Source organism: Ailuropoda melanoleuca, chromosome 10 (genome assembly GCF_002007445.2).
Source record: "Ailuropoda melanoleuca isolate Jingjing chromosome 10, ASM200744v2, whole genome shotgun sequence".
NCBI lineage: Eukaryota > Metazoa > Chordata > Mammalia > Carnivora > Ursidae > Ailuropoda > Ailuropoda melanoleuca.
This window is the reverse complement of record NC_048227.1, coordinates 81729707-81801795: the sequence shown is the minus strand read 5'-3', so window position 1 is coordinate 81801795 and position 72089 is coordinate 81729707. Positions and strand designations below refer to the sequence as shown.

The following is a 72089-nucleotide window of genomic DNA, read 5'->3' as shown; positions in this document are numbered from 1 at the left end:
CAAAATCCTACAAGAGAAAGCAGGCAGCAATCTCCTTGATCTTGGCTGCAGCAACTTCTCACTAGACACATCTCTGGAGGCAAGGGAAACAAAAGCAAAAGTGAACTATTGGGACCTCATTAAGATAAAAATCTTCTGCACAACAAAGGAAACAATCAACAAAACTAAACGTCATCTGATAGAATGGGAGAAGATATTTGCAAATGACATATCAGATAAATGGTTAGTATCCAAAATCTATAAAGAACTTATCAAACTCAACACCCAAAAAACAAATAATCCAGTTAAGAAATGGGAAGAAGACATGAATGGATACTTTTCCAAGAAGACATTCAGATGGCTAACAGACACATGAAAAGATGGTCAACATAACTCATCATCAGGGAAATACAAATCAAAAGTACAATGAGACACCACTCCACGCCTGTCAGAATGGTTAAAATTAACAACTCAGGAAACAACAGATGTTGGCGAGGATGCAAAGAAAGGGGAAACCTTTTGCACTGCTGGTGGAAATGCAAATTGGTGCAACCACTCTGAAAAACAGTACAGAGTTCAGAAAGTTAAAAATAGAACTACCTTACCACCCAGCAATTGCACTCCTGGGTATTTATCAAAAGGATACAAAAATGCTGATTTGAAGGGGCACATGCATCCCAGTGTTTATTGTAGCACTATGAACAACAGCCAAACTCTGGAAAAAGCCTAAATGTCCATCAACTGATGAATGGATAAAGATGATGTGGTATAAATATATAATGGAATATTACTCGGCAATCAAAAAGAATGAAATCTTGACATTTGCAACAATGTGGATGGAGCTAGAATGTATTGTACTAAGTGAAATAAGTCAGTAAGAGAAAGACAAATATCATATGACTTCACTCATATGTGGAATATAAAAAACAAAACAGATGAACATGGGGAAGGGAAGGAAAAATAAAATAAGATAGAAAAAGAAAGGGAGTCTCTTATGACTCTTAAATATAGAGAACAAACTGCAGGTTGCTAGAGGGGAGTTGGGTGGGGGATGGGTTAAATGGGTGATGGGCTCTAAGGAGGGCACTTACTGGGATGAGCACTGGGTATTACATATAAGTGATGAATCAATAAATTCAACTCCTGAAACCAATACTACACTGTGTATTAACTAACTTGAATTTAAATTAAAAAAAAAGATACATGAACAGCTAAAAAGCAAATGAAATATGTTCAATATCATTAGTCATTAGGGAAATGTAAATTAAAATTACAATGATACATCACTACATGTACTCAATGGAATGACTAAAATTAAAAAGACAGACAATACCTAGTGTTGATGAGGCTGTAGAACAACTGGAACTCTCATATATTTTGGTTGAGGGAGCAAATGGTGCTATCACTTTAGATATCAATTTGGCAGTTTCTTGGAGTAATCTCAGAAATTCATAAACAATCTATGGAATCCCTTTCCCAAATTTCTCCCACTATGTTACCCCCATGTCCAGCCTCAACACCAGCCCCACTTTCTGGTTCCCTAAAGCTCTCTCTCCAGTCCTCCAGCTAAAAATCTGGCATCTGTTTACCCTGCTCTGCCACTCACTCCCTGTGACTGCATCCACATCTGGACCAAGTAGGAAGAGGATGGAAAGAGAAAAATAGCAGTAAGAGTTTGTCCTACTTTCTTGGGACCATACATCCTCCAATCAAAGAAAGAAGTTCCCTTCCCTCAGAGTTTGAGGCATCTGTGAACCTTCACTGCCACCCCTTAACACTTGCAGAAGACCACTTTCTTTCACCTGGAGTCTATCTAAACTAGGAAAATCCTGGAGCTCTAGCCGCCACTCCTTACAAATTTCAGCTGCCTTGAATCTAAGCCAGAGAATTCAAGAAAGAAAATGGTGAACTTACCACCAATTTAGTGGTACTTCAGATTCTCATCTTCTTCCCCACCACATTTGCTACTATTTATTTTCTAGAGTCCTAAAATATCTGCTCTATGCATTCTGTCCAGGATTTATATGAACAATCAGTGGGAGATACAGAGTGTAATGTACTCTAAATGACTCTATATTTACCCTCATTGCTGCACTTAAAAAATATGGCAACAAAGAGCTGTGCTTCTACTAAGTATTTTAACACTGCTAAATGATGCTAAATTTTCATCTTAGGGGATAGAAACAATCTGAATATTCACCAAGTACCACCATGTACAACAGCAATTAAACTGTCCCCAAACAAAACTCTCTAGCCAATAAATATTTAATAAAAAATTACAAGTAGACTATTGTGGGGGGAGGAGTTCATTAGGAGTTCACATATTTTTTTTAACTGTCAAAATTTGGTTTAATGGTTAAAATACAGTAAGTCACTTTGTTATTTAATCAGTAACAATTATTTTCACAGTGAGATTGATTCATGCGGTAAACTCAAACTGGTGGCACTGGTATATAAAATATGTAGTGTTTAATGTCACTACTTCATCAATAAATGCCTCAAGATGCCTTCTTCTCACATCACAAGTAAACGTTATTTTGAATTCTAGAGCAAGTTTCTGAGAAAGAGGGGGAACAAATTTGAGAAGGAACCTTCCCAAATACATCTTACAAATTAGGTGCCAGGCAAGACTAAACTATTTCTAATGGAGAGTCATTTTGTTTAACTTACATCTCACTTCTTGGTTGCTAACCCAAAATCCATGGAGCCAAGGTGCTGAACACCCAGTAGTTCACCTCCCAGACCCCCATTTTGGGAGGAGGAGTTCATCCCATCCAGCTGCTGAACACATCCACGGGCTTGCCCAAGGTTCAACCCATGTGGGGCAGCCCACCTTGGTTTAAGGACCAATGGTCAATGGATGGGGGGCAGAGGCAGGAAGTGAGACCCACCTCAAGAAAATTCTGTAGTGCCACCTGAGCTTATGTGCTGTCCTTGGGACGGCTAAAGACTGTTAGTGCATCGCAGTTCCTCTCTTTCTGCTCAAACTTGCTTCTGGTATTGCTGCTGAGAGCATTCCCCACTAACCCTCCTGCAAATAAACCTGCCTACATAATCTGTTTCATGGAATTGGCCTAAGAGAATTGAGCAAGCAAGAGGGAAGGGAAAACTCATATAAGCTAACAATATCCTTTGTAAATTAGTTTTTCACATCACTTTGTGGCTTTACAGAAGGAAATTAGGGCAACCCAAAGTACTAAGTCACTATGAGGAGGCAGAGTGTAGGCAGAAATGCAAATCTTTGACTCAGTAATTTAACTCCAGATGATGTATCTAAAACAGTTACCAGAAAACCACATGAACATTTATTTTCAAGGATGTTTGTTGCATCATTGTGAAAGACATGAAAACAATCTAAATGTCCAAAAATGGGGCATTTATTAAATAAATTATGGAAACCTCATATGATGGCTTTTCCATTAAAGATCACATTATATACAGTTACGAAAAAAGTTAATTAACATATAAGTTCTCAATTACATTAAAAGTGCTTATTTATAGATATGCATTTTAAGATAATGGTGATTTCCTGACTGGTGAGAATATGGATGATTTTTATCTTCTTTGTATTTTTCTGATTTTAGGAATTTTTAAAAAGATTGAATTTATTTATTTGAGGGAGAGAGAGAGCACAAGCGGAGAGGAGAAGGAGAAGCAGGCTCCTTGCTCAGCAGGGAGCCCCATGAGGGGCTCAATCCCAGTACCCTGAGATCATGACCTGAGCCGAAGGCAGCCGCTTAACCAACTCAGCTACCCAGGAGCCCCTGCTTTAATGAATTTTTACAATGAAACTGAATTACATTATAATCAGAAAAAGCATTTTATTAAAAAATTGTCTCAACAGATATATACCTACACAGGATTTCTTAATAACAATTACTAAAATGAAAGGTAAAAAATATGCTTTCTAAAGGTTCATTATGCTCTTTTAATGAACTTATAGAACATTTCAATTATAGGAATTCATATTGACACAAATTAAGAGAAGATTCCTTGGTTTATGGGGTTCGGTTGGAAACTAGCTCTATTTTGAAACTGAATCCTCAAAAAATGTGTTCTTTGTATTTTTGAGTTCACAAGAATTTCTTTGGTGGCTAGAGCAATCTGACAACCATGATTTTAAAATATAGAAGATCAAATATGCCAAATAATCCATGACAAAAATATATTAGGAATATACAAAGATGGTCGCCAGGGACTAATTCCCTATGAGATTATCTTTTATACGATTGAATGAGAATGTATAAATAAATAAATATACAAATATAAATAAATATACATTTAAAAGTTATACACAGTTGTGCAAATAAAGTATCAATAAATAAGAAAGGTGCAGAAATGGACATGTGTTCTTTGAACTAGGGGCGCAGTACCAATAACAAAATATATATGAATAATGAAAAGCAAATATTATATGAGGTTTATGATGACCATTATTTAACAGATTTGAAATTACAAGGCTTATATATATATGTGTGTGTGTGTGTGTGTGTGCGTGTATATATGTGTGTATCTGCATATATATATATATATATATATATATGTATGTGTATATATAATTTGCAGGTAATTCTTTGGCGCAACGAAAGTCAGTTTTGCTTGAAGTTTAGTAAAATGTTGAAAGACCAACAAAAGCAACAATGGATTTTTTTTTAACCAAATAATATCACGTATCTTCATGTACAACTGTTTTTCCTTGTTTTTCCTAAAGATATGAATTGCCACACCAAAATGGAAAAAAAAAATAGCAGTGAAGATGTGAGTGGCAACATACAGCCAAATTCAGGAAGGTAGAGGACACAGTCATTGAGAGAAAGGATTGGTCCTAATTTCACTGAAACCCACAGAAGATGTAAAGCAGTTAATTTGCAACATCACTACTTCTATTAACACTGACTTAACTGATGTGAAATCTCAAGATCATTCTCTTTAATAGAAGAAGCAGGATAAGATTCTCAGGGAAGTAGCTGTGAGTCATACAGAGGAGTGATTCAGTGATTCAGAAAAACTGATGCTGGTTCGGCTGTGACCAAAGAGACAGTGAGACAATAACAGAATATGTGATTTTGCTGTATCTTAGGCAGTGGCAATGGATTTGTATTATTTTTTAATTTACTTAGCTAGAAAAATTGGCTCATAGCTGAAAAGTAGTATTTAAGTTAAGAAAAGGATTGTCTTATCCTGTTTTATATACAAACAATTTTGTAGAGTACCATACAGCATCAGCAGATTGGAGCCACTTTTACATCAATGATCATTTTAAGAAGTTAGTAAATCCAAGTTAATGATAAAAATTGCTTCTCATCACTAAAAGTGTGCTAACAAGTGTGTAGCTATTTCTAGGTTGCTGGTGACTTCCAATCTATCAGGTCTCTTGATTTATCTTCTTTAAGGTGTTGTTCCTTTTTTTCTCTAATGGTTACAAAGGTATATATATTCAGGAATACTGCCACACCAAGAAAGAAAAAAATAACCATGAACAGAAAATGTCAGTGAGATTGACTTTTAGACTGGGTGACAGGAAGGTTTACCTACATATACCTAAGCCTCACCACCAGAATTTGCTCTAGAACCCTAGAATGCAGTAAAACTAAGGTTCTATTGAATAGAGCCTTTATGAGAGACCCATCATAGTGAAGACCGCATAAAAAGCTACTTTGTTTATTTTCAGTATGTTTTGTGTCACATTTTCTACTCATTAAAAATTAGCAAAAGATGAAATAGTTCAAAAATAGTTTCTCAGGGCACCTGCGTGGCTTAGTTGGTGGAACATCCAACTCTCGATCTCAGCTCAGGTCATGATCTCGTGGTTGTGAGTTCGAGCCCCACGTTGGCCTCCGTGCTGGCCATGGCACCTACTTTGAAAAAAAAAATAGTTTCTCAGTGAGTCTGAAGTCATGGAAATGCTAAGAGCTGAGAATATATTCTGGCCTGTGAATGATGTGATCTATTAGTTAGAAAGTAATCAACCAGAAAATGGCTGGTATTCCTCTGCATGGTAATTTCCATTTACAGTGAAGTGAAACATGGTCAAAGGGATGATTTAAGGATCAGAGGTTCACCAAGCCCTTCTTTACATGGAAGTATAATCAACTTTTCTATGACATAACACTAGGTCTTTAAAAAGTATACACTGCTTGGTGACCTTAAAACAGCAACCTAAAGCAGCTGACCAGATTAATTCACTGGTAACCAGTCTGAAAGCTGCCTGGAGTTCTGTATTTACAAGGTGAGTATAAACATGAAAATGTTTGTGAAACTATTTCAGCCTAGAGAGCATTTTAAGGGAATTTTTCAAAAAAATATTTTTGAAGTTCTGGGAGAGAATAGAGTGAAGAGCTTAAGTAAAATTTAGTTGAAACTTTTAGTCCATTAGTAAAAATTAAAAGTGATTTTTTTCTAGCTTTATTGAGGTAAGGTTGACAAATAAGAATTGTACATACTTAAGTTGTACAATGTGATTTTTTAAAATTGTACAACATGATGATTTAATATACAATGTGAAATGATTACCATAATCAAGCTAATTAACATATACATTATTAACTCATATAGTTACCTTTTGTGTGTGATTGTGGTAAGAACACTAAAGATCTACTCTCTTAGCAGATTTCAAATATACAATACAGAATTATTAACTATAATCATCAAATTGTACATTAGATCCCAAGCACTTATTCATCTTATACCTGAAAATTTATACTCTAACATTCTCCCCCATTTCCTCTATCCCACCCCCAATCCCTAACAACCAACCACCAGTCTACTCTCTGGTTCTATAACTTAGACTTTTTCAGATTCCACATAGAAATGAGATCACACAATATTTGACTTTCTGTGTCTGGATTAGCATACTGTCTTCTGGGTTCATCCATGTTTTTGCAATGGCAAAATTCCCTTCTCTATTATGGCTAAATAATATTCCATTGTGTATAGGTCGTACACTTTCTTTATCCATTCATTTATCAACTGACACTTAAGTTGTTTCCATGCTGTGGCTATTATGAATAATGCTGCAATGAATATGGGAATGCAGAGAGCTCTTTGAGGTACTGATTTCATTTCCTCTGGATACATACATTCAGAAATCAGATTGCTGGATCATATGGTAGTTCTATTTTTCTGTAGCTCCATTTTTAATTTTTTGAGGCAACTGCATTGTGTTTTCCATAGTGGTGGGACCAATTTACATTCCCACCAACATTCCACAAGTTTTCCCTTTTCTCCTCATCCTCGTTATCCCGTCTTTATGGCAAATCTCTAGTAGTGAGGTGCTATCTCATTGTGGTTTTGATTTGCATTTCCCTGATAATTAGTGATGTTTCATATGCCTGCTGGCTATTTGTATGTCTTCTTTGAAAAAATATCTATACAGTTCTTTGCCCATTTTTTAATCAAGTTACTTGTGGGGATTTTTTTTTTACTGTTAAGTTGGATAAGTTCCTTACATATTTTTGATATTAATCTCTTTTCAGATATATGGTTTGCAAATATTTTCTCCCATTCTGTAGGCTGCCTTTTCATTTTCTTGATTATTTCCTTTTCCGTACAGAAGATTTTTAGTCGGATATAGTCCCACTTGTTTATTCTTGCTTTTGTTGCCTGTGCTTTTGGTGAAATAGTGAAAAAAATCATTGCCAAGACTGATATCAAGAAGACTACTTGCTATGTTTTCTTCTAGTTTTATGGTCTCAGGTCTTAAGTCTTTAACAAATTTTGCGTTAATTTTTGTATATGGTATGAGTCCAAATTCATTCTTTTTCACGTGAATATCAAGTTTTCCCAACATTTTCCTTTCCCATTGTATATTCTTGGAACCCTTATGAAGGATTAGTTTACCGTATATGTGTGAATTTATTTCCAGGTTCTCAATTCTGTTCAGTTGGTCTGTGTGCCTGTTTTTATGCTGATACCATACGATTTTGATTACTATAGCTTTGGAATAGAGTTTGAAATCAGCACGAGTAATGCCTCCAGCTTTTGTATTTCTTTGTCCTCCCTTTGTCCTTCTTTCGCTATTTTGGGTCTTTTGTGGCTTTCCATTTTCTTTCACTGATGTCTTAGAATGGTTTTTTAAAATTATTTCACTCTATCATTATCAGCAAGGTCATTGGAAGTGGATTTCTACTTACAATAAACATATTCAATCTTTGCCTAATTATTCATCAAGGTATTATATTTGTAACAGTTCCATTAATACTTAATGCTTTTAAGAAAGCAATTCTAAATTCCTTATAATGCAAGAGACTCTAAGATGTCATGGTAGTTAGATCCTTGACACTTCTATCTACAGGGCATAAGTACTAAGCCAGCATATAAACTTCTTGCAATTCAGGGTCACCACTTGCTTCTCTAGTAGGAGAATTATTCTAGACATTGCCTTAGTCCCACTGCCTATCCTCCAGGTAAAAAAAAATATCTGAAACTTTGCTACCTAGTGGTGGATTAAAATGAATACATGAAACACATTGCCATGGTAGATAGCTATTTATTTTGTAAGTATTGTATGATATTATGTAACTATTATATAAAAGATTAAGTCAAGTCCTCCAATATATTTCATCTTTATGATAAGGCAAAATATAAGCAATCATTTAGTTCATTAATATTAATTAATAATTAATAGCATATTAGAATAATGTTATGCTATGGATTACCTAGATTTTTTACTATTCCATGAACATAATTTTTGCTTTTCCATGGCTCTGCTTTTGTTCATGTCATTCCAAAGCCTTGATGTCAAAGATTTTCGCAAAAGGCAAATGAAATTATAATTACAACAACACTCATCCCCATTTAACTATGTGGTAACTATGTTCTTCTGCAGTAAACTGAAATTTGGTAAACATATATAATAAGGTTGTGGTTATAGTAATGATTATTATTTTTTAAAGAACTTAGCAAGTGCCAGCATTTCTAGGTCCTTTCTGTATAGTTTCTCATTTCATCTTTATAATACCCTTAAATGTAGGTTCTGTTTATATCTCATTTCATAGATGAGGAAACTGAGGCACACAAATAAATTTATCTTGCTCAAGGTCATATAAGAAGTAAGTGTAACATTTGAAATAATATTCAAGTAATTTGGTTCTGGGGCCTGTGTCCTTAACTACTTCACTGTATTGCCTCTTCCATATGTTAGGCTATCTAGCATCTCACAAATGCTCAACATATCTTCAAGACAGGTTTTGCTCTCTCCTCAGTGAATATTTTTCATAGTCCTATCCCATTCACACTGCTATAGAGATGAAAAACAGCTCCTTTGAGGCAAATGGGACTGTTTCTATGGACTGAAATCCTTCGTATGTTGAATAAATCTTGTAAAAACACTGAATAAAATTTCATACATGTTAGATAATACATATATATCTTGTTTTATTTTATGTATCTTGCTTGCAGAGAAGAAGACATTACTCTTTTTTTTTTTTTTAAAGATTTTATTTATTTATTCGGCAGAGATAGAGACAGCCAGCGAGAGAGGGAACACAAGCAGGGGGAGTGGGAGAGGAAGAAGCAGGCTCATAGCAGAGGAGCCTGATGTGGGGCTCGATCCTATAAGGCCAGGATCACGCCCTGAGCCAAAGGCAGACGCTTAACCGCTGTGCCACCCAGGCGCCCCAGACATTAATCTTTTGTATTGCTTTTTTATATATATAAAGTATTATGTGGTCAGAAGCTTAAGAAAAGTTTAAGGAAAAAAATACCACCATCATCCAACCCAGAGATAACCCCAGACAGATCACAGATTCTCTGATTCCATTTATTGTTTTACATAAATCAGAGATGTAGAAAGCTACATGTCACTTACAGATGACAAAAACGTACTGGTAAGTATATTTTTAAAAGTTCACCCTGATATAAAATCAAAATACACTAATATACTGAGAAAACATTTTTCATCATAAATGTTAGTAAAATGACGTATAGTTCAAGATTAGTGAGATTTTGCAGTAGAAGGATTATTTTAAATTGGTGAAAGTGTAAATTATTACAATAATGTCATTTATAGGAGTTCCTCCTATAAAAATTACTAGAGGGACGCTTAGGTGGAAACCTGCATCAGGCTCCACATTGAGTGCAGAGTCTACTTGATTTTTTCTCTCTCTGCCCCTCCCACTCCTGCTGTCTCTCTCTCTCTCTCTGAAATAAATAAATCTTTAAAAATAAATAAATAAAAATTACTAGAGATGCATGCAACAATACATGCACTAAGATTGCTCATTTCAGTATTATTTTAAACAATAGCAAACATTCAGAAACATCTTAAGTATCTTAAATGTCTAACAAGAGGAATTGTTAAATAAAATCTAGCAGGTATATATAGTGAAATATAATGTGGCCATTATCATTTATTTTATTTTTTATGTCTGAGGACATGATAAGATCTTCACAAAACAAATTCTGAACCAAGATTCTTAAAATGTGTGCTTTTCCATAGACTCCCTCATACTTCAGCACATAGATCCTTGAGGGTCCAGTGCAGATTTTGAGGCATGTCTCAATTTACAGGGAGGACACACACTATAGGGAAGCCTCAGATACACATTTCTCCACCCACCATTCCCACTCCTAAGAGTTGTAATTGAATTAAGCAAACGTTTTTAATGAACATATAGAACCCACAGAAATTTAGTTCACTTGAAAGGAATACAATGCACTACATAAAAACCAATTCAAAATCAATTATATCACTAAGATTTGTTGTGAAAATAAAGATTTTTATGCCTACTTTATTACAGTGTTCAAATTATAGGTCTTTAATACAACTTTTAAAGTTACAAATACACCATTTATTAAAATCTGCTATAGAAGAAAAACACATAAAACAATTTGCACACAAACACCCCCCAAGCCAATCTTGTAAAATTACTAAGTAAAACTTTCATACTGTTCTGAGTACTTACTAGTTAGTGTTTGTCATTATTGGACATATTTATACACAAGACTGTTTGTGATGACCAAACGTGACAATGGTGTGAAAGCATTTTGTTCAGCTACACCTATCAGGGGTTATTATTCACTGAGCTAGAGCAGAAGCCTACTCTGAATCTGTGTCTTCGCTGATATACTGTGGAGATGGAAAAAATTTCAAAAATTATTTTTGCAATACAACTCATTTTTTGAGTCAAATCTCATATAAAACTTTGAAATATAGAACCCATAGAACCTGTGGAACAGTGGTCTCAAATTTGCAAAATCTGTCATTTAAATTTGGATTTTTTTATAAAAATCAAAGAATTCTATATTACCTGCATGCCTGTCCCCACCCCCCATGGTCTCTCATTGCTTCAAATAATAAAATAAAATTACCTGCTGCTCTTTTTCTTTCAAAAAGATATTATGGCTAGTTAAGCTTTAAATTAATTTTCTTACTTTACACTCAAAAGCAGAAAATATTTAGTGGATCCTCCAAGTGGATAATAAACAAAATGATTCTTAGAGAGTTTTATTTTTAACTATTATTCATAAGTTTATTAAATATCTGCATTAAAATAACAAACGTTCTACATACCTTTGGCTGATTAATGACTCTCATGCTAAGAGGAGGGCCCTTCATCAAAGTCATGTGACAAATGAAAAGTATAATGAGAAACAGAAATATTTTCTGACTTCTAACAATGTTCCATTCATCAAATCAGACTCACTTCTTTTATTAAGCATGAAAAAAAGCATGACAAATGTGGAATCCTTTCCAAACCAGGTTTCTCTACCTCCAAAATGACTTTACCATAAACCCTGAAATATTTCCTCCTTTTACAAAACCAAGCAAGCGCATTTTTTATAGAAACCATGCTGGGTATGTATGTGTATAAAACAGTGTAAAAGTATCCATACCTGCCTCACTAATCCTCACCTTCTATACAATTGAATTTCCCTTACTAACTTTATTAAGAGTCATGTCCCTTTGCTCAAAAGGGAACAGACTGTCTTTTGTGATATGACTGGACAAACCTTTCCTTTAAGAACTGTAGCAATCTGCCATGGAATGTTTAGACTTCACAACATATATTATCATTATCCATATATTTTCCCCAAGCTAATTATAATGAAATCCTCAATAAAACTTGTGAAAAACAGAAATAGATTATCAGTCTTTTTATGTTTATAAATAATGTCTGTTAAATGTGTAAAACTACAAATTAAATATATTAAAAAACAGTGAGAAAAGAAAATCACCTATAGTCCTTTACTTAGAAATACCTTGATAAATATCTTTTCATACATTTAATGCCCATATAACCAAATGTTATTAAAACAGGCCCCTACTTTTCATTTACTCGATATAGCATAGATTTCTTTCATGATTTCATGATTTCAATACATGATTTCATCATGGATTTCGATAAATATAAGTATCATTATCTTAATGCTTCTCTAATAACCCATTGTGTGGACATACCAACATATATTTTTTTACCAATTTTATATTTATGTAACATAGAACATTTTGAAGTACTTACTGTTATAAACAATTTAGTAATTAATATCCCTGTACTCAGAGATGATATTCAAAATATATAATGGGCCCAAGCATCAATCAATCAAAAATTATGCCAACTACAAAATACACACGCACCCGTGCACACACACACATACACAGATAAGATAGCCTTACATGTGCAACTTGGTCTACATTAGCCTGTATTAAACTTGTACAATATTCCATGTTTCACTTTTTATTTTCTTGCAATAAATTCTTAAAAATGGAACTGTTGGGTCAAAAATACACACCTTTTTAAAAAGGATTTTGAAGCGTACTCTTAAAATGTCTTTACACTTCCACCAGCAATAGGAAATAGGAGTACCAATTTTCTAACACTCTTGACAACACTGAATATTATTTCAAGCTCTGTAAAGAATCTCTGCTAACCAATGTGTAAAGATGGTATCTAATAGATTATATCAATGACCTCAAATTTTTGCTGATGCCTAGTAATCCATGTCCTTTACCATGTGACTTTGCAATCCCTCCTACTAAAAAATATATTTCTTGCCTTTTGATTCTGAGTTTGGTCATGCTCAATGATATGTTGGCAGATATGACACATGCGGAGGCTTGATACACAAACACTGACCAATTGGACTTGCACTCTTAATACTTTTTACCATTGCCACTAGAAAGGCATGCTGAGCTAGCCCACTGATCCCAAAAAAGAGGATGAGAAATACATGGAACTCTAATGGAGTATGAAAGACATATGGAGCAGAACTGCCCTAGCTAAACAATCCCAGGCAAGCCTCAGCTAGATACAGGCACCAGCTACATAGAGAAACAAAAGCAAGCCTAGCAAAGATCATCCCAAAGCAGGCAACCCCCAGTCAACCAAAGGTGTGCAAGTTTTGATAACAACCAGTGATTTTTTTAACCATTGGGTCTGGGAATGTTTGTTACACAAAAATGGGCTAAATGATACAACAGCTCCTTTAATTTCCACTCATTTGGTTAATTCTTTTTGTTTGTTGTTCCTTTATATTTCTTCCTTTATGGTTTCTTTGCTCATGGCAGCCATCTTTTAGGTGTAGGGTAGTTACTTTTTATTATTGATTTGTAATAGCTCCTTATGTATTAATAGTATATCTCATCTATTATATATGCTGTACTATTTTCTTAACTTACTATTTATGTGCTGATTGTAGCATACAAAGTTTTAAAATGCATGTACTTAAATCTATCTATATTTTCCTTTATTTATTTACCTTTGGTGACCTACTTGGAGAGATCTTCCTCCTACACCAAGATTTAAAAAATATTTACCTACATTCTCTTTTAATACTTATATTGCTTCTGTTTTTACAGTTAAATATTTATTATAGCTGGAATATATTGTGGTAAAAAGTTACGAGATAGGGAATCTAACATTAATTTTTTTTAATACAGTTGTTTCAATACCATTTATTGAATAATTTATCTTTATTCCATCAATTTGAAATAACGTATGCATCATGTACTAAATTTTCCCAATGCTTGGGTTTGTTCCTAGTCGTTCCATTTATTCGATTTATTAGTACATTTCTATTCAAGTGCCCAGTGATTTATTTTTTATCAGCGTTATACAATTTTAAATCTTGGTGAGGAAGTACACGTCTATTACTCCTTTTACCACACACAAAAATAATTGCGTAGACCATTCTAGAAGTGTATTCTTCCCTGTTAATTTTAGAAGTATTTGCTGGAGTTTTCAAAAAAGTTTAATTTAGATCTAATTAATTAATCTAATTAAAGGGTCTAAATGGATCTAATTAATTTATAGAAAATGGCTATTTAAAAAAAGAAAATGGCTATTTTAGTCTTCTCATTTAGAAATACGGCATGTATTTTAAATTATTTAAGTATTATTAAATCTGTATCAACGTTTTGGAGTTTTTCATCATATGGATCCTTTGTATCTCTACTTAAATTTTTTCTTAGGTGTTTTATCATTTTTGTTGTTATTACAGGATTCTTTTTCATTAGACTATGAATGGCCATTCCTTGTATAAAAAAGATACTGATCCATAGCCAGCCACTTTATTAAACTTTCATTCAGTAATTTTCAATTGATTCTCCTGAGGAGACGACTATATAATCTTGAGGTACTCCTCTAAAATAAATAACATTCTATATAGAAAGAATGCATTTTTGTTTTAAAATATAAAATGCTTTATTTTACACTCTATATATTCCACAAAACTATTTATGGAAATCAAAAGCAGAGATTAAATCAAGGATTTTCAGCATCTTCCTAGTTACAAATTTTCAAGATATTCTTCATGATTTTTTATTCAACTGACATGATTTTCTACTTACAAAATAGTTGAAGCTTCTGGTGAAAAATTTTGCAAATCATTATAATTCTATTTTAGATAATAAAACCTGCTGGAGAATACTGAAAAGCTCTTAATCTTAGAGTAAAGCCTTAGTAAAGCCTTACTAATTTTGCCCTCTCAGTCAAGAGCTTCTCATCTATATTCCAGTTAGATCTCCCTTTTAGGTGTCAGTGGGCAGCTGTAAAAATTCAGATCCACTCAACTGTCATCCCTAATATAAAAAAGAGGCCAGGGTCCAGATTGCAGGAAGAATGTAAGTAAATGTGTAAAATATCTTCTAAGTAGTGTTTTTTATTTTGTTCTAGTTGTTACTATAGTTTTTAAATTAAGAAATACAATTGTGTGTGTATATAAATACATATATACTACAAATGTTATTATTCAATAAAATGCTAAGAATTTCTGTCTGTAAAAATTAAACTTTAAACCTTTATTAAACTAAATTTAAATTATGAACTAGAACAGAATGCAGAAGGCTGATTTCTACCATTTTTTGTAATGTACAGAATTAAACTGTGTTTTCACCTTAACTATATATTGTCCATAGTAGTAACATTAAAATGAAAAATGAGTGAGATATATAAAAATCTGAACTCCCTTTAGATAATTTCTGTGTTCCTGAAAAGTTCCATGGACAAAGAATTTCTAAAATTGAATATATCTCATTGATTCTAAAGCATACTTTAAAATTTTTAAACATATTTGAAATTAGAATGCATCTTAAAATGTTACATCGTTGTTTAATTGGCAGTATTCCTTATTTCTTAGTGATACATTAAATAATGGCATATCTTACAATCAATGGTATTTAAGATTAGATGTACTATTACATTTAAACATAATACAGGAACTCAGGAATTTATGTTATTATGTGACATTTCATAAAGGATCCTTTTTCATAAAAAATAATCTCTTTCTAATTTAGACTTTTTTAAGGCAGTGGATTATAATGCTTTCAGGGTTATCACCTCTTTAAAAAATTGATAATTATGAAAGATTGTCCCTAGCATTGTGCACACACCCAAAATCTCACAAAATTTCATTAATTTAATACAATGACAGAAAGAGCTCCTTTCTGAACCCCTAGAGTAGTGTTTCTTTCCATCACCATTGGCTATAAGCATTTTAAGACTATTGAGATGCAGAAATTGCATCATTAATGATTTGCAGGGGATTCTAACACACTATCAGAACTGACATTGCCTTCTAGCTAGACCAAACTGTAGTCTGTAGATTATCTGCATTAAAATCACATTGTTTCTGTAACATGCACAATGAATCTGAATCTGTTCTGGGCATGGCCTGTGTATAGTAATTTTTAAAAGTTCTCCCTCCTCTTTTCAAATTGTCCTTCACAGACTAGTAGTATCAACATCACCTGGGAGCTTGTTATCAATGCAGAATCTCAGGCCTCATCCCAGAACTTCTGAATCAAAATCTGTATTTTAATAAGATCCCCAGTTAATTCACATGCACATAAGGTTGGAGAATCAGGGGCTATGAGATTCCAATGTGCAGCCAGGGTTAAGGATGACTGCAGTTAAGCAACACATCTTCCCATTCTGCAATTTAGTAACAGAACTTGGTTCTTAATAAAGATTCACTTTGCTCCCTAAGAGAGAATTTACCATAAAGAGACAAAGTAGGAAGAGGAGGACCCAAAAAGGAGAACATCTCTCACTAAAATTTTAAATAAATATTAAAATATTAAAAGGAGATTTTGAGGTTGGAAACAACTTACTACATCCACTAGGATACTCCCTTAATTAACTTTATCAGAAATTTCTAAATATCCTTGAATTACCAATATATTTATCACCTGGATCACTTATCCTTGCTTAGATATAATGATTCAATTATCTTTCCCTTTTTCCATCAGTTCCTACGAATTAAAGATCTATAATGTATTGTATTTCCCATCAAAAATACCTTTCAAAATGTTCTCCCATCAAAAATACCACAAAATGTTCTCAGGTTATTGGAATAAAGCATAGCTAAAACGTACTATACAAAGAGAGAGATAAGAGCAGCAGGCATAATTGAGAGAGTGTGTATGTGTGGTGTATGTGTTGTTTGTTTTCTCTGTAGGCTCAAGAGTATTATTTTGTGCTAATGATATCTAATTTTATTTTTTAAGTTTTTTTTTGCTTGTTCTTTGTTTTTAATCTGGAAAGCCAAACTAAACGTACAAGATTCCTTTGCTAAGAACCAGCATTTTAGAGGAGTCTTCCTTTGTTCTACATCTGGAAAGATAAACTGACCTACGACCTTTTGCACAATCTGTAACTCCTCAGAACCTGTAAGAAAACCACAGAAACAACCACATTTACGCACATCAGCACCAGTAGTAAAACCACGTGAGCTACAAGGTGGAAATAACAGGCTTGGGCCAGTGTTGCTGGAATGCATTGTGATAAAAAAACATCCAGAATAGTGGTCCTCCAAATAAAGCCCTGTGAACAGCAAACAGCATTTACCCTGTAAGTTAAGTAGCATGTTTTCTCAGTAGCGTGCTCTAACAAGAACCTGGACTCTGTGTCATCTTTATTGTATTCTTCCTCTTTCAGAGTTTTAATTGATTAACTATGAACTCTTAACTGATACTAATAGAATTAGCCTATTAACTATGAAACTGGCCACAGCTGTATTACTCAGTTTCTCCAGGTCATCCACAGATTAGTCTTTTGTTCACTATGCAAGAACGCCAATTCTGTCGTTTCCGCCATTTTTGTGAATAGTTAATAAAAACCAATGCTACCAGACAGTGTACAGTTGACCCACTTGTAAGGATGGAATTGGGGCCTAACCAACAGAAGAGGGGATGCTAGGTGATCCTCTGGTTATTTTTGTCTAGATAAAGCAGTCTGTGATTTGTACAATCTCTTTCTTGAACAGCCTGCTTCTTGGTTCTTGGCTGGTAGCTCTATCGGTTCCCCTGCCTGGGATGATCTTTCACTGATTTTGCATTAATGTTTCCTGCTGGCCACTTAAGTCTTCCCTGACTGCCTTCTCCAAAGGAGCTCCAGGTTCCTCCTTATCAAAGAACTTTGCTTACTTTTCTTCAGAATACTCATCACCACCTGATACATATAGTCTTAAATTTTAAATACTGTCTAGCTTTCCCCATGAGAGGGTTTGCTCCAAAAGATCAGGGACCTTGTCTGTCTTGTGACCAAGCATATGGTTCCCAGAACCAGAAGAGAGCTTGGCCCATTGAAGGCTTTCAGGGAATATTCACTGAATAAAAGAATGAGCCACGATAGCCACAGGAATCAACTATTAAGAGTATCTAATAATCTGAGATGTCAAATACTAGTATTAATCTACGATGAGAAAGCTGCGCTCAGGTAGAATAACTGATTTCAAATGAAAACCTGGGCATTTATAAAAATCTACCATGTTAGATCTACTTAGATTAGAACAGGTATTTTATCTTGTATTAATTATTCTTTTTCGTCTATTCCTCACAGTAAGAAATGCCTCAGTCCCAACTATTAAAACTTGACTCTCTGGTTCTTACTCTTCAGGCCAACCCAGGGAGGAATATATCAACTAAAACTGCAGGAGATGTTCTATTGGTGGTTTCCTTTGCTGTGAAAAGGCTATTTATTTTGATGCAGTCCCCAAGGTTTATTTTTGCTTTTGTTTCTCTTGCTTGAGGAGGCCTATCTAGAAAAATGTTGCAAAATTGCTACAGTCAATGTCAAAGAAGTTACTGCCTATGTTCTCTCCTAGGAATTTTATGGTTTCAGGCCTCACATTTAAGTCTTTAATCCACTTTGAGTTTATCTTTGTGTATGGTTTAAGAAAGTGGCCCAGTTTCATTCTTTTGCATGTAGTTGTCCAGTTTTGCCAACAATATTTTTTAAAAAGACTGTTTTTCCCCATTTTATATTCTCATCAACTTTGTCTCAGAATAATTGATCATATAAATGTGGGTTTATTCCTGGACTCCATTCTGCTCCCTTGATCTATGTGTCTATACTGTTTTGATTACTACAGCTTTGTAGTATATCTTGAAATCTGGAATTGAGGTACCTCCAATTTTGTTCTTTCTCAAGAATGCATTAGCTCTTCAGGGTCTTTTGTGGTTCCATACAAATTTTAGTGTTCTTTGTTCCGGTTCTGTGAAAAATGCTGTTGATGTTTTTGAAAAGGATTGTTTTGTATCTGTAGATCACTTTGAGTACTATGGACATTTCAACAATATCAATTCTTATAATCTATGAGTACAAAATGTCCATTTCTTTGTGTCTTCAATTTCTTTTTTTTTTTTTTAAAGATTTTTTATTTATTCGACAGAGATAGAGACAGGCAGCGAGAGAGGGAACACAAGCAGGGGGAGTGGGAGAGGAAGAAGCAGGCTCCCAGCAGAGGAGCCTGATGTGGGGCTCGATCCCATAACGCTGGGAACGCCCTGAGCCGAAGGCAGACGCTTAAACCGCTGTGCCACCCAGGCGCCCCTGTGTCTTCAACTTCTTTCATCAATGTTTTATAGTTTCAGTCTTTTACCTCTTAAGTTTATTCCTTGATATTTTATTCTTTTTGGTGCAATTGTAAATGGAACTATTTTCTTAATTTGTCTTTCTGCTACTTCACTAGTGTATAGTAATGCTACTGATTTTCTAGATATTAATTTTGTATCCTGCAACTTGATGGAATTCATTTATTACTTCTAAAAGTTTTTTGGTGGAATCTTTAGGATTTTTTTTAGTATAGTATCATGTCATCTGCAAATAGTGACAGTTTAATTTCTTTTTGCCAATATGGATGCCTCTTATTTCTTTTTCTTCTCTGATTGCTGTGGCTAGACTTCCAGTACTGCATTGAATAAAAGGGGTAAGAGTAGCATCTTTGTCTTTTCCTGACCTTAGAGGAAAAGCTCTGTTTTTCACCATTGCATATGATGTTAGCTATGAATAGACATTTCTCCAAAGAAGACATATGGTCAACAGGTACATGAAAAGGTGCTTAACATTACTAATCATCAGGGTAATGCAAATCAAAATCACAATGAGATATCATCTCATGCCTGTAAGGTTGGCTATTATCAAAAAGGCAAGAGATAAGTGTTGGCAAGAATGTGAAAGAAAGGGAATCCTTGTGCACCATTGGTGGGAATGTAAATTGGCATAGCCACTATGGATAAACAGTCTGGAAGCACCTCAAAAAATTAAAAATAGAACTACCATATGATCGATCAATCCCACTTTTCTGTACATAGCCAAATAAATGACATCACTATCTCAAAGAGTTATTTGCACCAGCATGTTTACTGATGTCTTAATCATAATACTCAATACACACAAGACACAGAAAAAACCTAAGAGTCTGTCAATGGATGGATATATACACACACACACATATATATATTATATATGATGTGCAACATATACATATACACTCATATATATACTTATGTATGATTTAGCTGTATATTTAAAAAAAGAAGAAACCTTGCCATTTGCAACAACATGGATGAAACTTCAGGTCATTGTGCTAAGTGAAATAAATCACACAGAGAAAGACAAATACTGTTATGATCTCAGTTATATGTGGATCTAAAAAAATTGAACTCATAGAAACAAAAAATGCAGAGATGTTCCTATTTTTGCAAAGTATTCACTGATTTCCAAACAAAGTTTCAAATGAAATTTTAAAAAGCATCCTCATATTTTCAGTGCTTACTTTAAAAATTGACTTATAACCCTCTATAAATGCATCTATTTCCAAATTTATGTAATATTTATTTGATTTCAAAACAAATTTATTCACTGCACAACCTTTCAATCCAGACTTGTCAACTGTTAAGAACCTCTGTAGTAGCATTTCATGTTACAGAGGTGTGAAAAGTAGCTTCCCCAGAGAGAAATGAACCTTGCTAAGACAGAATTTAATTACCTTCCCTGCTCAGTCTAGGCACCAGAACCTGTCATTTAATACTTGGTTCAGTCCATATGACCTAGTTATCCACAAATACCAGTACCTGAAAATGTTCCATACCTTGCTAATTTGCAAATAACAACAACAACATCTGTTGCAAGATGCTGAATCTGCACTCTAAAATTTTCTCTACCTAGCCATACTCCCAAAATTCTGAGGAATATGCTGTAGATAATGATGGGTTTCCAGATGCTTTTCACAAAATATTTGATGATGACTTTTGGTGAGTTTGAAAAGACAGTCTACACAGAATGCAGAGTCTGGAATCAGACATCTGGTCTGAATTGAACCCTCCCAGCAGTTTGCTGCAGGAGTGTAAGTAAGTTATTTGGTGCTTCTGAACATCAGGTCCCCAAATGAGGGAAATAACAGTACCTACCTCAAAATATTGTGAGAATCACACATACCAAGGCATATAAGCTTCTCAGCACAATATCAGGTACACACTCAGAAAGAAAGAAATGATAACTGTTTTGTGGCCAATGTTTTCCCAATTTGTAGTTTATCTTTTAAATTATATTGATTGATTATATTGGTAATATACTGAAATTTTCATTTTATGCCTTCAACTCTGTACATGTACTTCCCAATTTCTCAATCATAGTGGCCTCCAAGCAACTATTAGTACCAGCTGACAGCTTAGTACTAATGTCATTTGGATCCTTTCTGTGTATCCTATCCCTTGTTATTCTTGTCACACTCTAATGTACTGTCTTGGGATCTTTGTGCTCTTTCTCTCATTTTAGTCTTTGTTGGCTCACTTCTGAATCATTAGGTGGTGAGTCTGCATTAGCTGATTACTGCGGAAGATTCTGAGTCCTGTTTATATGCTCTACACCCAACAGTCTCACTCAGTCTCTCTCCATGATCAATCTATCCTCTCACAGTGGACAGACCTCTCTGATTTAGCCCCTGCATGAACCTGACTTTCCACATGACTGTGGAAATGGAAAGAGATGAGTAGAATGACACTTCTTTTGGTAGAAAGGGACATTTCCTGGTTGAAGCTAGAGCTGCAAACAGATTCTCCCTGCCCCCACTGCCCACAAAAGTGAATGTCATAACATTTCCTCTTTGACCTATTTAAATATCTATCTATCTGCCCACAATAACTTAGGATATTGCCATTGATCTGCTACTTGCTTAATGTCTTGTGAGCTATGTGATCACAGATTTGATTACAAATACGCATGAGCTTATTAGTAGCTTTTACAACTACTGATGATATATATGGCCAAGAGGCAGGAATTTTGTTTCTTACTTTCAGGAGTTTGTAAAAAGACCAAGAATTCTGTTTCATAGTATGAGCTGATATTTTTAGTGAGAAAATATAAACGAGACAAACAAGATCAGTTACAATTTCTATTCAGATAAATTTAATAATAATAACTTTATAGTAAAAGTTAATGCCAGTCATGGGTAGAAAAGTAATACATATTTGTTGTAGAAAAATTTTACATATACAAAGTAGTACATATAAGAAAATTTAAAACACCTGGCTTTCCTCTTCCCCTTCTCTTAGATCATGTCCCATCTGGCCACTGTCATACTTCTAATTATAAGTCTGAATAACCAAGCCACAAATTCGGGATTTTCTGTATTTTCTTGATCACCATTTTAAGCCTTTTTGGTGGTAGAAACTTAATCAATACATGATACTGTTAGTTCATTCTAATTTTTTCCTTAGTAAAATTAGAATTTCCCTACCTGCCTTCTTTTTTCTTTTTCAGGATTATAGTTTCATTCAGAGGCTTAGGTAAGAGCAAGGCATCTGGAAGATGTGGGATGCGGTAGATGTCTGCTCCTCAGTCACCTTGCCCCAGGACAAGTCTGATAGATGCTGCATGCTTTTCACATGTCCACCACAGAAAGCTGCTTCCAGGAGTCAATCCTGAGCTGTCCCCATCCAAAAGGAGAATAATACTTAGAATTTTTTTTTTCTAAAAGAGTGTCTCAGTTTGAGTTATCATGCCTGAAAAAAATGAGGGTGCCGACTAGGATAAAGTGAAGTGAGCCAGATTCCATTCCAAGGAGTAGAAGTGAAAAACCAGGAAGAATGAGACAAGGAAGGGTAAAAGGCTAAGATAAAGAGGTGTTATTGAGATTAATACTGTGAACCATGGCTCTTCAGAGAGAAAAACACCTCCCAACAAACAGGAATGGCCTGGAACTATCGGCTAGACTTTGGTTTTGCTAAGAGCTGGCCTGACGCTCACAGCTAGGTCTCAGTGTTCTCATGTTGGGCAAGAATAATTTCACAGACCACCAACATCAGACAAAGCCACTCTGATTGTAACAGAAAAAAAATCACTTTATAATTATGTCTGAAAACAGATAAAAACATGAACATTGCCCAAGCCATTAAAAACAACCAAGTGTCTCCCTAAGCCTGTTAATATGAGTGACTGCTACTTCTTTACCAGTTACAGATATAACCTCACTTTATTCCTCTCACCTTATAGGTAAGATTTGAGATATCCAATCATAGAATTATCTTTGTTTCCTGACTGCATCCAATCCCGAACAAAAGCACTTGTCTTGAACTCTCCCCCAAAATACCTAACACAGTTAAAAATTTGTAAGTACTTTCTAACTGCCTCTTACATAGGTGTCCCACAGTTCCCCTTGTGGTACATTCCCTCTGTCTGCAACAAGCATTAGACCCAATTTGTTCAACAGCAGATGTGTTCCTGTTGGTCTTTGGTTGTAGGGAATTGAGACACTCTATTGTGCTGGTACCTCTTAATGAGTTTACAGAATGTATCACAGACTTGTCCATTAGAAGGAGAGAGGCAGAAGGAGCTGTGCATGGACTCAGACCAAGCAAGTTCCTGTCAGCTTCCTTGGTGATGGGGGACCCATGAGGCAGAAAGTGAAGTGAGCCAAATTTCAATCCCAGCTACCTCTCAACTCAAAGGTATAGTCTCCTCTGCAATTCTCTTATCAGTCCCTGCCATAGCATTCTGATCTTCCACAGGTACTTTAACCAACATGGGATTCCCTTGGACACAAGAACCAAGAGGTTGAGCTGCTTGCACTGCAGCCTGGACCAACTGGAGCTCTTCTCTTGCTCAGGCCTTACTCAATGCTAGCAGCTTTTTAGGTCACCCAGTTAATAAAATGGACAGTACTACAATAAGTGGAATAAATTGCTGCCAAAATTTAAATGGGCCTACTAGCCATTCATTGTTTATAAAGCTATCTATATTTTCATGCCCAAGACTCTTGGATTCCAAAAAATTTACTGAGGTGTCAGACCCCTGTGTTTTCAGAAGTGTATGTACAAAGGAGAAGAAGAAAGAAAAGGAGAACATGTATACTAAGGCACCTAGCATAATGTCCTATCAACTGATATCAGCAATGTAATGAATGGCCAAGGCCCCAGGAACTAATTGATTCAGTTAATGAAAAACTAATTCTTTTGGTATCTTCTATATTTTGAAATTTAAAAAAAGAACATTTATAAGATCCCAACATGAAGACCATAAATGAATAGTGGCTCTAAATGGAGTAACCAGTTGATTAATCTGCCATCATTCTTCAAGATAGCCATCTTTCATTCTGGTCAAACTACAGAATTAAATGGGAAGGTGAGAAGAATTGCTATATTTATTCATGATGGTACTAGTAGTCTCTGTGATTGTTTTTTACTTTCTATTTTGAGAAGGAGTGGTAAACAAAAAATTTTGTGTGGGACATGTACACTAAAAATTACAAACATCCCTGGGAAAAATTAAATTATGTTCATAAATGGATAAAATACATGCTTATAAATCCCCAAATTCAAATTGTTTAAATGTCAACTCTACTCAAATTGATCTATAGACTCAATGCAATCCCAATTAATATTCTAACAGATTTTTTTGGTATAAATTTTCAAGCTGAATCTAAAATTTATGTAGAAATGCAAAGGCTCTAGAATAGCCAGAAAAAAAAAATTAAAGGACTTCACACTTGCTGATCTTAAGACCTACTATAAAGCTATGGTAATTAAGAAAATGTGGTATAAGCTTAAGAATAGATACAGAGACCAATGAAACAAAACAGCATCCAGAAAGAATATCTGCACATATATAGTCAATTGAGTTTCAACAATTATGTCAAGATAATTCAATAGAAGCAAAAGATAATTTCAACAAATGATGCTAGAAAAACTAGTATTCATATGGAGAAAAAAATGGAGTTTTAATCATTGTATCTTTTACAAAATTAACTCAAAATGGATCACAGATGTTAACATAATGCTAAAACTCCAAAACTCCTAATTACTAAGGAAATGAAAATTAAAAACACAGTGAGATATCACCTCACACCTATTAGAATGGTTATTGTCAAAAGACAAGAAGTAACAAGTGTTGGAGAGGATGTGGAGAAAAGAGAATCCTCATAAACTGTCGATGGGAAGATAAATTGATACAGCCAATATGGGAAACAATATGCAGATTCCTCAAAAAATTAAGAATAGATCTACCATATGATCCAGTTATTCCACTTCTGAGTATCTACCCAAAGAACAAGAAAACACTAATTTGAAAAGATATATGCACCCCTACATTCAACACAGCATTATTTATAATAGCCACGATATTGAAACAATCTACTTGTTCACCAATAGATAAATGGGTAAAGAGAATATTATACACACACAGGCACATACACACACAATGGTATACTACTCAGTCATAAAGAAGAATGAAATCTTGCCATTTGGGACAAAATGGCTGGACCTTGAGGGTATTAAGCTAAGTGAATTAAGTCAGAGAAAGACAAATACCATATGATTGCACTCACACGTGGAATCTAAATAAACAAAACAAATGGACAAATGAAACAACACAAAATCTCATAAACATAGAGAACACATAGATGGTTACCAGAGGGGAAGGGAGTTGGAGAGTGAGCAAAATGAATGAAGGAGGTCAGTTATATTGTAACAGATGGTAACTAGACTTTGGTGATGATCACTCTGAAACACTAACAAATGTTGAATTATAATGCTATACACTTGAAAGTCATATAATATTATATATTAATTTTACACCAGTTTTAAAAAAAAACTTCTAAAATGGATAATTTTTTAAAAAACTGGCAAAGCAAGTGAATCTTTTTTATACTTATGGTTGAACTGTAAAATGACAATCACTTTGGCAAACAATTTTGTAGTCTCCTAAAAAATAAAAATAATGAAAGACCAAATATGAGTATATTCTCTATGAGAATAGTAAAATACAATAAATTATTCATATTATATTAGAAGTAGCAAATTAATTTTTTCATTCTTGAAATTGAGAAACAAAAAGAAAAGATTCAAACATATTTTTGAACATGAAAGTGATCGCTACTAGAATTAGTCATAAGGTATACAGATGGCTTCCAATTCAGTAGGCAATATAAAAGCAAAGAAAATGTGGTCCATTTAGCAGTAGCGGTGCACGTGCATGCACATAAACCAATATTCCCTAAAACTTAGAATACAAAAGTCCTGGCATAAAAAATAAAGCCTTAGAAAGTATAAAACAAAATGACAAAAGAAATACTCAGTACATTTGTTATAACAATAAGTTGAAATTGCCTGAAAGTCAACTAAAAAAAAGGCCAATACTCTAGAATCATCTACAGAGCAGCATTCAAACTATCATCCTTGGAAAAGATATGTCTAAATAAATCTATTAGAAATATTACAAATGAAAAGATGAGAGCAGCTAATTTTGGCAAAAACAAGTAAAAATGCAACATTGATTTCAGGTAATATAAATTTTATCGTAAAATACATCGGATTAAAGAAAGAATGTCAACATTTATAAAGAGGTTTAATCAAGAAAAATATAACAGTTTTGAAACTTCCAACTGAAAAATCTCCTTTAACATTTCTTGTTGTAAGGTCCACCAGCAACAAATTTTCTCAGCTCTGTGTGCGTGTGTGTGTGTGTGTGTGTGTGTGTGAGAGAGAGAGAGAGAGACTTAATTTGCTTTCATTTTGAAACAAATGTCAGTATAATAAAATTCAAAGTTTTTTCCTTTCAGAACCTTAAAGTTACCTTTCAAAAAAATAAAAATAAAGCTACCTTTTAGTTTGCATGGTTTCTGACAAGAAATCTGTGATAATTCTCTTTGTCAATGTACATAATGAGTCTTTTCCCTCTGTTTCCTTTTATATTCAAATTTGGAAGTATATTGGGCCTTTTTTTGTTGAATATTTTTCTGTTCTCCCAGCCACCTTCATCAAAGACTCCAATTATATGTATGTTAGACTGCTTGGTGTTATCCCACAGGTCACTGATGCTCTGCTCATTTGTCTCAGTCTTTTCTTCCTCTCTGTGCTTTTCATTTTGGATAGTCTCTATGGCTGAGAGTTTGCTGATCTTTTTTATGCTGTCTAATCAGCTATTGACTGCAATCCACTGTAGTTTCCATTTTGCATATTGTACTTTTCAGCTCCAGAAGCTCCATTTGAACTATTTCTCTCTTCAACATGTTCATGTTTTCCGTACCTTCTTGAACATATGAAGCACATATATAATTACTGTTTTAACATCCTCATTTGCTAGTTTCACCATCTTTTTTTCATTTCTGGAACTATTTTCTAGCACTTCCATTTTCACGTGATTATGATTACATTTTCTGCTTCTTTGCTTGGCTGGTTAGTTTTGTGTTTGATGCCATTCATCATGAATTTTATGTTGTTCTTTGCTGGGTTTTGCAGTTCTTTTAAACAACATAGGATTCTGTTCTGGCATGCAGTTAAGTTACTTGGAATAAGGTAAATCATTTTGAAGCTTAAAGTTCTTAAGTTTCATTGGGGTATGTCAAGAGCAGCCTTTAGCATACAGCCAATTTATGCCCACAACTAAGCTGAAACTCTTCTGAGCATCCTACCCAATGCCTTTGTATGACAAATTATTTCCACTTTGAAGGTGGAAACATAAACTTTACTAGCCATTTTGAACTCTAAGAATTGTTCTACGTAGTCTCTTTGTAATGTGTTCCCCACCCTGATTTCAAACAATTTCTTCTCATGCATTATGGAGATCAATATTCAAGCAAAGACTTGTGAGAGATCTCTGCATGTCACTAGAGGTCTATCTAGTGTTGCGCCCTCCTCACTGGTACATTGTCCGGCAAATTCTAGCTAAGTTGGCCTTTGTGGATTCAAACCTCTTTCTCTTCATCTTAGCAAGCTCCCTAGTCTTTCTCTGACTGCACCTTCCATAAGCTAAGCAGTAAACTGATGCAATTAAAAACCTTACTTTGTTTCTTTTCTTTAGGATATCACAGTCCTATGTTATCTTTTGTCCAATGTCAAAAACCATTGTTTTACAAATATATTGCCTGGTTTTCTATTTGCTTCAACCGACAAGTCCTTATTACTCCATCTTGGATGGAAGTAGAAGAAACACATAAACAGCTTTAACAATGTGTTCAAAGACATATACTTGTATTAATTTTATTTCGATGGTGAAATGGAGGAATATTTGAAGGCCCAATATTTGAAGGCCTGGGAAAAGAAATATATTGAGAAACAAGAGAACATGTTATACTTGGTAAATCATCCCTCAAACATCCCAGGGTCTAGCAAAACATACAAGGTGTGTTGAATCTAATTTAGTTGTTTAAGGGAATGGAGGATATTTCAAAGTATTTTTTTTCCCTTTAGTCAAATGACATTTCCCCAAACTCTGAATGCCTACTTATTACAGAAATTTCTTTTTGAATCAGGAATAGCAACTAATTCAAAGAAATTTAAAATGAGATATCCTGCCTGATTAATTGTTCTCCTCCTAGAAGGAGAAAGACATTTCTAGGAAGTCACTTTTGTTCCATCTTCCTCATGGAATCAATTAACTGTTCCACTATTACAAAATGAAAGTCATTAACATAATATTGCTATGTCCTGTCTAGTTTCCAGTGTTCCTCTCATGTCAAAATTGCTTTCTAAAAGCCATGCATAAGTTCTGCCTCTTTCAACTAGACTGGCAATTTCACATTTGTGAATTACCCAAATTTAGACCCCCAGAGACTCATAAGTGACTACATGTTCCCAAAGAGTCATTAAATTCACCAGCATTTGCTCATAGTAACTCATCTTTCTTGCCAAGCCCTTGATGAGTAATTCACTCTGCTGATCCATCTCTATATTTGTTCAAAGATAAAAATTGCTTTGAGAGGTGCTTAGCTCTGTTAGTCTGTTTGCCAAAACTGTGCCACAACTGAGGCTGTAGCACTAACCACTGCGGGATGGCACTTACCCTCATGGCTGTATTGTTGCTTTTTAGTATGGTTTTAAATTTGCCATAGCATTTCATTTTTCCCACAAAAGTCCCACACGCACAAGGTGGCCAACACTGTTTGCTCCTCTCCAACTGCAATCAATAGAAAAATATAAACAAAAGAAACCTTGCCTCTCGAAAATAAAAACTAGATGTGAACATGTAAACAGAAAAATTGTGAGTTACAAGAAAAAGAAAGTCCAGCAGCATGGAAATCTTAAATCATAAATTTTTTTCAAAAGAAATTGAGTATTATAACTCTAATAACATTGTATAAGTAAATAGCATTTGAGTGTGCTTGACAGAAATAAGCCATCAATAAAATAGCTTGTTTTTAAAAAAATGACTTAAATACAACCACCAACACTCTTCAAACTCACAAGCTTTCCTGTAATTTTATGTGAACTATCACATTGATTATCACGTTATTTCTTCAAAGTAAGTGCCAAAGTAAACTTCAACCAAAGTGAAATATTCTAAACCATGAATTAGCAGTAATTCTACTATAAGAGTTTGAAAATCCTTGAAGATGTTGCTTTTTGAATACACCAGAAGGAAATTACATAAAAAGAAAAGTTATTAACCCATCTTTCTAATTACAATAGAGAAATTAAATTAGAATTCAACCTCCAGACTTATCTTTGATAATTTGCATGTACTTGAAATAATAGTTATAATTTATTTGCCCATATTGTATAAAGCAATAGTTCTCCTCTCATCACAATGGTAAACTCAATAGAAGGCTCATATGCAAATATGTTTGCATTGTTGAGCCATGTTTATTGACCCACTGTAAAGAAACTGGATTCTGAAATCAGATAGTCCTTGGATTGCTTTACTGATACATTTACTTATTATGCTGAGAAAGATGCTTGGGGTGTAATTAAAGCTCACTAAATACACATAAAATGAGGAAAGGAATGTACTGGGCAATGAACATTACCATCCCTTTCACATAAAATAGAGATAATATTAAGTAATTCTCAGAGAAAATATGATAGATTATAAATATTATAAATAACGCTTAAAGACAGTTCAATACAATGCCTGACATTGTTAGTACTCAAAAAATGGTTTCTAAAAACCCACTTATTGTTGCACAAATAACTAGCACCTACTAAATTTCGTAGTTAACCTCTTTCTTTTCTCACGACTCTTTTTACCAAATCCCCCTCACTCTAAGCAGACAGACTTGCTCCAAACTTCAAATAGAAAATAGAGGCCATTTAACAGGAGGTAAGAGGCCCCATTTGGTTGGCTTGCCACCAGATGGCTATTTTGGCTCCTAAAATAATAATGCTCTATCAGGAGCTCAGCATCGGTTACTGACAAATTGGACATTCAGAGGCAGCAGTAATACATAGGCCTTGGTACATGGAGACCTTCCTATTGGGTCCATGTATATCCTCCATCTCTGCCATCATGGCCACTCTGTTCACATTCCAGAGTGTTCATATCCCTCTCCCATCAGTACTCGGGTGACTGATCATAGAGACTGGATAATGCCAAATGGCTAAGTCATTTTGTCTGCTTGGTTATTTAGTGCCTCCTCCATGGTGTATGCTTTCCGGCAGGCATTAACATCTCAGAAAATGTCTTCACTTCTTGGGGGGGGACCACTTGCCTTAGCCTTCGTATTCCTCCCTCCAATGTCTGTCATTTCCACTTCATTCACGTGATTGCTTTATCTGGTTTCTAAGATCCACCGGAAGAGTAAGTTAAGTTTGTTCCATTGCCTGGGGTCTGTGCCAGAGTGTTAAATACTACATCCTAGGAAGGCAACCCTAGGTCAAAAAGATTTTTTTTATACAGTCTTATTTCTGGGCCCCCTTGATTAAGTCTCATCAAAATCCAGTCACAAGTGTACTCCTCTGGCTCCTGCCAGTACATGTTAAATAATTCGCGACTGTCCTTTGGTGTGCTATTTCTTTCCTCTCTTATCAGGCTCAGCATAACCCCAGTGGGGTTGTGTTTGGGATTTAAGTTACAAGCTTCACAACTAGATGAGTGGGGAATTCCTGAAGGGAACACTTGTTGTCTTGTAGGGGAGAGGATTCTGCAGCATCTTCCAACAAGAAAAATAAATAGTCCTTGCTAGTGAGAAGGGGAAACATCTACAAATTCTGAGGGCTTGGGGGACTTATGGAGGCAAAAATCCCCAAGGATATTCTCCCAGATGTCTTCATCCCATGTATTAGGGTCCCAGGACCTACTTTGGCTGAGCATTTAAACATCTCTGCAGCTCTGTGACTTTGACTACAAAACCCTGTGTCTGCTCCTTGGCTGGGTATGTTCCTCCACTGTAGAAGATAAGGGCTTATTTGTTAACAGTCAGAAAGTCCCTCTGGTGCTTTCAGTTAGCTCTTAACTATTTGTTAACCATCCCTCAGTTTCCCATTATCCCTTGTAGAACATCAATAGAACTTAGCAATAATCGGCCCTCTGGTTATCTGGTTCCCCAAATCATAAGTGAAATCTTAAGTAATTGGGCCTCCAACTGTACCAGGACCCACATTCTTCTCAGGATAAGGTTCTCCTCACCATCTGGGCAAAGAGCAAGCCAGTCCCCAAATCCTATCTTAGTGCCTGTTTTCTCAGATCCCTCTCAGCTTCCCTGAGCCAATTTATGTCCTCCAAGAAGCAGGTGCCAAGATGAGATCAGACACGCAGGTATTAATTGGGGTTAATGTCTGTGCGGGATAAAGAAAGATGGAGCAGGATTAAGTAGGGAGAGGCTTCAGAGTGGGATGCCAAACTGACACCTGTGAAAGAAGAGAGGGAAGGAAGGATTGATAGGATATTCCCAGACCACAGCTCAGTTGTGAGAAAGTTTTGACCAGGCCAACAGGGATTGGCATGCCCAAACAAAAGCTGCTCATTTGAATTAGGGCAGGAATGGGCCCTAAAACCTCTGCTACGCTCAGTCATTGGCTGGGAGCAACCCGGGGGAAGTGTGGTCTAAGCCTTCCACAGGAGCAGCAACTGGAGGCGATCCCTAGAACTGGCTCTCTCAAAGGATAACTGATCACTGCAGGTCCGTGGCCACCATACTCAGTGTATTTGAACTTATTGAGAGATGAGAAGAGATCTGGAGTTTGGGAATAAATTAACGATGAGTGCACAGAGAGCTAAACTTGACAAAAGGCAATAATTGGAGAAAATGAAAAGTTGTACAAGAAAGAAATGTCACAATTCACTATGGTTCAGTGGTGGGTGATACTTAAATGATCGTAACAAGCATAGAATTTAACCAAATAAAATGTATCAAAATGATTTTAATAAAAAACTACATTGTCAGGAGGGCAAAAGTGTGAACAGCAAAGTGGGGGATGGAAGAGACCAGAATTAATATCTTCCATATAGGAAGTCATGGGATAATTTTTAGAAATAAACAATCAAAAAATAACATTGTAAGCAGTTTATCTTAAATTATTAAAGTAAATGATAGAAGTAACCACTAAAATAATTGAAAGTGGTGCCTCTAGGGAGCAAGAATCTATGGTGGAAAGGGTTTAGCAGAGGACTTTTGTTTTTCTTTTTAAGCCTTTGGTATTATTTGACTTTTTAAAATCTGTCAATATTGAACTTTGATGAAAAAATTAAAATTAAATTTTAAAAGGCAAATAAAGACTGTCCCATAGTTAGCTATAAATTCTAATGAATGATTTATGCAATTTTCAGATATTATGCTGTTTAAAAGTACATTAAAACTTATGTTATACTTAACTCATATTCACTAAAGGGACACACTTTTGCTCTCATTTTATATTTCACTAGAACTGTTTTAGCATGCAAAATTAAAAAGATCATCTAACTGTGTCGTTAAGAGATTTTAAAAGGAATGTTTTTAAGTCAGTCAGTGGGGAATTTTATGGGGTTTTTAGCTCGTTTTCTGATAATATATACTTGGCTTAAGATCCGCATGTGTCAGCTGTTATCAGCTGCCTGTGTGCGTCACTGAGTTTGCTTTGTGGTATTAACTGTAGCCAAAGGAAACACAGAGGAAATCATCACAGCAGCTCCACACATTTTAATCAGTTGAAAAAAAAAAATCTGTTCTCCCACTGGTATTTTCACACATACCTTCAACAGCAAAGCCTATTATGTTATAGCAATAAAAAAATGCAAAACAAAAAATTGTGTATGGATTCTGATAGATGTTAGTTCAGTCTTAAAAACGTAATTTATATGAAGTCAATAATTCTGAAAAACCCTCTAGTCCCAAAATTTGCATTGAACTTTTCCACAACAGTGTCACTTACATTTTTGCTTAGAGCTGTTTCCACAGTCTTTCCTTCTTTCACACCTGACTCAGGAAAAGCCACATCTTCCAGTAGGCAAAATCAAATCCCCTCCCCCACAGAAAAAAAAACAAAACAGGTCTTGTAAAAATTAATTTTGAATGGAAATTATAAGTAATATCCATCATCATATGTACCAAATGTAAACTGTCCCATAAGATGAAGTGCTGGAATTGTTCAACTTATCTTCCGTATCAACTTATTCCCAGATCTGAGCCCCCCACCCGCCTAGGTAGGGAAGCAGCTGATCAGTATCAGTCATTATTCGTATTTACTCCTGTGCCCTTCAAGGGGCTGTACAAGGACCCCAGAGTCCAGAGGAAATGTGAAGTTCCCAGATTCTTATTCCATTGTGGTTACCATCTTACTGTTCTTCCTTTGAGCACATTTTCTGCCATGGTGCATGTATCTGTCTCCACCACTGGGGCCTACTGATAGAGCAGCCTACAGAGATTTACAAAGATATCTCTTCCCAGCTCCTCAATGGGTAGTGCCTCAATCACGGGAACTCTGATGGCTGCCCACAAGACTTCCAAGATTTTGCCTTCACGAAAGCCTTCATGACAATCCCTCATGGGACAAGCAGGCTTCTGTTTCTTTTCCATTGTTTTTTCAAATAACTCTGCTCCACCACGGCAGAGAAGTGGTGGGTCATGGCGAAATGTGCTCCATTAAATTATTATTACCTTGTCCTGCCACAGTTATTAAAATGTTTTCAGTTACTTGTCCAATTTTCCTTAAGGTAATGCAGAGTGAGCATATAAATGCTTATTTTCATGCCTGAGATAATTACAGTAATCCTTTGCCAATCACACTCTTGGAGCTGGCAAAACAGTTGGTTAGAAATACTTTTTCATAGAGAATAAAAGTTTGGACAGGGAAAAAAGTTCCAATAATATATATATTATATATATTCCAATACACACACACACACACACACACACGATATTTAAAAGCAGCATAAATAAAAGACATCTCATCCAAAACAAATCATACTTATCATTAAAACCTGTTCTGGTAGGAAATCTTCCCTGAGCTCCTCTTTCAATTGTTCTACAACCACTGATGCCGTTTTGTGATCTGTTGAGGCAGATGTACTCCTAAGCCTGATCACTCAGTCAAGGGATTGAAAACCGTCACCCACTTGCTTGAAAATTAATGTCTTACATTTATATTCTTCCTATATATAAATCCAAAGGCCTTGCCCTACACAGGCATGAAGGGCGACTGAAAGAATACATTGTGTGTGTGTGTACACAACATTGTGTGTCTGTGTATGTATGTATATATATATATAAAAACATTGGAGGCGTTATAACTATAGAACTTATTTATTTTTCTGACTCAAATAGTGCCTGACTATGCCTTGTCCCTCACCAAGGATGGCAAAAATTTCTACATTACTTATCACTGGTGCTCACCTATTCCATTTTACAAAATGCTTATACCTTCTAATTAGTTATCAAAATGATTAAGAAGTATTATTTTCCCATACTAGTCTTCTATGCATTTGTTGAAAGGATAATATTTAAAAGATCTTTTCTCTCTGCATACCCCCAGAGACCTACACCCAGGTCTGAAAGAGAAAAGAGAAATCTGAGGGTTTAGTATTCTCTTGCTGCATAACGATCACTGAAGCACCTGTTAAAATACTAATTTTTGGCTGCCATTCCTGGAGATTATGATTTAATGGGTCTGGGGCAGGGCCCAGAAATTTGTATTTTGTGTATTTATGAAGTTTAATAAGTGATTTTGATAGAACCAGACTTGGGAACACGTGTAAAGAACTGAACTGAACTTACATATGTAAAAGATTTCAGACTTTAAAAATTTGTTATAAAATTTTAAATCACTATAAATGTACCCTAGAATTCTAAAAGCTGTGGTTGGAAAGAGATTACTATAATTTCATGAGATATAATTTTATATATATGGCCCTCTGCTTTTTGTTATTGTGGTAAAATACACATAACATAAAATTTACCATTTTTAAGTATACAGTTCAGGGGCATTAAGTACATTCACATTGTTGTGTAGCCATCACCACCACCCATCTCCAAAACTCATCTTCCCTATCAGAAACTCTGTACCCATTAAACACTAACTCCCCATCCCCACACTCCAGCCCCTGGCAACCACCATTCTACTTTCTGTCTCTATGAATTTGACCACTCTAGGTACCTTATGTAGCTGGAATAATACAGTATCTGTCCTTTTATGACTGGCTTATTGTACTCAGCATCTTGTCCTCAAGGTTCATCTATGTTCTAGCATATGTCAGAATTTCCTTCCCTTTTTAAGGTGGGATAATAGTCCATTGTATATATACAGCACATTTTATCTATCCATTCATCATTGATGGACACTGGGTTCCTTCCACCTTTTGGCCATTGTGAATAATACTGCTATGAACATGAGTGTACAAACGTCTGCTCAAATCCACTTTTGTTGGACATATAGCCAAAAATAGAATTGCTGTAATTCTCGTAATACTCCTAATAAGATAGAGGAGAGCCTGCGTGTGTTTTAGCCTAAAATTCCTAAGATATAAATTCAATTCTGATTTTCTAAAGCGACAAATATAAGACTGACCTCACATTTATTTTAGAGTTTTATCTCTACTTGCTCTCTCCTTTCAGATCTCTGCAGCTCAGTATGTTTTAATTGTTTTCCATCTTTAACACACTCTTTTGTGACAAGTTCACTATTCCCATGCTTCAGTTATTTATTTATTTATTCCCATATTCAGTTATTATTCAGTTATATTGCTCTTAGTTTTCAAATTCACCATCAAGCCCTGGAATATCTCCTCCAATTCCTATTGCCCAATGAGCCCTATCTTTGTGAATGAATAAGCTATCTGCCAAGAGCATTGTTCCATTAGCCATTCCCTCTCTCTCCTGGCCCTCGTCCTCTCTGATTCTACCAGCTCTTTCCCCCACAGCCTATAATTCTGCTTAAAACCAGAAGGAAACTCCTTCTATCTTTTAAAATAAAAATGCTCAAGCCTACATCCCTGTTCACACCTATTTCAAATGCTGAACACAGGCACAAGCATGCACCCACACACAGAGACTTGGCGTTTGCTCTAATTAATGCAAAGGGTGGCATGTTCACCTTATACTTTGCCCTAATTAGTATACTCAGTAACCAGGGAAACAGTCCTAGCTTTCAACCAACACAGAAAATAAGAGGTCTTTCAGCTAAAGATTAAAAGCAAAAAACAGGGCTATATTGTTTGTCCAATATTACTTAGACAACAAATAGGATTCCAAACCCCATTATTTCCCTTGCCAGTGTGTATGCATGCACACACACACACACACACACACACACACACACACACACACATCTTTCATAGGTGGCATCCGGTCACAGACTTTCCCTCATGCCTGAAATACAGTAAGACCCTGGCCAGGCCCCTCTGTCCTGCCTGCTGCCAACTGCAGAAGCAGTTGAATCACTTGCTCTAATTGACCAGTGTCCAAATGGCTTAAGGCTGTTTGAAGTCAGGCCTTCCAAGTACCAAAAATTATAAAACATGCTTGAAAAAAAAATCCACTGGAGTTTCCGAAGCCGGATTTTCAATTCAAAACTTCCCTCCTCCCCAGACAGTGCTCAGCATCGTTTGCTGGACTTCCCATGCTTGGAGAGCTGTGGCTGCTAGCAAGCATAGGTGGGTTCAGATGAAGCTTCACGTGAGACCCTGTCTTCCACTACTGCACACAAAACAGTGTTTGTAGAGACAAAACTAACAGATCTCTTATTAAAGTGGCAGGTGGTAGAAATTGTTTCTTTACTTCCAACAAACTCATAATAAAAGAATAGAACAGATCAAATTTTAAAACCCAAAAACAAAAAGGAAGAAAACCCTCAGTTTTTACATTAAAAACACTTTCACACTCTACTCTACATCCAGCTGAAAAATTTCATCTCATACTTGCCTTCCCTTTTACTGCTAAACACCACCAGAAGAGCCTTGAATCTCTTGTTCCATTCTCTCTAGCCACAACTGTATTTCTACAACAGCACTGGACCTACTCTGCCAAGGCCATCAGTATAAAACAAAACACAGAAAAGTACTATTACATCTATTGAATTGGTTTCTTTATTTTGGTGGTGCAGCGAAACTAGCAATTTCAGACATTGCTAATTGCACTCTCAGAGTGTATAATCATTTTCTAGAGCAATTTGGCTGTATGTGTCAAGAACCACAAAAAATATTACACGTTTTACCTACTAATTAGTAATTATGCTTCCTAATAATATAATCCACAATGGGCAAAAAGGGATTATTTATATATACATTTATAAATACATAATCATAGTAGTGATATTTTAATAGAAAAATGGCAGACTATTCAACAAATGAGCAATGTTTAAGCAAGTTACAATGCACTTAGACTATTGCTATGTCTATCATAAATAAGGTTGTAAAAATATAGTAAATGTAAAAATACACTTGATAGACTACTAAATACAGATAAATACAACTATGTAAAAATCTGCATAAGACAAAAGTCTATGAGGATGGATAACAAAATTTACACAATAGTGTTTTAGGGGAGTGGCCCTGCATTCTTCCTTATATCTAAATAGTTTGTAACGTCTTTGCTTTATTTTTATGATAAACATGTGTCTGGCATTTTTAAATGGTTAACATCATATGGCCATGTAAAATCATTATTAAAATAGTGTTAAAATGATTATGAATATATATTATCTAATACATAGTAATTTTAGTTTCTTTTTAATGCATATAGATTTTTTTTGGAATTCATCGAAGATGATTCCAATCTAAAAACCTAGTGAATTTATTCCATTTAGTCTGCTAAACCAGCTATTTTATAGTCTATCAACCAAATGGATGTCTCAAATGTGTGCAAATGCAATGGATTTTCAAGCTCATTCAATTCCTAACCATATATCCTGACTGAGACTTGAAGTTTATATTATTTTATTTCAGATAATAATGAAATGATTCTGACTGTGTAATTCTCAACAAGACCAAATGAAATCTTCACAAATTGTATGGTTTTGATGCTTTTATCACTACATATATGGGAGAATAAGAACCAGACAGCAGTAGAAAATATGAAAAGAGGAATCTAGAGCAGAGGTGAGAGATTTTATTCCATGGATTATAATCCGGACAAAATTAATACAAAATGCAAATCGGCTGAGAAGCACTTTTACTTATTTAAAGGTCATAAAAAGTTAGTACCATGTCAGAACAAATGCATGCAATGTCTCATTCCTATTTGCAGATAATGAAAGATGCACCCTGATCATAGTATTCTATAGGACCACACAGATAAAAAGAAGCAAAAGTTATGTGAAGTGGCAATTTAGAAAGAAGTTGCAAAAGCACTGAACTCCCTTCTATCACCCACTCCTTCCCCACCTCTTCCCTGAGCTAAAGAGTAAGGAATGTTCCATGCAGAGTGTCAGTGAGTTTCTGAGCTCTCCAGTCACTTCATCTTTTGTAAATGAGTTGTCACTCTCAGAACAAAAAATAAGAAGAAAATGTTTGTGTACAAAGCACATTACAGGTGGAATTTCAGCAAGTTCCCATCTGTTTCCTCTTTGCCAGTGAAAAACTTGGTTGAAACCGGTTTGACATGTACCAGCCTCTATATGTCCTATCTGCCATTCCCACAATCATTGCATAACTAGACCACAGCTAGAACGAAGGCATGTCCTTTCCTTCCTCAATGCCTTCTGAGCAGCAGTCAATTTAAATTATTGTACTAGTTCAGTCAGCATGTTCTAGGATTTTATGATACTTAGTCTCATGGTTTTATCTAAAGTTTTTGTCGATGGTGGTTTCTAGTCATTTTCCAACAGCCAATTTAAATTGGTTGTCAAAAGCTTCCTATTACATTAAGTTGAAATTGATCAACGTGCAGGGTTACAAGGGGCTTAACAAATAGCATTTTTTAGATAACAAATCTGAAATCCAAAGAAATCAAGCAACTACCTTAAATTCTATAACCATAACATTACTGTTAGCTGTAATTCGTGTGTTCTGGCCTGCAATCTTTCATCTATGCGTCCCCGTATCCCATTCTTAACCACATTGGTCTCTTTCTAACTTATTAGAATCACAGGACCTGAGAGTTTAAATTATATTTAGATTAATCAATTTGGTCACATAAAATTTTTAAATTTATGTGTAGCAAAGGTAAAAAAAAACAGACAAAATCAAAAGACAAAAACAATTTAGAGAAATAATCTAAAAATGACAAGGCTTAAATCTCCATCATTAATAAAGAGTTCTTCAAGTCAATATGAAAAAATACCACAATCCAATAGAAAAATGAGGAGAAGATTTAATTCAGCAACTTGTCATTACACTGGGAATTCCCTTTGCTGCTTTTCTGTGATAAATCTCCTGTTCCCTGGATCCCGTTTCTTGATTTATTTCCTCATTTTCAAAGAGCACACCCTCCAGAGGGTTTCTGAGAAAGGGTATAAATACTTTGAGGTAAATATTTTGAGTCTGTGGAAGTCTGAAAATATCCTTATTCTAAGATACATTTGATTGGTGCATAGATTTCTATGCTTGAAAAAATATATACATAAATGGAAACAAATATTTTTATTTTATTCTTTATTAGCCATATTACTATTAATGAGATTTGCTTGATATTGGGCACTGCGCACTTCTCAAAAGTTGGAATCAGAGTGGACACTGTCACCCGTTTCCTGTTCCACACTGATTTTCACAGAGTCCCAGCTTTTAAGTGCATCAACCCACTTTTGCAAAGATAATGCCAGTAAAAGGAATACAGCTTAGTCTAAAGTCGGAACTGTGAACTACCTCAAGCTACTATTTCAGGATGTATCAAGACATATTATTATCACTGAGTCTACCTTAAAAGTAAAACAGCCAGTTATTCTACCAGCAAAATGGGTCTACTGAGGCAGAGCGCAGGAATTGCAATTTGGGACATGAAAGCTATGGCAAACCATTGGCAACTCTGAAGATCAAAGGAGAAGAATATTACTTCATAGAGAAAAGGATGAAGTTCAGAGGGGCTACTTTGAATGAAAGTCCATTGGAGAAATGTAAGAGTTCAGACAATTTCTCATTGGCTGAGTTGTGGTGTTTTCTTATCGGTTAACTTTGTGGCTGGTCAAATAGACAAGGTACACCTTTCTCTTTTGGGTTTGCAACTGATGGGGATTGGAAGGGTGTGAGAGCTCCCCTTTCTGGCCTCCCAACTCCATTTTATATGAGTTTTCCTTGATTCATTCACAACTGCATTTTCCTGAAGATTTAAAAAATTCTAGCAACACCCTGTCAGTCTGCTATAGTGCCTTGGGCAACTTCAGTGTACAGTTTGGGAACCTCAGAGCTAACCATTAGGGGGAAAAAGTTAGAACCCTTTATTATGTACTTACAGTATACTAAATATACATATTATATACATATACATATATATATATTATGCCTTCACACACATATACACAAATGTGTGCCATTTTTTTCTGTGTTTGTGTGTATACACACTACATATAGCAACATATATATGCTATATAAATTTAAATGCTTCAAAAATTATAAACTGATATACATCAAAATGATGATGATGATCTCTAAGTAGTGAAATTATAGATGATTCTTACCTTCTTCTTTCGGCTTCCTATGTTGTTTTATATTTCCTATGAGGTTCTATTTTATAACCAGGGAAGACAGGACAGCTCTAGTCTGAACAAAAGAAATTAAACTAAAAATTAAAAACATAAACCTAAGTTGTATCAAGCTTCTTATTTAAACGAGGAAAGCAAATTTAGAACGATTTTCCTGGTGAGAATGCACTTAAACCATTGTAAATAATCAGAGACAGACTGGGGTAAAAGTAGTACCACTCCATAGTTCAATTAATTACTGAGGAGAAGAACCCTCCTCATTCAGAGGTTGGTCATAATTTAAAAAAAGGAACAAGCAAAGGGTTGAAGCAATAACACTCTAAGAAAAAAATAGGAAAGACATATGACCAAAAAAAAATGGACTTAACTAAACCGACAACACACACCTCAAATATATTGCCATGAAGCTGGTGAAGACTTTAAACAGTCCTCCTGGGTTATAGTGAACTTAATGAAACAATGGCCTCTAAAAATACTAAAATAGGGTGGGCGGTGGTAGAGGGGAAAAAGAAGGCCATCACAAAAATGAAAGTCACATTTGGAAGCAACAGAAAGGAGAGTAGAGAAAATAAAATCCGGGTCACGGAGGGCAAGCTTGAGAACATGAGCCAAACCAAGACTTTAAAAGGACTAGAGAGAAAATCAAAATGATAGAAGACAAAAGAATTCAATTTGGTGCCGCTGAAGAAGAAAACAATAAGACACAAAAAAGTGTTCAAAATATAATTCAAAAATCATTTTTTCAATAAATACTTGAATCCACCAATTCAAAGGTGACATTTTGTTTCAGTAAAAATGCATGCAACTGATAAAACTGGTGAAGTGTCTTTCCTGGTAAAGATATTAAACCTCAAAAATAAAGAATCTATGAGGAGTATAAATCAAGTAAGCTTCAACTTTCCTACAGCCACATTATAATGCCAAAAGATGGTGGGGAAATGCCCTGTCCTTGGGGAAAAGGTCATGTACGCCAGAGATTTGTATAGTCCAAATATTGTCCAGGCACAAAGAGACCAACAGTAGACATCACAAACATAGATGAATTAGGAAACACGGCCCCATGAATACTTCTTAAAGAAACTAACTTTATGAAGATGGATGGTGGTGATGTTTGCACACACACACACACACAAATAATAAGAAAAGAAAAGGAACTAACTTTAGCCAATCAATAAAAGGAAGAAACAGCTGTGGCAAGAGTAAAGGTAGTAAGCAATGAATCCATTTGAATGTAGAGCTAAGACTGAACTACTGTGGCGATGGTAGTCACAGGTCAGGCGGTGGACTTTACTGACCATGACAATGCACAAAGGGCTACGACCCATCCAGTAGGAGGGTTAGTGTGAGACAGCATGAAGGGCTGGGGGATGAACTGATAAACGTTGATAAAATACACAATTTGTGTACAGTCTAAATAATACTGTGTGTATACTATTCTATGGTATAAAAAGACCCACTAGAAACCTAAGAATGTACATCCGTTAGGAAAAATAAAAGGAAAGGTAAAAAAAGGAAAAGAATCAGATAGGATCACATAATAAAACACGGTGTGCTGAAAAGCAAAGTTTGAAACAAAGTGACACAATAAAATTGAAAATAGGAGAATCAACAGAGACTTATCTAGCAGATATAAACCCAAAGAAAGCAGGGTTATCATAGCACTACCAGACAATGCTGAACACAAGTCAAAAAGTACCAAATATGGCAAAGAGTGGCACTTTAGAACAATGCCCACGATACACAATATAGATCTGAGGGTCATGAATGTTTATGCACCAAATAATAACAAAATATTTTTAAAACAAAACAAGAAATACAAGTGACCTTATCAGTTAAGCAACAAAAACCAATTCTAGCTCATTTAAGACAAAAAGAATATATTGAATTACATAGCTGAAGATTCCAGAGCTAGAATGGTTTCAGACAAATCTGATTAGGACGCCATCCTCAGGGGCTGGCTTGATGGTTCCTGACATCCTCAGTTTCTCACCTGAGGCAGAATCGGCTTCCTCAGTAGCTCAAACAAAAGTCCAGATGTTTAATCCTGGGTTTTGTGCTGAAGTAGACGCTGAAATCAGGGGAATAAAATCATATACTCATGGTCTAGGTTAGGCTCAGCTAACTTTTTCTGTGAAGAGTCAGAGAGTAAATATTTTTGATGTTGCAGGACACATGATCTCTGTCACAACTACTCACAACTACTCTGCTATTGTAACACAAAAGCAGCCATGTATAAATGAATGAGCATGGCAGTATTACCATAAAACTTCATTAATGGACACTGAAATTGGAATTTCGTATGATTTTCCCATATCATGAAATATTATTCTTCTATTGGTTTTGGTTTTTTGTTTTTTTGGCAACTGTTTAATGATGTAAAAACCATTCTTCGCTCAAACTTAATAAAATGGGTGGCATGCAAGATTTGGTCCAGGGATGGTAGTTTGCCAACCTCTGCTGTAGCGTACCCACAAAACTTGAGCACAGGAGACTGAGAGTAAGGGAGAAGTTGGCCCCTCAAAGCAAATTAGGATAGTGAGTGCTGACCCGCAAACACAATAAATGTTCACTCTAGTACCTGATGATTTACAATTTTAGTCCCGAAGGGCTTAAGGGGGTGTTGCCCACTGAACTCAAATAATTCATCCTGATGCTAGAAGCATAACAAATGGCCTACCTCCCACTCCTAACCCCCTTTCACCCACCATTAGAGTTGCCAGGAGGCAAAGTCTGTATGACTGTCTGCTTTCTCTGGCATCAGCAAAACAAGCAAGCTACCAGTCAGGATAACTCTGCATATTCTGAATGTGGACCACTTGGTCAGTACCTGGTTCCCAGTGTTACTGACACCAAGAAATCATATGATTTGGGGATAATCCACATGTTCTTTCATTTATTTAACAAGGAGTTAGTTATTGATGACCACTTATTATTCTAGGCTCTGAGAAAAAGAACAAAAAGCAGAGGAAAAGGGGGGCAAGAACCTGCTTTCATGGAGCTTATTAATTAGCTAATTAAAAGCAAATAGAGAAAACAGATAACTAAAACAGGGAAAGGAATGAGGGCACGTTGGGTGCCATTTTAAATAGGTGGCCAAGGAAAGCCTACCGTAAAGATGACATTCAGGCAAAGATTTGAAAGAGAAGAGGGAGTGAGCTCTCCAAAACTCCAGGGAAAGAGCATTTTAAGCAAAGAGACTAGTAAGTGCAAAGGTCCAGGGGCAGGAGTGTGACTACCATTTAAGGAGGTTAGGTTGGCTGGAGCCATGTGAATGAGGAGGCAAGTAAAAGAAGACGAAGTCAGAAAAATAGTAGGAGAGGAAGCACAAATTACAAAGGACCTTGGAGGCCAAGGTATTCTGATTTTTTACTCTGAGGGTGCCATAGTAGGGTTTTGAGTAGACAAAACATGATTTGACTCACTCTTTTAAGTGATCATTTGGACTGCTATATCGAAGGTAGACAGTTGAGGGGCAAGGGCAGGAGACAGGGAGACCAGTTACTCCTATGCTGTAATCATATAGGTGCCTCAGCCCCCACTCTCAAGCCAAGAACATTCCACTGGTCCAACTACGACTTTGTCTTCAAGCCTTCAAGAGCAGCTTACAAGAAACCAAACCATCACGCAGCTTTGCAGAACAAATGCTAGTATAGTTAGCTCAGATATTCACTGCCCCAAGCTGGCTCCCGCATGAGCAGACATTATCAGACATTATCCCCCCAGCTGACACCCCCCAGCACCGCACTCAAGGAATTGAGAGAACAGTGCCGTCCATGACCTATTGCCTAGTATTACGCTCAACCTCTGCAAATCCACTACTCCATTCATTCTAGAATATGTTCATCCTACACTTTGGTTCAAAGGTCTACTGCCAGCATTCACTTAAGCTCTCCACTCAGCTGCCTTTCTCAGTGCTGGGACTGAGCAAGGTTAATCACCATGAATTGTATTTGTGTTAAGAGGTAGCAGAGATGCCACCAGGATATTTTCATCATGGAGGAGTGTCCACTTCCTTATCCAGCATGCATACACCTTCTTTGAGCTACATACTCTGAACAAATACACGGACATTAGCTTCAGGCTATTTTCTTCGACCTTGCAAGAGCCTTACTCAATTTGTGGAAAGAAGGGAAAAGACAGCACCACCGCCTCCACCAGTAAGTCCAAAACAGAACATGACCACTGGTTCAGCAGCACCACCTTCAGGACTGTCCTGAGAAGTGCATATCTGAGAGCCTGAAAGGGAGAGTTTCCCAAACACCCGCATAATGCCAGAAAACAGATCTTTATCCTAGCATAAGAGGATTCCACGATGGTCAAAGATGTTTGATGAATCCTGAGGCTCACAAGATAATGGCAGAAAGTCAGCCCCAATTTCCCCAAAAGGGCAAAGGTTTGAATGATGCTTTACTTCCTCTGAGAAATTTATGGGCCCTGAAGTTCATGCTTACTACCGACCAGCTGCTCATCCGCCCTAACTCACCCTGACCCTACACCCATGTTTTTAAGGTAAGCTACATAATAGTATCTTGGGAGGAGAGGGTAAAAAATGCCAGTGCCTACGCTCGTCCCCAGGCAGTTGACTCAGAAAGCCTGTGAGTGAGGTCCAGGCACACTGGAGTTATTAAAATGTGCAGATAGGGTCAAGAACCTCATCCTGAGCTATCAAAACTCATATTCCCATTCCTTAAGTTGGAGCCAAAATCATTCAGGAAAATTCAAAGACAAAGCAACGTGTCCCTGAACCTAATTCAACAGAAAAGCGGCCCCAGGCAAGGTCTGTTCTCCCTGTAGGAATGAGAGTTGGAAGCTACCAAAACTCCCCTTGCAGGTTCAAAGGTACTAGCCTTTGCCTTTGCTCTGTAACACTGCACCCAAAACAAAGCGACAAATCCAGCACCCCCTCTATGCTTCCCTGCTCCAGGAAAACAAAAACAAAAACAAAAAACAAAGACAAAAACAAACAAAAAAAAAACTGATTCTGTTTCTCTATCTGCTTCTTGACAAGCTGACAAAAAAAAATGATTCTGTTTCTCTGCTTCTTGACAAGCTGCCTTGTCATCAGTGAGCTTATAATTCCCTCTTCTTGGAACACTCCCCTCTCACAGTACACTTCACTCCATTCTCTTCTTCACTCAACTAACTTTTGCTCAAGGCAATAAACCTTCCCTGCTTCCGAGAGATGATCTCCTGTTTGCTCCATAGCATTCTCTGCTCCTTGCTAATATAGCACTTAGCACACTGTGTTATACTGCTTTTTTCATCAAGTCTAAGACACCATCAATTAGGAGATACCTTATTTCATGGAACACTAAGGAACAAAAAAAGCTGTCAATAAAATTGTAACAGTGCTTTCTTGTAACTTAGAATTTTCATTTCATACATATTGAAAGAATTCTTTTGGTGTAATTTTGAGTTCTGTGAAAGAGCCCAGGGTTTTGTTAGCATTTCTTATTTAACCAACTAATAGTCTCAATTTTTCCTCCATTGACATGGCATAGAAAGTTAAGCAGTTGCTCTTCAAACTCAGCAAAAGTTGCTTCCTTTCTTTCTTTTTTTTTTTTTTCCCAGAAGTTTCTGATATTCATGTTTGACACCTGAATGACAGCCCTGCAAGATGAATGGATTGGTCACATCAACTCCTCGTTGTTTTGAAATTTCTTTCCTCTTTTCAAAGGGATTTGACAATTTCTCCTGCCTTCAATTGAATTGCTTGGCATGTGATACTGGTATTTCTCAGATTTAATGTTCATATGAATCACCTGATGATCTTAAAATGCAGATTCTGACTCTGTAAGTCTGGATGGGTCCCGAGATGCTGCATTTCTCAACACAAGTTCCCAGGTGATGCTGATGGTCTTAGTCTGGAGACCACATCTGGTATGGCAAAATGACAGGCAATCCTTTGCATGTATCTCAGTCACAACACCTTATACAACTTACTCAGCTTGTATTTTCCTTCCTTAGGATCCATCAAACATCTTATTAATTTGCAAGAAAATAAGAAAGGGAGTCATCCTTCCAATGATAAATATTTTATTTCACTAATACCAAAGAGACACCCCACTCCAGTATTTCTAGCCTTTCTGCAAATGCGATAACTTTTCAATCTAATGCTGTATTAAAGTATCATCTTTAAAAGCTTTATAAATGGCAATTAGCTCAATGCATGGAGTATCAGCAATCTCTATATTGGTGAAGAGAAGACAGTAAGAACACCTGTGATCCAGTTTTTACCCACACAAACCAAGACAACTTATAACTACCGCCTTGCCAACAGCATTTGTGACATGCCATCAATTGGAATGTGCAACTTGATTTCAAAGACGTACAATGGTGGAAAAACAATGCATGCCTTAGCATGGATGCAATAGCATAGATGTTCTTATCTCTTTTCCCCAAATGTAGTGTTACTTGAGTGCAAGAACTAGGAAAGCCTTTGTCCTAAGCACAGAACTCAGTGTCAGGCACGAGGTAAGTGTGTGTAGGTGCAGAAGCAACCTTAATACTGTATTAAAGTGTGTCATTTCATCAATGTCATTTTGGCTGGCCTAGGAGTCGGTGACACATGTATTTGTAACACGCATATTTGAAATGTTCTCTGGTCATGCCTACCCAGGGCTTACTGTGAGTAAACTGGGGACAACCAAGTGCTTGTCAGCTAACCCTAGGCCAGGATGGTGGAGTAGATAGTAGTGGTACCAAAAAGGCTTACTGTGTGACTCTTTGAGATTCTGGTAACTATAATTAGCCTTTTCATACATTATGACTGGTTACTCCTTCACTCCCACTCTCCTGGCTGGCCTGCATTTCATTTCTCCTTTTTTTTCTGGGTGATAGTTCAAATCAAATGTGTCCCCATAGTATGGTTCACTTAGACCTTTTAGTACATGAGCATCTCTGAGATAAGTGAGTCTCCCACCTTCAAAAGAAAATGAGGGAAGAATTATGTTTAACATGGTACAAAAGCATTTCATGAAACAGCATGTTCATTAACACGGAAGTTGGAAACATATATTAATTAAATATTGCTGAGGAAATCATGCAAAGTCTCAGTAACTGTAGAAAATTAGATTTTCATGATCTGATTTTTTAGCTTCCAAACCATGGTGCATAAGACAGCTATTCAAATAAGAAAAGCCCTCTACCTACAGCCATCTCATTGGAATAGAAATGGACATTTTACAGTCCAAAACATGAGAATTTAAATAAAGTCATTACATTTTCAGGCTTGAAAGACCTTAGAAATCATCTTGTCTAAACTTCTTTATGTTCATAAGATTGGGATCTTTATAGGCCTTCCTATCCTTATGAGTCTAACATTCTTTATAATTTTAACATTCTTTTTTCATGTGAAAGCATGAAAGTGTTCAACACTTGATTCACAGCAATAAAATTTCCTTTTGTATATGCTTCGACCACAATATTTTAAGTTAAATATTCCTCATTTCAAAAAAGAAAATGAAAAGATAAGAGAAGGTTCTATCTGTATCCTCTGCCCCTATATAATAGAACTCATTAGAAAATGCAACTAGTAACCTTAACTAGGCAGATATGCAGGCAATAATCTTACTACTCAAGGATACTGAAAGTAACATTATTTCTGTTAAGACCTGGGGAATGGAGAAATCAAAGAATGATACTATTTTTACATTAAGGTAATATGTTTATAAGGGTTGGGAGAAATGCTTCTGTGAGTGGGGGAAAATATCCTCAAATTTTAAGCTAACTTTTTTCTTTTTTCTAACCTATAATTTCAAATTTCTTTCTTTTAATGTTCATATTTGCTATAAAGAAAATTGAAGTTGTTCTTAAGAATTCTTTACAGGAATCTGACTGCTTACATCAAAAAATCTTCCCCAAAAGTAGTTAGATACACCAGCAATTTCTATCACTGAGAGTACTTCTAGTATTTCTTCATTCAATATTCCCCAAGCAGATATTTATTGCATGCAAACCTCTTTTATATTTCTCTTGTATTATTCTGGTATGTGCAAGAATGTGGAATATCAACCCAAGGCCTAAAAAGTGCTAATGTGCCTTTAAAAGGGTCTAATTTATGGATAAAGGAGCTTAGTTATTGAGGTTGGAAAGTGCCTGTGTTGTCTTTTCCTTTCCATTTACATATAAATTACGTTAAGGAACCATTTTTCTGAAGTCCATACAATAGATACCCTTACAATAGTTGGCCTATACAACAGATGGCTACAAATGTCTATAAACTGCTTTGGCGCTAACTAAGCCCTGATTCTGTTACTTACTTTCATGTCTAGCTGGAGCAAACTGGCACATCTACCTACTGAATAGGCAGAAAACCAGGAAAATCTTTGTCAATCCATTTGCAGGAAGGACAAAAACTCATAAACTCAGACTCCATAAATACTGGAGCTTTGGTGACCTCTTGTGGGGTAATTTATTAGTAGTTCATAATAAAGTAGTCTCAGAATGTAATCTGAAACAAGTTTTCTTTGTAGATCCATTACACTGACAGGCCTGCTGAGACCCAATGGGCCTGTTATAACCTAGAAATGCCTATACATTCATAAACTTATCAATGCCGTGCTAATAACTACATATGGTTATATATTCAAGAGAGCTTATCTAAATATAAACACACATCAGGAGTGATTTAAATAAAGTATTAAATATATTAAGACACTCTAGAAACTTCTATCCATTGGGTAGGAAGGAACCTTCCAACAACCTACTCAATATTTGATAGCCTTCTGCAAGGGATGCGATCACAAGGGAGTTTGGGAAGAGATTATGGATAATCAAAGGCATAGTATAAGTGCTCAATAAATGAATTAAAGGAAAAAATAAATTAAATGATCATCTTTATACTTAATAGTTAACATTAATATCATGAGGCCTTTAATGAGGCTACATAGCTGGCAAGGAAGCATTGTTATTTTATAGCTCTACCCTGCATCATTTGTGTGGCTGTGTGCGCTGCAATTTGGTGCCTTGTAAAACATACATAGAAATACGTGACATATTTTAACTGGTATGAATGAATGATTTTACAGAAAAAAATTTAACCGGATTTGCATTAAAAGAAATGTGTCTAAATAGGGGGGAAAATATTCATTCAGAAGAAAAAAAATGCATCTTGATCATTTGGGAATTTGTACCAACATAAAGAGAGAACAGGAGAATAAGTAAGCTTGCTAAAAACATTGGAAAATAATGAATAGGAGAAACAGCTCCCTGATTGGTCCTGTAGCATTCAAATAAAACATGCATATTGCATCCCCTCTAGTGCCTTTTGGTCCTTTTGCTAGTCTTCATCACTTACATGATAAATTATGTATGTGTTAAATTCAACATCTGCTCACTATAAAAACTCTTAACAAATTAGGCATAGAAGGGACATATCTCAACCTAACAAAGACCATATATGACAAGCCCACAGCTAACATCATACTCAATGGTGAAAGATGAAAGTTTTTCCTCTAAGTCAGGAACAAGCTAAGGGTGCCCACTATTATCACTCCTATTCAAAACAGTTCTGGAAGTCTTAGCTGAGCAGTAGTCCAGCAAAAGAAATAAAAGGTATTAGAATTGGATAGGAAGAAGTAAAATTGTTTTTATTTGCAGATGATATGATTTTATACAGAGAAAATCCTAAAGACTCAACCAAAAACTATTAGATCTAATCAATGAATTTAGTAAAGTTGTAGGGTACACAATTAATATACAAAATCAGTAGTATTTCTATACACTAAAAACAAAAAAAATTTTTTTAAGATTTTATTTATTTATTCAACAGAGATAGAGACAGCCAGCGAGAGAGGGAACACAAGCAGGGGGAGTGGGAGAGGAAGAAGCAGACTCATGGTGGAGGAGCCTGATGTGGGGCTCGATCCCATAACGCCGGGATCACGCCCTGAGCCGAAGGCAGACGCTTAACCGCTGTGCCACCCAGGCGCCCCTAAAAACAAAAATTTTTGAAAGAGAAATAAAGAAACTGATTCCATTCTAGACAACATCAAACATAATAAAATTTGGGGGAGTAAATTTAACTAAGGAGGTGGAAGATCTGTACACTGCACAGTAAAAGACACTGGTGAAAGAAATTGAGGAAGACACAAACAAGGGAAAGGTATTTTGTATCCATGGATTGGAAGAATTATATAGTTAAAATGTCAATACTACTGAAAGCCATCTATAAATTCAGTGCAATCCTTATCAATATTCCAATGGCATTTTTTACAGAAGTAGAAAAAAACACTCCTAAAGTTTACATGGAACCCCAACAGACCCCCAAATAGCCAAAGAAATCCTTAAAAAGAAGAACACCACAGGAGGTAAGACACTTCCTAATTTCAAGCTATACTTTCATAAAGCTACAGCCATCAAAACAGTATGGTACTGGCATAAAAACAAACGGACCAATAAACTAGAACTAAGGGCACAGAAATAAATCCAAGCATATATTGTCAACGAATATTTGAGAAGGGAGCCAAGAATGCTCAATGGAAAAAAGACAGTCTTTTCAATAACTGGAGTTGGGATAATTGGATATTCACATGTAAAAGAATGAAACTAGACCCATATCTTACACTTCTCACAAAAATTAATTCAAAATGGATTAAATACATATATAAGACCTGAAACCACTAAACTCCTAGAAGAAAATATAGGAACAAAGCTCCTTGACATGGGTCTTTGCATCCCACCTCAAACACTTTATTTCTGTTCCCATGTTTTCTTCGTAAGTCTCATTGTAGAGATGAATAATATTTTATCATGTTGATGTAACACCATTCATTAATCATCTGTTTTATGGTTGTATGAGACGTTTGCAATTTATTTGCTATCAAATATAATGCTGCGATGTTGTAATATAAAAGTTTTTGGAAGGCTTTATTATTACCAACGGTTTGTGCCATGTCTCTTTAAAAATAGTTTAGGAGCCCTCAGAGTCCCAGAAAAAAAAGAAGATGCCACATTCCAAAGGATTTTACTGAAGAGAGTTTAGTGAAAGGGCTGTTTACCAATGCTTGGGTAGGATTAAATGTACCAACAAGGGTAAGTACACAGAGGCTAGCAAAAGTAAGACACCACCACCAAGCCATTAAACCTGAAGAGCAAAGACAGGTAGCCTGGTAAGGGGTGGAATGGTGGACACAGGTTGCCCAGTGATGAGCTGTGGTATTGGAAGAAACTAGTCACAGCTAGAACTATGATCAAGTTGGGAAGGGTGAGGTAAATACTACTACGTTTCTCTCTTCCTGCCTTCTCATCCCCTGCCATGTGGCCGATTGGCTGAGTCCAGTTGGAGGTTAGGGAGGGGATGTGGGGATAAGGAAGGTATCTGGTGGTATAGAGGTCAGCCTCATGGGTACAGAGAATGTATCTATATATATGGGGAGGTGAGATGGTAGACAAAAATAACTAGTACAGAAGGCCTATATTTTACTAATTTAAAAGTTAAAGAAGCACAATATTCAAATATTTAAAATTTCAATTTTTTCTTAGCACTCTCTGCCCCCTTTCCCGTTTTATTTTAATCCATAGGACTTATTATCCTTTAACATATTTTATAATGTATTACTTTTTTATTTATTTTCTATCTCTCTCACAAGAAAGCAAGCTCCTTGAAGGCAGTGATTTTGCCGGTTTTCTCCACTGCTGTGATGTCATTATATATTTGTTGAATGAATGAGTACATTAAGGGTACCTAGCAAACCGGAAAAGCAATCTTTATACAGGACTCTTTAAAAATATAAATATCTGAAGATATAAGAGATTTACTCTGAATGTTTAATGTCGCAATGTGGTTTTTCAAAGTAAAGAACGTATGCTTTAAATGATTTTCATATATTCCATAATATTCACAATAAATAAAACAAAGGAACTCAAATTTAATATAGCATATAAAAATGTCTAATGATGCACATTTACTAATATGCATTAGTAAAATGAACATAGTGCTTTCTTATTTAAAACTAATAGCATTAATATAATCTAATGCCAAAAAGACATAATGGTAAAATAAATAAATGCTTTATGCAAGTTAATTGTCCTTTAGAATGGGATATCTCTGAATTCAAAATCAGGACACTGAACAACATTTTTAATGCTGTTGCTTTTCTGTGTAAACTTAAAGCTGCTGTTTACTCATATTCTTCATTAAGGTTAAAGCTTTGAGAGACTAACGGTCCCAGCACGAAGCAGATGTGTAATGCATATTCAGACCCCACTATGTGATAATCACTGTAGAAGCATCACATACATAATTTATGGCAGACTGACATTAACTGACGTGTTTCCCTCCTTACCCCCTACACACACCCCCAACCCCGGGCACTAGAATTTAAGTTCCATAAGAATAAAGACCTGTTTTTCTTGTTCACCACTGTATTTCCATCTATTGCACTAGAACTTGGCACATAGTAGATGGTCAATAAATTTTTTTTGAACGAATGTTTGCACTCCTCAGCAGCAAAGCTATAGCAAAGAATTTATAGGATGTTTATATAAGAACAGCAACAAATGGTCTTTCCCTTAAATGAGCTTACGAGGAAGATAAGACATTCTTGTGTAAGAGACACAAGCAAAATCTTATTGGAGCAGAGGAAGTTGAGTCAGATTACTCATGTCAGGATCTCCAACACCCCTGGTAGCTATTTGTCCTTAGGCACAAACTTTTCCTTGCAGTATCAGCTTCATTGACATTAAAATAAAGTCATAATGGCACACACTTCATAGGGCTCTTGGGAGAATTAAATGAAATAAAGTATATAATGAACTTAGCAAAATATCAACAGATAGCAAGAACTCACTAAATGCCAACTGTTAGTGCTTATAGTTCCTACTAAGCTATGATTTAATTAACTGCTATAAAGTGTGTTTTACATATTTAGCTAATTAGTTTTATTGGACAAAGAGTAACCTGCCTGTGAACTTCATGGCATATGCCTCAACAAACAAGAAAATTATTATTCATGAATTAACATTATTGAATAAAAGTGATTATATAGGAATGAGCAACTTTTAACCAACTTCTAATCACCTTAATTATGGGGAAACAGGGCTTCTATTACAAATGGAGAATTGTTAATGAAACTAGGAACCTCTGCTAATCTGTGGAAGTTATCTTAAACCATGAGAGTTGAGCTCAATCATCTGTAGAAATGTTGTTTGTGTAATACTATTTACCACTTACTTGCTTCTGGTATTATTCAAGACTATATGCCCTCCTCCACAAGGTACCTATGCTTTCATCTGTAAAATATTATCTTTAACCACAAATGCCTGGGTCAGAAAGTCTTATAGAGCAAAATACCATAAAGAATATGTTGAAATAGAATTATCTAAATCTTGGATCATCAGTACTTGAGCAAGATTATCTCCTGGACAGTTAATCATGCAGGTTTTTAGGTTCAGAGATGAAACATTTTTATGTATAAAGTCAAAGACTGATATTTCTAATTCAAACATCACACAGACATGTAAAATCATTAAAGAGACTTACATCCAACATTTTGATCTGTTTTCCACTAAGAACTATTTGAAAAACAAAAGCCCCCAAATCCTTATTGTTCAAGCATGTAATTAAAATTCAACATGAGAAGCCTTCTGAAAGAAGTTCAAGAGTGACACATTTGGCCAAGTTTTTATGTATGCACACACAAATTCTGTCTCTGCATTTATCTCCTTTACAGCAAGGGTATTAGAATATGTAAATATGTGTTACAACTGCTAGAACTCTGAGACAATATTGTAATCTGAAAAGTCAGTGCTGATTTATTCCAGACATCATTTGACAGAAATGGTACATCAAAAAGATGTAAATAAAGTACTATGAGATTTTTATTGCAAACAAGGTTCACATATACTTTCAAAGAAAAAGAGTAGAGAAAGAGAGCATCTTTAAATGTCTTCAAGATTAATGCCAAGATAGTCTGAATTGGCCATGTCACAGAATAGCAGAGGAATGTGTAACTTAACTACCATCTTCACATATATATGCTGTAGTTTTTAGAGACGGTTTTCACTTGGGCCTATTTATTCAGACAGTATTATATTCCCAACAATAATTACATTTCTTTCTTCATCCTGTTTAAATCAGGTTTAAGCACACAGCTGTAGCATGTTGAATTTTTAAGAAACAAAGTCAGTCCAGTTTCATGAGTTTGGGCTTTTTATTCCATATTTGAATTTATTTTTCCTGGAAAGGAAAAATAGTTATAGCAGCACCTGGTACGGTGCCATGAACATAGTGGAGGTTTAATAAATATTTATCACTGTTGAAGTTAAAAGAAACACTGATTTGCACTCTGCATGATATGTTGGAAAGAACCATATTGCTTGCAAAAAGCATAAACATTTGGTGAAGCATGTGAATCTTAGACAATTTTTGAAAACGATTATTTTGCAGGTGGTCTGATCTACTACAGAAAGAATAAAATGTTACCTACAAATATGATTAAGAGCCATTAAAGTCTAAAGAATTGCTTAGAAAAGCAGACTCTACAGAATGCTGAAAAGTCTTACTCTTTGTATTGTGATCTGATTGGCCTTGGCAGCAGATTCAGAAGAGAACCTCAGCTGTAGACCTGCAGGAGAGAGGGAGGTAAACCAAGTGGGTAGAGGGCCAGTCTGATGGATATGACTCTAAAATTCCCCCCAATTTCAGCTTTTAAGGGGACATATGAAACATGAGTCCAGGCCAGCTTAATGTTGATAGTCATCATCTTAAATACGCCAGGTGAGAGCATGTCACCAGAAATTGGTTAAATGGGAAATGCTATTATACGATAGATGACAGTTTTATGTTTGGAGAGGGAGTGGTTGTCTGGGTTATAAGAGGGACTTAACCAGTGGACTACAGACAGGAGAACATTGGGATAGGATCCAGATCCCCCAGAGAGAAGGGGCTGGCAAGACTAGTCAGCTTTCCAGACCCAGACAATTTGGCCAGGGCTTAGGGCTGGAATCCATTACCAGCAGAGAATGAAGTCCAAACACAGAACAGAGGCAAGAATCTAGGCATACAGTAGGGTTGGAATTGAGACCAAGGAGCTTAATATTGGTGGCCATGTTGTCGTTTATACAGGCTCACTCAATAGCAAGCTTAGGGCAATAGATAAGTTCTAGACACTGTTTATTGATAGGAATGAAACTCCTGACAAACTGTCAAGCTTAAGTCTCATTTGAGTAACAATTTGATGATGTTGTGTCTGTAAGTTGATGTTAAAGTATATCTGCTTCTTGGGCATGGCTGTGCAAGAAATGTCAGTTTGAAGTATTCGATTTGTATTTTGGAATAAACTTGAATAAACCCAAACCTATATTAAAATTGACCATTCACTTATATACTAGAATGTGAGTCCACAAAAAGCATTTTTGTCTCTTCATTCACTGAAGTATGCCATATGCCTAACTGGCACACAGTTAACATTCAATAGGTATTTGTCAAGTAAAAGACTGATTTAGCTAAATATTAAGTGCCACACAAATGATCTGAAAGCTTCAGTGTATGCCCTGATGGAGACCCTTATCTCCTGTAGCAGCAGGGCTGAAATTGCTGAAAATCAAGCACAGAACTTTATACTGCAACTGACTGAATTGCAATGCAAGTTGAATTCCCAGCTTCATGGGGTGTCTACTGTTAAAGTGACGGCATTGACTGGGAAGGGATGGGATCCCCAAAGTTGTAATGTGGGAAGACTCTAATGCTGCTGGGGCCGTTGAGCCCCTAAATTCTGATGAATCTTCTTTGCCAGTGGAAGCAGACCCTCCACTCAAAATGAATGAGACCTCTCCATTCCCAATAGAAGAGAACTCTCCACCACTGTCTGAGGGGATTAATCCTGAGTGAGAAAACTGTAATGGCCTCTCCTGAGGCACTTGCCATGCAAGACAATGCTTAGTCTCCTCAGGACCAACCACTACCACCCCTCTTTGCTTCTAGACCTAAAATATGACTCAAACCTCAAAAGGTCCCTAAAATTGAGGTACAAAGTGTGACCCATAAGAGGTGTGCTACACTCCCCCCAAATATTTAAATATTCTAATTTATATGAACAGAAATCTGGAGAACATGTATGGAAATGGATATTGAGGGTGTGGGATATTAGTGGAAGGAACATAAAACTGGATCAGGCTGAACTTATTAATATGGGCTCACTAAGGAAAAATTCTGTATTGAATGTTGCAGCTTGGGGAATTAGAAAGGGCTCTAACAGTTTCTTTAGTTGGTTGGCTGAAACATGGACCAAACGGTGGCCCATGGTGAGCAAGGTGGAAATGCCAGACATGCCTTAGTTTAATATAGAAGAAGGGTGTCAAGGACTTAGGAAGATGGGAATATTAGAGTGGACTTGTCTTTAAGATCTACTCACTCACTCACTCACTCACTCACTCACTCACTCACTCACTCCAGAATACATACTTTTCATCAAGACTGTGAGAAAAAAATTTGTGAGGGAAGCCCCAGCATCCTTGAAGAGTTGTGATCACTCTTCTCTGGAGACCAGACCTTACAGTGGGGATGGCAGTCATTGAATTGGGAAACCTAAATGTACGGAGAGTAAGTGGATCCTGGTGTGGCAGGGGTGGAATGAGCACACTCAACTATCAAAGGCAATGTGGGCATGGTTATTGTAATAGTAGAGTCAAAGCAATAGTCAGAATATTCCAACTCACACAGACCTATATCACTGGCTAGCTGATCATGGTGTGAATAAAAGTCTTAGTAGAATCATAAAAACAGAGAGCCACGGTCTCTCAATCATTTCCCAGACTTGAGCCAGTTTACTGACCCAGAACCCCTTGAATGAAAGAGAGGCCAAATCTCCTTGAGGAAGGACTCCACCATTATGCCAAAAATGTATACTATTAATCTTTCCCCCAGTCTTTCCTGCAGGGATCTATGACTCTTTACCAGAGGACCTGTGCACTGGGGAAAAGGAAATAATCAGATCTGTCAGGGATTACTGGACACTGGCTCTGAACTGACACTAATTTCAGGAGGCCCAAAATATCACTGTGGTCACCAGCCAGAGTAAGGCTTATAAAAGTCAGGTGGTCAATGGAATTTCAGCCCAGGTCTGCCTTACAGTAGGCCTAGTGGGTCAACCAAACCCAGTGGGCCAACCAAAATAACCCAGTTTTGGAACTCATAATTAGAACAGACATACTCAACAGCTGGCAGAATTCCCACATTAATTTTCTGACTTGTAGAGTTCAGATTCTTGTGGTGGGAAAGACCAAGTGGAAGCCACTGAAACTGCCTTTACCTAAGAAAGTAGTAAACCAACAAGAACACATTCCTAGAGGGGTTGCAGAGATCAGTGCTACCATAAAGAATTTAAAAAATGCAGAGATGATGAGTCCCATTACATCCATTTCAACAAGTCTATTTGACTTGTACAAAAGACAGATGGATCTTGGAGAATAACAGTGGACTACTGTAAGTTTAAGGATGTGGTGACTTCAATTGCAGCTGCTATACCAGATGTGGTTTCACTGCTTGGGCAAATTAACACATCCCCTGGTACCTGATATGTGGCTATTGATCTGGCAAAAGCCTTTTTTCTCCATCCCCATCACTTAATTCCACCAGAAGGAGTTTGCTTTCAGCTGGCAAAGCCAGCAAGAGACCTTCAGTATTCTACCTCAGGAGTATATCAACTCCCCAGCCCTATGTCATAATTTAGTTCATAGAGATCTTGATCACCTTTCCCTCCACAAGATATCACACTGGCCTATTACACTGATGATATTAGACTGATTATATCTAGCAAGCTGTACTCTAAACTGATTGGGAAGACATTTGTGTATCAGTAGGTGAGAAATAAATTGGACAAAAATTGAGGGGTCCAGTGGTGTGGGGGCATGTCAAGATATCCCTTACAACATGAAGAACAAATTGCTGCATCTAGCCCTTCTTACAATCAAAAAAAGAGGTACGACACTTAAAGGGCCTCTTCAGATTTGGAGGCAACATATTCCTCATGTGGGCGTGCTACTCCTGCCCATTTACCAAGTAACCTGAAGAGTTGCTAGTTTTGAGTGGGGTCCAGAATAAAAGAAGGCTCTGCAACATGTCTAGGCTGCCATGCAAGCTGCTCTGCTACTTGGGCCATATGATCTGGCAGACAGAGATCCTGTGTGAAGCCTTTGGCAGGCCCCAATAGGTAAATCACAGTGTAGGCTCTAGGGTTTTGGGAAAAAGCCCTGCCATCTTCCACAGATAACTATTCTCTTTTAAGAAACACTCTTGGACTTACACTGGGACATATCAGAGACTGAATGCTTAATTATAAGCCAAGTTACGGAGCAACCCCACTGCCCCTCATCAGCTGGGTGATCTCTTACCCATCCAGTCATAGGGTTGGGTATACGCAGCAGGACTCCATCATCAAATGGAACTAGTATATACATAACTGAGGCATATACATGACTTGTAGCATAAATAAGTTACATGAAGAAGTGGCTCACATGTCATGGTCCTTACTCCTGCTACACTGCCTTTTCGTTCCCAGGTTGAACCTATGGCCTCACGAGGACTGACAGAGGAAGAGAAGATTCGGGTCTCATTTACAGATGATTCTGCACAATACGCAGGTACCACCCAAAAGTGGGGAGGAGCAACACTACAGCCCCTTTCTAGGACATCCTTGAGGGACAGTGGTAAAGGAAATCCTCCTAGTGAACAAAACTTTAGGCAGTGTACCTATTTGTTCACTTTGCTTGGAAGAAGAAATAATCAGATATGCAATTATATATTGATTCATGTGTGGTCACCAGTGGTTTGACTAGATGGTCAGGGACATGAAAGGGACATGAAAACATGATTGGAAAATTGCTGACAAAGAAATTTGGGGAAGAAATACATGACTAGATCTCTGTGTATGGGCAAAAAACATGAAGATATTTGTGATTCCTCCATGTGATGCTCACCCAAGAGTGACCTCAGCAGAGGAAGATTTTAATAATAAAGTAGATACATGTTCTGTAGAGCCTGTCAGCCTCTTTCCCCAACCAACTCCTGTCCTCACCCAATGGGCTCATGAACAAAATGGCTATAGTTGGCATGGATGGAGGTTATGCATGGGCTCAGCAACATGGACTTCCATTCACCAAGGCTGACCTGCCTATGGCCACAACTGAGTGCCCAACCTGCCAGCAGCAGAAACCAACACTGAGTCCCTGATATCACAACATTCCCTGGAGTAAACATCCAGCTATCTGGTAGCAGGTTGACTGCATGGAATCCCTTCCATTACAGAAGGGGCAGAGTTTTGTTTTTACTGGAATAGACACTTACTCTGGATATTGATTTGCCTTCCTCTGCCAAAACTACCATCTGTGAACTTACAGAATGTTTTATGCACTGTCACTTATTCCACACAACACTGTTTCTGGTTAAGGAACTCACTTCACAGTAAATGAGGTGTGGCCGCGGGCCTGGGTTCACAGAATTCCCTGGTCTTACTATGTTCCCCACCATCCTGAAGCAACCGACTTGACAGAACAGTAGAATGGCCTTTTGAGGACTTAGTTATAGCACCAGCTAGATTCCAATACCTTGCAGGGCTGGAACAAGGTTTTCCAGAAGGTTGTGTATGCTCTGAATCAGTGTTCAATATATGATGCTATTTCTTCCATAACCAGAATTCAGGGGTCCAGGAATCAAGGGATGGAAATGGGAGGAGCAGCATTCACTATTACTCTTAATGACTCACTAGCAAAATTTTTGCTTCCTGTTCTTGCAACTTTATATCTGCTGCGTAGAGGTCTTAGTTCCAAAGGAAGGAATGCTTTCACCAGGAGACATAACAACGATTCCATTGAGCTAGAAGTTAAGACTGCCACCTGGCCACTTTGGACTCCTTGTATCTCTGAATCACAGGCAAAGAAGGGAGTTATTGTGTTGTTTTGGATGAATGATTCTGACTGTTAATAGGATATTGGACTGCTACTCCATAATGGAGGGTAGGAAGAGTATGCCTGGAATAGGAAAATCCCTCAGTATTCCCATGATTTGTGATTAAGTTCAAGAAAAAACTACAAAAACCCAACCCAGGCAGAACCTTAGAGACCAGACACTTCAAGAACAAAGGTTTTGGTCATCACATCAGGTAAACAACTATGACTAGCTAAAGTGCTTGATGAAGACGAAGGGAATACAGAATGGGTAGTAGAAGAAGGTAGTTATAAACACCAACTACGACTATATGACCACTTACAGAAATAAACACTATAATTGTCACGAGTTTTTCTTATTTTGTTGAGAATATGTCTGCATGTGTATTAGTGTGTATATGTGTATCTCTATTTTATTCCCTCTCTTATTCCCCTATTATGTAACAGAAAATGCACTGACTTTATATCATAATACTTAAGGATTGCTCATTCTACGTTATACTATTTAAGTTACAGGATATCAAGAAGAATAGTAAACAACACTCAAGGACTGTACCTCCTCTTCTAGAAAAGGGGGCATTTTCAGTTTTATGCAGGATAGTTACATTGTCTTAAATGAAATTATGCTTGTTATTGTCTTCATTTGGCAAATAAGTATGGTTTAAAGAGAGGCTTATAGGTGACAAGTTGATAAGGAGTAAACTTGTGAAGGTTAATTTTAAGTGTCAACTTGACTAAGCCATGGGATGGCCTGATATTTGGTAAAACATTATTCTGGGTGTTTCTATGAAGGTGTTTTTGGATGTGTTTAACCCTTAAATCGAGAGATTGAGTGAAGTAGATTGCCCTCTCTAATGTGGGTGGGCCTCATCCAATCAATCAAAGGATAAATAGGACAGAAAGTCTGACTGTCAAGTAAAGAAGAGGGAATTCCTCCTGCCTGACTGCCAATGAGCTGGCCCATCAGCCCATCCTGCCATCAGACTCAGATTCAAACATCAGCTCTTTGGGGTCTCCAGCTTGCTGTCCTTTGTGCTAAAACTACACTATCAACTCCCCTGATTCTTGGCCCTTTGGACTCAAACTGGAACTGGGACTATGCCATTAGCTCTTCTAGATCCCCAGCTTACTGACAGTAGATTTTGGAACTTGTCAGCCTCCATAATCACATAAACCAATTCCTTACAAAAAAACAACAGAGTATGTATATATTATACAATCTCATATATATATCCTATTGATTCTGTTTCTTTGTAGAACCCTAATACATGGAGTTGTAGGGTTGATTAATTCAGTAGCACAGAAGTATTAGAGCACAGATTCTTACCACCTTCTCATTCTGCCATTTTGGCATCCTGCTTATCATCTTATGCTGGCTCCTCTCATGGCCCCGGTGGCTGCAGCAGCTACAGACATCACTTCTTCATCCAGCCACATTAAGAGTCAGAATAATGTTACTGTTTTTTAACATGTTTCTTTTTAAAAGCAAGTCTTTGGGAGATATAACCCCAGGAGATTTCTCCTCATCAAAAGATGAAATGAAAATTGGCCAGAAAGATCACATGCCTCTTCTTAATCCAGCCTCTGGAGAACAGAATAAAGTTACAATGATTGGCTAAGAGTAGCCAGATTTATCCTGGGGGATTACAAAAAGGGATCTGAGTCACTTTCCCTGGGCCAATGGCTACACAGCAGGTGAACAACTGAACAAGTTTTAACAGCAAGGAGGAAGGGGAAAGTGAACTTGAAAGCAAACACCAGGATTTGCTGTAAGTATCCTGCCCTAGGATAGCCCTCCATTTCCATGTAGATGGGAAGTTTGAAATTTCCTAATGGTTCTGAACCTCAAAATCAGATTTTCCTACTAAGTGATTAAGAGCTGTATAGAGTCCACAGCTCAGTTGTATAGAGTCTCCATCCACCCCTTCAAGATTGAAGCACTCACTCCACCAGCTGTTGGGACTATTGGCACCTTCTGCTTTTATCTGATTCCTCCTTGGGAACTGACTTTAGCCGAAGAAAGAACCCTCATTCATCAGGTTGCAGTGGGGTAGAAATAGAAGACTGGCCCATCCAGGGAAAGAAAGGTACAGCCCTTTTTGCCTCAGGGCTAAGGTCATCCCAGCTTCAGACTTCCCTGTAGCATTGGTTGAGGTCTTTATTATGACAGCATTCTAGTTCAATCTCTCCTTTCACCCAATCCTGCTTTCTTCACTCACCTCCTTTCACCCCACCCCCAAGTATAGATGCCAAGAGCCCTCCCAAATAATCTTCCCATATACAAATCTCAGAGTCTGTTTTAGGGAAAATCCAACCCGCTCAGGAGCAGACCACAGAGGGGACTGGGCCACAGCTAATGGGATATTCAGGTATGCTCCACTAGTAGAGACTATGTTTTGACATTTTCTCCAGAGCAGGAATTTTATCTGTGCTGAAATACATTGCAACGGTCTGTAACTTCTGTTTGTCTTAACTGGTATATAAAAGTTCAGATTTAAGATCAATTTTTTTTCCTAATCTAGCTGTAGAGATAGATACTTTTTAAAAATAAATAAATAAATGGGGGCGCCTGGGTGGTACAGCGGTTAGGCGTCTGCCTTTGGCTCAGGGCATGATCCCGGCGTTGTGGGATCGAGCCCCACATCAGGCTCCTCCGCTATGAGCCTGCTTCTTCCTCTCCCACTCCCCCTGCTTGTGTTCTCTCTCTCTCGCTGGCTGTCTCTATCTCTCTGTCGAATAAATAAATAAAATCTTTTAAAATAAATAAATGTCTTTAAAAAATGCATACCAGTAGATTTCGAAAGAAAAGCTTTAAGCAAAGGATTTGCAAATGCTATTATTTTCTCCCTTTGTGCTGATATCTTTCATAAAAAGGCATGGCCACCTTTGCATAAATTGCTTTAAAAACAGTGATTGAAATATTAGATTCATCTGTCCCCATCAGAAGGAAACATCATTACTAGGCAGTGCCTAGGATTTCAGAAACCATTTGGAGATTTTTCAAAGAATCTCCCATAAATAACACCTAAAATGTATAAGGCACGGTCTTGGAGATACAAAAAAAGATCAAGATATATTGCCTTAAGGAGCTTATACCCTAGTGGAGTAGACAGAGAAGTGGAAAAATGTAGTGTGAAAAATGCATGAAGGGTGAGGGTATTATGAGATGACCAGGTATGTGACCTCACTCAGCCTACAGAATAGGAGAGGCTTACCGAAGTAAGTCAGAAGTGCACTTAGCAGAAGGTACACTTGCAAGGAGGAAAGGAGTTCCTGGAGGAGAGGAACATATGCATAGAGGCCCACATTTAAGACCGAACAGGAATCATTCTAAAAACTGAAAGTATTATTACCATATTCCCAGTACCCAGTAACAGTGTCTGACAAATGCTGAATCCTCAATCAATATTTGCTAAGTAGATGAATGAATAAATGGAGTAGTTGCACTCAGTTGACACATTCAGTATAAAGAAGGAAAGGGGTAAGAAATGATGCTGGAAGGGTACATAGGCTTCAGATCATGAAGAGTCTTCCTAATATGTCAACTTAAACGGTTTAACATTTATTCTGGAAGATACAGAAAATTTAAAAATTCAAGAACAGTGGCCATGGGCAGAGCTGTTGACAGTCATGCACAGGATAGACTTAGAGGCACAACTGAGGCAGGTGGAGAAAGAGACAGGAATCCAGGCAAGAAGTAGCAGGGGCTTGAGAAAAGGTGACAGAAACAGAGAAATCATACAACTCAATGAATCATGGAGATAATTTTCAAAGTACTATGAACAAGACTTGAGTAACATTTTCAATGTGGGTCTTTGGTGAGATACAAACACATTTGCTTTGAAAAATCTTAAGAATTTTACTGGCCATTTAGTGTCCACCATACAATGTGAGTTAGTCGGTTGTCCTAATTGATCCTGTCTCTAAAAGAGAAACCTTCACTAAGTCATTATAATCCCCAGTAGTATCATATGTCCTCTGGTTTTCTTGTTCTAACTCCTTCCATTTCCATGGTAGCTCATGTAATAAAGGTAAAAGAAAGAAAGATTCCTGGTGTCTATATTTTTTAGGGCTCCTGTTTTTCTTTGATGCTTCAAAAAGTAGTCCTTGGCACCAAATTCTAATTATTCTGAAGAAATAACAAGTCAACTAAATATTACCAAGGGGGAAAGATATATTTTGTACCTTTCCTAATCTATATTCTTCTTCAAGGGAAGCTGTAGCTAAAACCAAACTAAGAGATTTATAGACCTTAATGTTCCCAAGAGTGAAAAGCTGGGATTTTCAAAAGCAACAAGAAGGCCAGGCTGGCCACTCAATGTTATGTCACCTTGAAGAGATGATCACAGATAGTAAGACAATGGGGGAGGAAAAAGTAAAAGTTTTGTTCCCTTTCAAGTTCATTCTCATTGTCTGGTTTCAATATTAGATCTTCTTATGAGTAATACCAGCCCTCTATAGTTAGTCTCAGGAATCTGCAAACTTAATTTTTGATACTCCTACATAATGCCCTTCATCAATAAGTTTGAGATGGAGCAGAAGGCAATAATTTCAAAAAAAGGTATGAGGAAGGAGGAAGAATAAAAACTTTTCAGGGGCGCTTGGGTAGCGCAGTCGTTAAGCGTCTGCCTTCGGCTCAGGGTGTGATCCCGGCGTTCCAGGATCAAGTCCCACATCAGGCTCCTCCGCTGGGAGCCTGCTTCTTCCTCTCCCACTCCTCTGCTGTGTTCCCTCTCTCGCTGGCTGTCTCTCTGTCACATAAATAAATAAAATCTTTAAAAAAAAAAAACTTTTCAATCCTAGTCCCAAGACTATCTTACATATGTTAATGTTTCATTTCCACTTGTTGAAAATGTATATTAAGTGAGGCTGAAACATCCAGGGTATCAGGCATCAGGTGGCATTATCAAGCAGAAGTGTGTCACAATGATTCAAAGCAGTGAGATCTGTCCAGCAGCAGATACCCTATAGCATTTCTTCCACATGCCCTGCTTTCAATTGCCTTGTCTACCTTGCTGATTCCTATTATTTGGCTCCAATTTAGGGTTTCTCGTGTCTTTTCTATATGACCCTTGGCATTGCTCCTTCAATAACACAGTAATTGCTTCTGAATCTACTACTTTGAAGTCACCAGCAGATCTCCAGGATTGACTGCTATGTGCCCAATGTCTGGCGTTGCTATACTTTGTGCAATACGTGATATTAGGATCCATCAATGAGCCATGGAAAATATACACATTAAGACTGCGCATTCAAAACTGGATTGTGATGAGGGTTACCCAATGTACAAATTTGCTAAAAATCATTAAACCGTACACTGAGAATGGGTGAATCTTATGATATGTAAATTATACCTCAGTAAAGTGTGAAAGAAAAAGTTTGGTCAGATAATGGAAGCAGGTAACACAAGTTTGGACTGACACTGAACCCAAACAAAAAACAGGTAAACATAGAGGGTGCCATCATGACAAGGGCTGACCACAAAGAAAATCAGTTCATTGGGCAAATCATAGGATCCGTTAGTTACATCAGTTTCCAGTCACAGGAAGATTGGGGAATTACTAAAAATCCAGTAAAAGATAGCATTGTCGTTGGTGTTGGTGATTTAGCATAGCTACCATTGGGATCCCAAGACCAGGTCCCAGTTGCCAGGAAGAGCATTGCAACAAGGAATTTACATTTGTCAATTCAGGCTTTTAGTATGCAAACCAACTCTGTTTAATTTAAGGACAGAAAAAAAAATCATTTATTACAAAGGTCTGAGGTCATTTATAGAACCAAACAATAAAGCATTGGATAGAACAATAAAGCATTGAAAGAACCAGGACAGGACCTGCAGCCTTGGGTGGCCCTCAGTTCCATGGCAAGACTGGGCCAAAGTGCCCATCTAAGGCCTTGAGTTTGAGTACCTAATGCACTCAGTGACCATCCCACCCAACTCGTCCCAGGACTCAGAGAACATGAGCATTGGCCACTGGAATGTCATGCTGCAGCATCACCTTGAGATCTCCATGTCTCCAGGCAACAGTGGCCATGGCAGAGCTGCCACAAAGCCATCCCTGTAGCCCAGGCCCCAAACCGGCAGTGACTTCTATCTGCGCTGCCTCTACAAGAAGCGGGTGTTGGTGGACCATGTTGTTCCAGAGGTGTGGCATGACACCACTGCAGCGGCCACACATGTGCCTGCTCAGGTTCCAAGCACAAATAGCAAGATCACATTCACTGCCCTGTCCAGGAGCGGGAGAAGGCGCCCGAGTCCCCGAGACCCCGGTGAGGCCCAAGCAGGCCCACATCTCATCCTCCACCATGGATGTTCCAGACAACGTGGTTCACCTCATCCACCCTCTGGTAGGGGAACCACCAGTGATGCAAACTGGCCCATTCAGCCCTTGGGGAGAAGGGTCTTGGGGTACAAAAGGGGCCATGTAATACCATCTGACTTCAATTTCATCACCCACAACTCACATCCAGAAAATGAAAAGGAAGCTTCTGGTAAAGACAGCCTAAAGGATGCTGCAAAATCACCTTATTCCTACACACAATTAATCATACAAGCAATTATGATGTTGCCTGATAAACCACTCACCCTAAATGGAATTTACATGCACATCACTAAAAATTATCCATACCACAATGGCAGGTAGAATTCAACTGACCACAATGTCTCCTGGAATTGTTTTTGCATCAAAGTACCATGTTCTCAGGAAGAACCAGGGAAAGGCTCATTCTGGGGGATTGCTCTTACCTCTGAAAGCAAATTAATAGAGTGGGCTTTTAGGAAAGGACAGCCTAGGGCGTGCCTTGCTTTGAAATCCCTCTGGGACCCCTCTGCTCTAAAAGTGCCCCAGCCTCTCCCAACACCGCTGGATCCTGTCTGTTCACTCCAGTGGCTCCCAGACTTCCGAGAGCTGGTGGAGGGAAGGTTCACCAGACCCTGGAACCAGAGCCCGGTCCTCACAGCGCCAACCGGCGGTGGTCCAGGAGGCCCCGGGCTGCTCAGAGCGCACCAGGCTCGCCCCCGTCTAGTGGCCCTGCAGCGGCAGCTGCTGCCCAGAATCAAGTCCATCACCTACACCTTCGCCGCCCCTGTGATCACCTCGACCTCCCAGCAGCCAGTCACGCAGATGGTTCACGCCGCCCGCCGGCTCCCTGCAGTGCCCGTCCAAAGCCGTGGCCGGCCTGGCCCCAGCGAACACTGTCGCCGGGCAGGTCGCCGCCACTGAGGCGGCCATGCTGGCTCCTCCTGAGCCAGGGCCTCAAGATCTGTGCGCAGATCACAAAGTAAAAGTGAAAGTAGAATGAATATTCCTGCGATTAGCTGAGCCACACAAGGCGCCACTAGCCGGGTCATTCAGATGTGACAGACCACCCCGTCCAGATAGTCACCAGGCGCCTCCAGGTTGGCACCAGCCACCAAGAAAAACCATAGAGCAAAACGGGACCCACGTGGTGCCAATCCGCGGCGCGGGCCACGGCCGGGTGAACAAGGCAGTGGCGAATGGTCTGTACAGGCTGGCGACACGCGCGGGCGTCGGGTCCCAGCCCACGAAGCGCCGGAGCAGCGACCAGTCAGAGCAGCTGGAACAGCAGCCGGTCCAGAGCGCAGGCGGCGGCGAGAGCGGCGAGAGCGGCGTGTTGGCCTTGGGCGCGGAAACGCTGCCGGTGGCCCTGAGCGAGGCTCGGCATCTAGAACTCGCTCCTGCGACAGCGTTTCTTACTTTAAGGTCAACTCTGTGGTGCCGGAAGGAGACACGGCCTCTCACCCACGCTCCCAGCACATTCTCCCGGCAGTAGACGGCCAGGAGTTTGAGCTTCACCTCAGCGCTGGAGACACAAAACGCAGGTGGCCTTCAGTTAAAGACAGAAGCCACAGCAGCGCACAGCCACACACGCGTGTCTCCCGACCCCGCGCTCAGCTTTCAGCTCCGAGGAAAGGTGTGTCCTTCAGGGCCCTTCCGAGGGAGCCTGACGCCTGGTGCGAGCCCACCTGCCAGGACCCTGGCCCAGGCCACCCCACCGCCTTCAAGGGGACCCGTGGGCCAGACACTGTGTAAAACAGTATTTTGTTGTTCACATGTGGAATTAGAATATTTTGAAGTATACTTTTTTCTTTTAAAAATAGGGGAGTCTTCGACATTTCAGATCCCTCCATTTCTACTGTAGACATCACGCAGGACCTTTCGCGTGGATTTCATTTGGGGAAAAAAACCGCGGAGTTTTGTTTCCAGCCTACGGAATAATTTACTTGTGTCTGTCCAGTGAAAGTCCCGGTGGAGGTATCTGATGACACCTGCAAGTTTTCCCTGTTAGAGCGGGTGCCTGACGCATTTAATGCACCTCCATTTCAGTGTGTAGGATGGCCCAACAGACGGGACAGACCAACCCCTCCCGTTTACTGCGACGGAGGGAACTGCTGGACTCACCAGAGCTGCACTGAACTGTTTCTCTTTCCCGCTCTTTTTCGTGGTTCGTTCCTTTGGGCTGACTTTGTCCCTGGCATAATTTTCCACTTCAAGTAGAACAAGTCTCCTAAGGACTGTGTATGTTTAAAACAACTGAACTGTTACTATTGCATTTGCGGGGAAAAAAAAAAGATTTAATCTTTTACCACGCACCCTTTTGCAAAACGCCATAGATCTCTCCATGGCATGCTTGCGCTTCGGCGTCACTGGTTCTAGGCCTCCTCCAGTCCAACCACTTATCTATTCCATGATGTTGCGGTTTGCCCTGCTCGCAGGGAGGCAGTTGCGGGGATGGAACAGAAACTGCGTTTTGACAGGAGGGTCTGGGAAGCAAGTGCCCTGCAGGTAAGCATTGGAAACATCCAAGTCATTTTCTGATTTGTAATAGGAAATTCCCCTTGATCTTTCAGCACTGAACCAGTACTAATCTGACTTCTGTCCTACAACAAATAAATTCCAGAAGAAAGGAAACAAAGGTGAGAGAATGAGCAGTAGGGCCCCCTCCAGGCTTCAGTCCATGCTACCCTGGAAGAAAACCGCTGGTCTTTCTGGCTCAGCTGTGCAAATAGAAAGAAAACCTTGGCTTTACTGTGAATTTCTAAATATCATCATAACATTATTTATTTAAACATAGTTATTTTGGTATCTATTTGTTATAAAGAAAACACACACACCACACACATATATAGATATGTGTATACATATCTATAATATATGTGAATATATACACAAACTCAAAAAAGAGGACAGAAAGCAGGCCATCAGTGTACAAGAAATGCCATCAATTTCTTAAAGAGAATAGCAGTTAGGAGAGTGAGGTAGTGAGTTGAAATGGGGTCCCCCAAAAGATATGTCCATGTCCTAATCCCCAGAACCTGTAAATGTCACCTTATTTGGAAAAGGGTATTTGCATGTAATTAAGGATTGTGTATGTTTAAAACAACAGAACATCACAAGATGAGGAGATCATCCTTGATTTTCTAGGTAAGTCCTAAACCCAATGACCTTGTAAGAGGGAGATTACACAGACAGAAGAGAAGATAGCCCTGTAAGACAGAAGCAGAGACTAGAATGATGTGGTTACAAGCCAAGGAATGCCAATGGCCACCAGTAGCTGGACGCAGCAAGGAACAGATTCTCTCCAGAACCTCTGGAGGGAGTGTGGTCCTGCCAACACCTTGATTTTTGAGTTCTGGCCTCTAGAACTGTGAGATAAATTCCTTTTGTTTTAAGCTATCAAGTGTGTGTAAATTTCTTATAATAGTTACAAGAAATTAATACAAGTGCTTTCTAAAGAAGCTGGGAAAATTGGCCTTGCAGAAATACAGAGAAGCTCAGAAAACTCTAACTGGAAGCAAGGAATGGACTATGGAGTTAAATGGGGAATTAATTGAAAGTTATAATTGTCCCTCAGACTACTTCCTCATCCCAACAAGCAGAATACCCAGTAGCCAGGTATTTACCACTCTAGCAATAAACAAACAAATAAATAAATAAATAAATAAATAAATAATAAAAAGAGAGAGAGAGATTCTTCTCTATAGAAACTTCATCGTCGAGAGAAGCAGGGCAGCTGCTGTTCCCCAAACACCCTAAAAAAAGTCAATTAGCTGGCAAGCCCAAGCCCACAACCATGGAGATTTCAAGCTTTTCATTGCTTTATTTTTTAATGAATCACCATTAAGGAAGGAACCCAAAATAAAGAGAGGCCAGAGATATACAGGCAACGGTTGGAGAGGGTAGGGAAGTCCAGAAAAAGTTGAAATAATTCAAAGAACAGGAAAGAAGCACGAAAGAGAAGTCAGTCTATTTATTGAATAGACTCAGAGATATATCCCAGTGATTAATTTAATGCCTCTCAGCTCCAAACTCATCCCTCTCTTGCCTCGGGATACTGGTAATGGGCTCTGCAGTCAACATTTAGGCTTGGCTTGCTGACTGAATGTAGGTTCAGCCAATAGTGGACACTGAGGAGGCACAAGGAGGTCAGTAGGAGACAAGGGACTTTTTGTTCTGGTGTTCTTTTTCCTTCAGGGTCCAGCAGAGGTCCTGCCTTTGTTTACCTTAGCAGCAGGGCTGGGTGCTTTGGTGGCAACCATGCCCACTCTTAAGTGTCTGAATCTCCTTGCTCAGGGCCACTTCTCCAGATGTTCCAAGTTTCTTCCTTATTCACTTTTCCCTCAACCTTGGGAGTGGTAGCTGTTCTCTGCAGTTACTACTTCTCTATACCTTAGAGTTCTCTTTCATTTCTTTTAATAAATACATCCTTTTCTCAGTTCACATTTGTGGAATTATATACAATTTCTGGACATGAGAGACTCCATTTTGAAGTTCCACTTTTCTAACTAGTGAACTTTTGAACCAAGCTGTATATGGTTATTGTTATACAAGCAGTTGCTCATAAAATCCAACAGAACAACTAGCACTTAAACCATAAAACTGTTGATATGAACTTTATGAGGACAGAAAAGTTAGCTAATACATGCCAGAAATAGTTTTGTGTGATAGCACCAATAAAATAATCAGATAGCAATCAAAAGTGGTTTAATCGGTCAGCACCAAATTAGCAGGGTTTTTGGTTTTTTTCTTAACTCTTCTTTAACTAAATCATGTAATCACCTCTCCCTTCCTTCTCATAAACGTTCTCTGCATATGAGCCAGACACTTTTCTGGTTACTCCAGAATCTGTGCTCTGCAAATTGCAATTCTGAGACCCCAAAAAGGCCTTTGTTCTTTTTCAGTTTGCCTCTTTTTCTCTATTGACGCAATGTACGTGGTTCACAATTATT

The 72089-nt window shown here is 37.4% G+C and overlaps 2 pseudogenes; both read left to right on the top strand.

Annotated features, from left to right (window-relative positions):
• Positions 1–57795: 57795 nt before the first annotated feature.
• Positions 57796–61169, top strand: LOC117804222 (annotated as a pseudogene).
• Positions 61170–65344: 4175 nt separating this feature from the next.
• Positions 65345–68632, top strand: LOC105235792 (annotated as a pseudogene).
• The last annotated feature ends 3457 nt before the right edge of the window (positions 68633–72089 follow it).